Source organism: Hermetia illucens, chromosome 2 (assembly GCF_905115235.1).
Source record: "Hermetia illucens chromosome 2, iHerIll2.2.curated.20191125, whole genome shotgun sequence".
Classification (NCBI taxonomy): Eukaryota; Metazoa; Arthropoda; class Insecta; order Diptera; family Stratiomyidae; genus Hermetia; species Hermetia illucens.
Window position 1 is genome coordinate 59314633 of NC_051850.1, and position 72089 is coordinate 59386721.

General features: G+C 42.7%; 1 protein-coding gene across 1 annotated transcript; it reads left to right on the forward strand.

The window, feature by feature from the left end:
* Positions 1–25711: 25711 nt before the first annotated feature.
* LOC119649735 (mpv17-like protein) lies at positions 25712–51815 on the forward strand. Its single transcript, XM_038052018.1, has 4 exons — positions 25712–26063; positions 26282–26370; positions 51233–51345; positions 51480–51815. Exons 1-4 carry the CDS (start codon positions 25941–25943, stop codon positions 51734–51736), a joined length of 582 nt encoding a protein of 193 aa, XP_037907946.1. The 5' UTR covers positions 25712–25940; the 3' UTR covers positions 51737–51815.
* The last annotated feature ends 20274 nt before the right edge of the window (positions 51816–72089 follow it).

Here is a 72089-nt window from a genome sequence, read left to right on the forward strand (position 1 = left end):
AGGATTTTGTGGATTGATTGCCTAATGATATGTTTTGTATATTGTAAAGCATTAGCAGTTGTGTGGGCGTCGGAAGAGTGACGTTTCTAACATTGGAAATCCGTTTGGAACATCGTCGGTTCGGCTCATTGAGGTAGAACATTGTTAGTCTGACTTAAAGTAGCGTTCGCAACATTAACAAATGGGTGAAAAATGAAGTGCAGAGGGTTTATCCAAAAAAAAATGGGATCCTCAGAAAATATACGTGGTTGAAATTTTGAATGCATTCAAATAAAAAATTTCTATCGTTTGTAGTCTGCTGCAACCACTACAAACGTATTTAGAATGGAATGAATGCGAAGAACTATGGGAAACATACAGAAGAAACTCGTTGTAAACCTGTTTCGAAATGCACCTCTAAATTATTGAGACGCTGTACTGTAGCCAGTGGACATCTGGCAGCACCTAAGAACGGGATTGGGGGATGTCCCCCAAGAGACAACAGACGAGACCCCTAGGAGAGTTGTGGGATTTCGGACCCCACAAAATAGTTATAGGGGAACCTGGGGCTCCTAAGTCTCAATAGCTGAAGGAGCAAAAGGTGTTTATGGCTCACCAGGTTGAATACCAGCAGACCCTTCAACTTCAGGAGGCGTTACGAATCATTAGAGAAAAGAGAGTTCAACTGCAGCAGCAGTGCCACCAGCATGAAGAGCATTAGAGACCATCACGGCGAGAGCATCATGTAACATCAACATAGAAAAAGCAACAACGGAGAAGAAGTCCTAGGCAGGAATGAGAACCCATCCCGACCCAGCCAATATTCTGTTAGATATCAAAGGAAGTAGAAAGTAATAATTTCACTATTTATTCGGGGATTGAAGATCAGAACGACTTCATATCCATTAAAGAAGGAATAGTTAATATTTACAAAACACAGATTATAAGTAAACATAAGAAACAGAGAGAAAGTAACGATTAAAACCCGACAGATATATCTGGACAAAATTGACATAAATAGTGAGAATAAAATAAAGGATGTGCAAATATTGATATACTTTATGTAGGAAAGAAACAACTTTTCGCAACTACAGACAAAATTTTGAAACATCTTAATATTAATGAGACGAATGATAAAAATGCAGTAACTTTCATCCATTTGAACGGAAAGAAACGTAGTATTGGGCAAACCTTCTAATAATAATTATAATTGCAGAAAATCATTAACATAAAAGATTTCTTAAGAAAAGAAGGAATTGAAGTACATTTCACATCGCCTAAATCACACATCGCAAATGTTCATATGAATAGATTTCATAGTTTACTTTTTGGAACATATTCGCGCACTATCATTAACAGAACCAGACTGAGGAAAAACTACATAAAGCAGTTGACTATTACAATCACCATCAACGGCGCAATAATTGGTATCCGGTCTAGGCCTGCCTTAATAAGGAACTCCAGACACCCGGTTTTGCGCCGAGGTCCACCAATTCGATATCCCTAAAAGCTGTCTGGTGTCCTGATCTACATCATCGCTCCATCTCAGGTAGGATCTTCCTCATGGTCTTTTTCTATTATAGATATTGCCCTTATAGACTTTCCGGACTGGATCATCCTCATCCATACGGATTAGGTGACCCGACTACAGCAACTTGTTGAGCCGGATTTTATCCACAACTTGACGGTCATGGTATCGCTCATAGATTTTGTCGTTATGTAGGTTACGGAATTATCCATTTTCATGTAAGGGGCCAACATTCCTTCAGAGGATTCTTTTCTCGAACGTGGCCAGGATTTCTCAACTTCTTTTTGTTAAGAACCCAAGTCTCCTAGGAATACATGGGGACTGGTAAGATCATAGTCTTCTTTAGTAAGGGCTCTGACCCAGTGGTGAGATGTTTCGGCCGAAAGAGTTTTTATAAGGTGAAATAGGCCTGTGGGCAGCCAACAACCGTGCGCGGCTTTCATCGTCATAGCTGTTATCGGTTGTGATTTTCGACCTTAGATAGGAGAGGTTTTCAACGGTCCAAAGTTGTAGTCTCTTATCTTCATTGTTTTCACCTGACCAGTGTAATTCAATGTTGTTCGTTCTTTGGTTTTGGCCCTGACGTTGCCACCATGTACTTCGTCTTGCTTTCATTAATGTGCAACCCAGGATCTCGCGCCGCTTTCTCAATTTGGATTCGTCATTTCAGGTTGTTCTTCCCATGATGTCAATATCGTCTGCGCAGGCCAGTATTTGGGTGGAGTTGAACAGAATGGTGCTTCTCGCATTTACATCTGCATTGCGATTTACTTTCTCCAGGGCCAGGTGAAAGAGGACATATGATAGGGCATCCCCTTGTCTTAGACCGTTGTTGATGTTGAATGATCTTGAGAGTGATCATGTTGCTTTTATATGGCCTCGCACATTGGTCAGGGTCAGCCTAGTCAGCCTTATTAGTTTCGTCGGGATACCGAATTCTCTCATGTCCGTTTATAGTTTTACCCTGACTATGCTGTTATAGGTGTCTTTAAAATCGATGAAACGATGGTGCATCGGATGTCCATATTCCAGCAGTTTTTCTATCGCTTCTCACAGAGAGAAATTCTAATCTGTTGCTGATTTGCCTGGAGTGAAGTCTCTTTGGGACGGGTAAATGATGTTCTGGGCGTATGGGGTTATCTGGCGTAGCAAGATAGCGGAGAACATCTTATAGATGGTACTCAGCGACGTGATACCTCTATAATTGCTGCACTAAGTGATATCTCTCTTTCTATGTATCACTATTATATGATAATAGCACCATACATTTTGTCATTCCCGCATCATTAAGAAATCAGGTCGTGGCCGAGGCACAGATTTCGGAGGTTTCACCAGATTTATGTTCCCCATGTGGTAGACAGACTCTTCACTTCAGTGGAAAACCAACACCAGCAGTCAGCTAGAAAGGATAGTACAGCGATTAATGTAATGAGAAGAACTGGAAACCTGACTACGGCCGGTCTGTCGGTGGCACTGTTGCCTAACTCTTCCAAAAAAACAGGAGAGGAAGGCTCGACAGAAGGTAACTTCAGCCGCAAAGTTCTGGAGGAGGAGCCTATCTTGCGAATAAAAACGAGAAGTGGGCTTTTCCCTTGGGGCAATATACAACGGTCTTTCATGCTGAAGTATATATGATCTAAGGGCGGCAACCTGGATAATTGACGAGCGGTTGAAGGGCAGGGGTATCGCAATCTGTAGCGATAGTCAAGCTGCATTGTAGGCGTTGGATATTTTTAGCTCACTTCAAAGATCGTTCAGGAATCCAGAAATCGATTAAACTCTATCTCTAGATTCAATACGGTGAAACTACTCTGGGTGCCCGGTCATTGTGGTATAGAAGGAAATGGAATCTTTGATGCTTTAGCGAAAGAGTGCTCAATTTCTCCCATACCCGGACTTGCAATTGGGGTGTAAGTAGCGTTGGCTAACGCTGCCGTCAAAAACAGGAAACAAGCTTCCCATAATGACAGGTTGCAGAGCCTTAATACTCCTAAACACACCAAACATTTCCTACCAGAACCAAATACAGATACTGCATAGTTTATCTTGTTGAAAAACAGGAAGACTTGCATACGTATTGGGGCATTCTCATCGGCCATAGTTCACCAGCTTATGGACTCATTAGATGTCAGACTTTTGATGCTGATGTGCTTCAACTGCAGTGGGTGGAATAACTTCCACTAACGGAAATCCTGTAATACATAAACGTATCGGGGATATTCCGCTAGACGGGGGACTCCAGTACAATGCACCACTAGGTTCTGAGGCTCTGTTTTACACAAAAATTGGCTTAAATATAACGGGAAATAATATCTTTACATTAAAGGAAGGAAAGCAAGGGAAAGGGTTCTAAAATATGAGTAAATGGCCAGATAAATCAACTTCAACCTAAATTTAATCATTGAAGAAAATAAAAAAGTAACATTTAGCCGAAAGTATATGTGATGAATACTTTCCTCGATCAGAATCTGGAATCTGGAAGGGCCTGTTGCGTCTTATTTTTCTCCCATAGATATTGCCCTTATAGACCTCCGTACTGGATCATCTTCATCTATACGAATTAGGTGATCTTCCCACTATAACTTATTGAGCCGCTCATAGATTTCATCGCTATAGAGGCTGCGAAATCCACCATCCTCATGTAGGGGGCTAAACATTCTTGGAAGGATATTTCTGTCGAAAGCAGCCAAGAGTTCGGAATTTTTCTTGCTACGAAACCAGGTCTCCGAGGAATACATGAGGACTGGCAAGATCGTTTTTTGATTCATTAAGAGCTTTGACCCGATGGTCATGGCCGTGTTCAGTTTTGCCCTGGCTATGTTATCGTAGGTGCCCTTCAAGTTGACGAAAAGATGGTGAAACTGTTGGATTCCAACTGCCTCCCCATCGCTTGCCGCAGAGAGAAAATTTGATCTGTTGCTGATTTGCCTTGAGTGAAACCTCTTTGGTGTGGGCCGCTGATGTTCTGGGCATATGGGGCTATACGACCTAGTAAGATAGCGGAGAATATCTCGCAGATGGTACTCAGCAACGTGATACCTCTATAATTACTGCGCTGCGTGATATCCCCCTTTTATGTATGGGACAGATTATGCCTCGTTCCAGTTGCCAGGCATTGAATCGCTGTCCCACACATTGAGCAAAGGTTGATGAACCACTTATTGAAGTTTGCCGCTTCCATATTTAACCAATTTTTAAGCCCATGAATTGTATGGACTGTTTCTTTCATCCTTGTTAGTGGCAGCATTTGCTTGTCGGGACCTTCAACTCACCGATATTTTGATTGTTGAGCAGTTCGTCAAAGTACCCTGACCATCACTCCAATGTGCCCATTCAGTCGGGAATCAGATTAGCATCAGGCAGGATGAGCATCGAGGTGTATAAGGCTTCATCTTGCTGACTTGTTGGTAAAACTTACGCACCTGGGAGTTCACTTCATTTACGTAATATTGGCGGATAAGATCCCGCGCGATCTTTAGAAGTGATTTGAACTCAACTAATATGGGATGATGATAGTCCTCATATCTCCGATAGATTTTGTTGACGCGAGTGAGCGTAAGGCTTTTCACTTTTTTCAACCGATTTTTGGCTGCAGTTTCATATGCTTCCATATTATTGCGAGGTTTAATTTTAGGGGCGAGTTGTTCAATTGTGTTTAGTTCTCCAGCTTGAGAAGACACTGAAGAATTCCCTCGTTGCTCAAGTTCCTGTCACCTGGCGCAATTGTACTATCATTTTCCCCATTCAAGGGGTGGGCATTCCTCTCGATATCCCCGAATAAACGTCTCTTGGAATTTCTTCCAATCTGTTTGTTTAAAGTTCAGCCTGTGGATGCCACTGTCCATCGGCAGAAGGCGAACTCTTTGTCCATCAAACAGAACTTCAATAAGAATAGGGTTATGGTCGCTATCGTAATGTAGAGTCTGTAGTTTCTTTTGAGGATTCCTAAAATTAAATTTCAAGCGCGCGTCAGCAATGCACAAATCCAGATAGGAATTTGCCCTGGGCCAGGTTGGACTCTCTGACCCATATAATTCGCATTTATACTCTATCTGTTATTGCTCTATCCAAGATTTGAGGAATACCCCTCTAGGATTGTTTGTGGCGTTTAGCCACGAGGTATGCTTATCATTCATCATTCATCGCATTATATTAATTATGCAGCCTGTTCAGTTCGAGTATCGTAAACAGAGAATGGAATTCCTCCTTGAACTTGGCTTGGATTGTTTCCTACTGCATAGATAGAGTACAAGAAACTTCCATACATTCAAAGGTTTCAAATTCAGGCCTAGTAATATGTCTGATACGATAATGGCGACCCACTAGTATTCCGGTACCACCTCCTCCATCACAATTTCGTCTATCGTTCCTCACGAATGCAAAATTCAATGTTATTGAATACCTCGGACTGAGGTGGGTTTCTGAAATCAAGACAATGTCAGGCTGTTGCCTGGCAGTGAAATCAAGGAGCTCCGCTCTGCGGTGGACCATCCAGGGGTACCGCTACAGACCTTGCAGCGGGCATGCTGTTTGTGTAAATATCCTGTTATACTGTTTATTTTTGTATTGTGTACGTGTAGCGTATGCGGATTGTTGAGGCTTCTTAGCTCCCTCTTGTCGAACTACTTCTGCAAATGGGATCCCCGAGACGATTGGTGCCGAAGGGACGGTACCGTTCAACGCCGCTGACATCTTCGTCCTTTCGGCCGATCTTGACACCTGCTGCCTTGTGACCTTAACATTGCGGTATGTAGGACATCCACGGTGCGAAGCCGGATGTCCTCCGCTTCCGCACAGAAAGTTTTTTCCTTGCCCTCTACTTCCATCAGCGAACATTCGTCTGCGATATAGCCTTTCCTGCACTTTACACATCGTAAGGTCATTTGACATTTACTGCCGAGTGACCATAGCGCTGGCATCTTCGGCACAGGACAATTTCGCCCCTCAGCAGGCGTTCAAAACGAATGGGCTGGTAGTTAAGCGACCTGATGCGGATCAGATCGCTTTCCCGGCTCTCCGGGCTTATCTGCACGAGGAAGTGCGGCAGGATTCGTTTTTCCAAAACGGATCTCCTCGTACTAAAGCGTGACACTGAGAGGAACTTGACCTCAGTTCCCGTCACCCGGAGCATTTTGAGCACTTCATCGGGCTCCTTCTCCGCATCCAAGCCTTTCAGAAGAAAGGTTTGCACCTTCTATTCCTTCGGAGTGTAGGTGATGTGAGGAGCCTCCACTCGCTCGAGGGCCTTTCGTGCTTTCTTGTAATCTGCTATTTTTGTTACATTTGACTTGGACTCTCTCGGCCAACGTCTTTTTAATAACAAAATTCGAGAGCCCCGCGCTCCCATTCAGTAGAGTGGCTAAATCTCTACCACCTAATTCATAAACATTAATGGGTGTACCCTTTCCCCCTTTTCTATATTTCGGGTGCTACCTGTGGTCCCGGTCGGACTATTTTTTAAATTTCCAACCGTACTTGTATTATTTTTTATATTTGTTAACATTTTTTATTCAATTTTGTTTTTCTTTTTTAATTTTTTAGAAACGTAGGGCAAAAACTCACCTAGTTTTCCCTCTTCACAACAACAACTAGCCTGGTTAGCACCCTCTTCTGGGACATTTCCATTACCATCGTTGGCGCTGTCTCTCATATCGTCACCTTGATTGTTTTCTATGTAATCCATACGGACAGATTCGCTGGAGAAAATTTGTTCGCCCTCAAGGCAGCCCAGCTCCTCCATGGCTGCAGAAGTATTTGAAGAAAGCTTCACTTTTTTCCTGGCTACCTTTGGAGACGGCGGGCCCGCCTCCCCAGCCAGCTGCCAGCTGCTCCGTAAGCGTTTCATATTTCTTGATCAATATTGTCATTTGATTTTTCAGATCTTCGAGTGTCTTCGCCAGCTCGCCATTTTTTCTTTCAAGACTGACTATCCTTACTTTGGCTGTTTTAAGGTCTGGATCCTCCTCGTTATGGACTCCATGACCGGTCCGAGTGCTCCTAGGCCTTATGGAGGGGGGCCGGTCTGGTCCGCCACCCGTCGGCGGCTCGCCGCTCATTCCCGTCAACAACACACAAGCCAAAAAAACGAATTTTTTCTAAAAATTTTTCGGGGAAAAAGTAACTTAGATAACAAATCGAAAGTAAATTAGTTTCAATTAAGTTTTAAATTATATTTTATTAATTAAGTAATTTAAATGTCTTTTTATATTATTGATGAAATTTAATTTAATTTAAGGGGGTATTCCCGTGTGAAGGTTGTTTTTTTGCCTTTCTCTGAAAAATTATTTTGGAGGATTGGATAAAGATAGAAACGTGATTTTTTCACCATATGTTTATTGATAACTCTCTCTCTATATGTGATAAATTTTTCAGCTTGATATCATAGCTAGTTTTTGGAATACGTGTCAATTTATGTACCCATCTCCAAAAAAGGGTGTTTTTCTGTTGCCACGCTGGAGGGCCCTGTGCTCATCTGAGGGAAAAAACTAAATGGCATTTTAATGTGGACAATATTCCACGGTCCGCAAACTAGGGTAATTAGAAAATATTAAAAGGTAAATTTTTGGTGGGCTTTTAAACTTAATTTTTTGGCTTTTCTTATGAATACAAAAAAAAACGACCCGTCCGATTGCAATTATCCTAGTTTGCGGACCGTAGAAATATCTATTAAAGAAGTCGTGAAAATTTCAAAGAATTTGGTTGGATAGATTTTGAGCTATGGTGGCAGCCCGATTTTCAAGATGCAGTTTCGAGAAAAATGGATTTGAAAATTTAAATGTGATTATCAACAGTAAAATTTTAACTCACCATTAATCTGCTATACCTGGTCTATAGAGAGCACCCTCCGTTTCTTCAAAAAAGTCTTGTAAGGCCGATTGTTGCTCTCTGGTTTCAATTCTGGCTCTTTTAGCGGGGTCAGTCGATCGTCTTTCGGGCCGCCAAATTCCCGCTTCAATACGGCGGCCGACATAAACCTGACATATGTGACCAACTTGACATCCCATTGTCACTATGATTTTGGGGGTGCCATTGAATCCTTCATTGAAAATAATTACAGCCAGAAAAGTAGCTATTTTTACGACCTTGGCCCCAGAATGAAGGTGTTTAGGAGCGAAAGTCCAGATCAATGCATTTAACGATTCATTGTTATTCTGGGTTTCTGCTCCTAAACATCTGTTCAAGAGTGATTCGTCACAAATCTTCGTGGATTGGTGTGATGACTGTTTGAACTACTTCAGGCAAAGGTGCTTTCTCGTGGTGGAAACTATCCAGTTCTCCTTTAGCTTCCGCTTTGTGCCATTTGCACCAACTGTCCTCGGCTGCTGGATAATTTTGAGGATGAGGATTTGCCCAAATTTCTTGCTTCATTCTTTCTATCGAATTTGCGTGTCGACGAATAGCTAGCCCAAAAAATGTAGTGAGGTCGTGAATAACCTTATCAGTAAGTTTTCCAGTCCTTTTTCCACCAATCCCTTTGTGATTCTTCTTTGCATTTCTAAGCCGCGTTCCCATTGTTTTCTCGACATGTCCTACGCATTCCTTTTTTATTACTACGTATATTTTATTATTTGCAGAAGTTTGCAGAAATACCGGAGAAAACTCCAGCAAAATCCAATATACAATATACAAAGCTTGTCGCATTGAAACATCCATGTTCATGCTTACTAAAAGTTTCTTTGCTGATGTTGATGCGAAGTCCTTTTTCTTCTCTGATAAGTATCGATTCCCATGAAATACTCGTTTTTTAGTGCGAGCATGACGTTGAACGTTAAAGCGATCTCCCTTCGTACGATCCATTTAAAAAAATCACTGAACACACAAACAGCACAATACTTACAACAAAATCTAACTGAGTATAACTTGAACGCCTTTCAGTGCTCACTCTAGACTGGATTATCCTTTTTATTCCAAACAGCAAATAAGTTTAGACAATTGATTGGTTTTCCATCTTTATATATTTATAGCTGTGTTCGAATTTATAAGACTCAGGTAAAAAACTACCAGGTAAAAAAAGATTCGATGCTCTTTCTCATCGAGTACTCTAGCCGCGGCTGCAAACTCCTTACCTGTTTAACACTGTAATTTCTGAACGACTCAGAATATGGGAAAATCCCTTTGCCCACATATTCTCCACTATATATAGATACAATTCAAAAAATCGATTTCTCCAACCCGTCACACGGGATGACCCCCTTAAATTTTAAATTCTTTTTGTTAATTATATTAATTTGAAGACACGTCCGTTCTCTACAAATGTCAGTCTACTTCTTTCAGTGCATTCCTCAATCCGATTATTTTGATTTAACGACATTGGTCCCGGGATCTGCCATCAAGAGAGATAACTCCAACTATACTTTATTTAGTTCTTTGATTTCAGCATTTTATTTTTATTTTACTGAGGATTGTACAAAGTACGGTGTTATCCTTCTCCTTGTGATATATGAAATATTTCTCTAAAAGTTAGAAAAAATACTTCGACTCAGAGGGCTTTTCGACTTAGCGAAATTCGAAATGCCAGTGAAAGGGCGAAAATTTCGAGTTAGAGAATAATTCGACTTAGAAGGACTTCGATTTAGATAGATTTGACTGTATATCCCACTGAGAGCCAGGGTTTTCAATTCCAGAAGGAACCAACATGACAGCAAAGGGAAAGTGGTTAGGAGCGTCAGTGATTTTGTTTCTTCAGTGTGGAGTAAAGTTCATAAACGAAACGTTCATGCCTACGCTTCGGTCAGAACCTTCGAATAAGTTTGAGTAATTTGACAAACTTTTGTCAGGACCCAATATATAATTCCAGATTAATTTGCTCTTATTACTGCAGTTGTGCTTCTTTGTTTGCTGCTCCTTTGTGAGGTATGAATAATGTATAAATTCAGCTGTAAAGTTCTGAGTCCTGAGTGAAATGTGCATAGAGTGAAAACGTGGATACTCTGAGGAATTGCATTCTGGCAAAATTGTTTTTTCTACATTTCAACCGCATGCACGAAGTCTCATACGAGAGGAAGAATAGTTTATTCACCAAATTTCATTACATGCATAATGAATTCTACCCTCATTTCAAACTTACAACAATATTTTCTTCTTTGTCTGCACTCGCTCTATTCCCAAACATTTCAAATTAACCGTCGAGAAGTTTAAATTGCGAATAAAGAAGTAGTGCAATTAAAATTTGTACAAAGCACAATTGCGAATTTATATTTCTCGCACGTCTTGCACAAACACACACTCACTGGCGGTGGCCCAGCAGTGGCAATGGCAGTGGAAACGGTAGTAACGAATTTGCCATGAAGTTTGTTAAAAATAATTTCTTATAATTTCCCCGAACCAAAAGAAAAGAAAAACTTTCCATAAAGTTGTTGCCGCCGTCAAGGCAAACTTTTCCCTAAGAAAATTTCTTGTGTGATTGGGGTACTCCGTGCCCTTGGTTGGCGGTGAGTCCTCTTATACCTTTAACAGGTAAATGGAATTATCGTTACCGTCTCGTTTGCGCCAAAATGGCATGGAGCCAGCCGACAGGCAGGAAGGAAGCAGGAGTCAGTCCTCCACAGTGCCTGTCTGTTACGCTTCCCGCCTGACCAACTTCAGCAATAAAATCTGCGGATTTAATTAAAATTTCAACAAATAAATTCATCCCCGACAATATAGCCTGAAGACAGCTCCAGGAAGACGAGCTTGAGCGACGTGATGCAATGCGACCAGTCAAAGTAGTTTTCCTTGCAAGCAAAAACACAGCCAAGTTTTTCGTTAATTTGCATAAATTTATTTATTTATTATTATTTTCCCTCTATTTCATTTTTCCACTGTACCAATTTGAACGGGGGTGGTTATTTGCAATTCCGCCATGGACGCAATTGTCCAAGTGTCCAAGTGGCAGCGATGCTGCGATGTGGATGCCCTATAGTCCCAATGGTAGCTTCCTCTTTGTCATGAGCTGTCATCGAGTTTAAATTTCTTCGCGGAGACACCTTCGTCCTAGCGGAGGGTTGCTAAGTGTAGTCACTACTTTTAAATTGTCGGTGCTTTTTGGGATTTCGCACTTCCATGAACGACAAAACTTGGAAACTTTTCGAGAAATTACTAAATGAATAGGGTAGGATATAGTTAAAAAATTGTCTCCGGGATTTGGGGAGTAAGTACGGATGGTACCTAGGCAGCACAAATGATCGTGGGCAGGACTACGCAAGGCATAAAAGAATTCTAGTTTAATGAAGTCACATTCGATCATATTAGGCAACCCTTCGCCAGGGGATTCGTGACTTCCAAGCTTGCGGTGTGCTGTTCTGCGAATTCCCTAGTTCCACTGTTTATCTGCGGCGCATTATAATTTCCTGAGATAAATTAGCAGGCACGAAATAACTTTTTTCATCGTTACCTTTTCCACTTTTTTATGATAATTTCCGTAGTCCTTATCGCACACAGTGTGTCGTCGTTGTCCTAGTCATCATTGTGAGTGGAGTTTTCCTCGAGGTGCGGAAAAATGAAAATGTCCTTGTCGTCGCCACGGCCCGGCCATCGTAAATGTTGGCCATTGCCACAACTGCCGTTACTTTTGTTGTTCTCCTCGTTACCATTCGTCACCGATATGGTGCCGTTGAAATCATTCGGAGGAAAAGTCAAGACAAAGTTCCAGTAATGTTGGAAAAAAAGCCAAGCAGGAGCGAGTAGGGTGAAATGGACTAGCAGATGTACATGGGTATGAAGTCCTCCGGTCTATGAAACTGTATGTCTGCTTGGCTATGCGCCATCCAACCGGAGGTGAGAAACGATACAAATTATGCAAATGAGTGTGTTGAAGTACTGAGTTGAGTTCACGCTCATTAATCTTCTTCATATCGCCATACAGATCCTCGCCCTGTTTAACATGATGCTTAAGGACGATGTCCAGCGAGTGATGGCATGGGTGCGTTAATGGGGTATGATAACTGCTGACGGATCTTTCAACACATCCACTCGGACACTGCACTGACTCTAATTAAACTGGGTACTTTGTTAACTAGTCTTTTCGCGAGTATCTTTTTGCTAATACTTTTCGTCATGACGAACGTTGCCATAGAAGCGTATTCGCAATTCTGTTTCCATTTTCAAATAACTATCTGTTTATCTTCTGAAAGAAATATAAGTCAAAAAAGGACTTTCATTTCAAAAGACAAGAAAAGATACTTTTCTACAGTTATAGTTTCTGCTCTTAGCTAATAAAGGGCCCCATGCTCCAGGTGTGGTAATATAATGATTGCTGCATCGAATAACTAGACCTTTAAATTTAAGTGGAACAAAATGCTTTCTGTTGCTGTTTTTCGATGTTCCCGTGGGAGAAGAGTTGGATTGTCCTCTAGACTGACAACTTTTAATTTGGAGAAATTTGCTGGAATTGGTTTTTAATGTGAATAACTTTTGGTGAACGATTATTTTATTAATTTTTTAGGCGTTGCAGACATCATACAGAGCCTAAATTTTTGCAAGAAGTTATCGACAATAGAAATGAGATAGGTGGGAACACCAGTCGTCGCTAGCAACTTCGGTATAAGTCTTGAATCGGCCGAATTGAATGCATTCCTCACGTCCAGCATTACAACGATGCTGGTACTACCTATTCCGTGAATTGCTCAGTCTATTTGGTGGCATCAATGGTTGATCTGGTTTTACGGAGCCCATACAGCCGATTTAAAAGACCTCTTTGGTTTTCAGGAACAGGAAGCAATATATTGTAGGTTATATTCTCTAACATTTTTCCCATAGTGTTTATGAGATATTTGGGTCTATAGTGGAATGGCTCGCTTGGAGATAAACCTTCTTAGGTAACAGCATCAAATGGGTCCATGTCTTGGTTCTTAAACAGATGTGGTGGGTATCGAAATCGCCTTCGTTGGCCAGTGATCTCCCCAATATTTTTCCACTTTACCATTGATGTTTTTGCTTACCTAAATCTAAATCAATTGTAACAGTAGATGCCACGGTAGCCAAGTTATCAACCATCTAAGCATTGCGTTCGAGAGATATCGACGGCCGATAGCCCGCTTGCTCACCACTAAATCGGCGGGTACTGGGGTTACGAGTCCCTCCATGGTAACGTTTCTACTTCTCTCATCTTCCATTTTGATTTTATTTTCTCTCCTGCAAAGATGAGAAATGTGAACCTCTACGTCTGCAGTAAATGTTATTCTACTCTGAATTTGAGGGTGATAGCACTGAGCTCATTGATGCCAAAAATATTTTCATTTGTTTTAAGTGGAGACTTTGAAAACTGTCCGCTTTTCTCTGCTTCAGCGGATTAATGGCAAAGATAATTTTGTTTTAGTTTGGAGGAGCAGTCTCCCAAAGTTATCCGCGAAGGGCAAGAGTTCACTATCATCTGCCCGGCAGGACTGTAGAATCTCGGTAGCACTTGCACACGCGGTTTTTTGAATCCTATCAAGTTTTGTTCTATTGGATTTCTTGTTCAGCTTCTGCAACCACTCAATACAACCGTACGTTAGGATGAGACGATCAACGGCTGTATACGTCCAGAGAGCCATTTTTGAACAGAAACCCCCTTTGCCTTCCAAAGGCCCTCTTGCAGGCGTAGGAGGTTATACACGCCTCCTTAAACCTCACTAGGCTTAGTGCTTCAGGACCACAATCTGATACTTTACATTGGAGGAAAGAAGAACTAATCTTTCTTGATTTAGCCACGAGAAGTGCAATTGGTACCTTTGCGTTGGTAGTGAATAGCATCAGTTCCGTTTTGGATCATCAAATCGTCGGCATATGCGTCCACCTTTACTCTGCTAGGTCCGCTCGCCCATAAATCATGACTGTCAAGCAGATCGATCCTCGTCAGTTGGCACTAGCTCGCCCTGTAAGGCCCGCCCGAACACGGTTTCTAGCGGCTACCGTGGGGTACTCGTGTGAAAACTTGCTGAATTATGCAACCTTAACCTGAAGCATAATCAGCCCAGGGCGCCAACAAGAACGAACAACGAATAACGAATAAGAACAATAAGAACTACGACAGTAATTAAGATTGGAATGTTCAAAAGCTTGCCAAAGTGCCAAAATTCCAAAACTAAAAAAAATATCTTTGTTGAATTGGCTACCAGACACTTGGAAATCCCGGTCGAGTTGCTCTCTTTGCATTCTAACACTGCTGCCATTTCGTTTTTAAGATTTGGTGTAAAATAAAATTTGATTAAAATCGATTCGTCTGTCTGTCTGTCTGTCACACGCATTTTTTTCCAACACGGCTAAACTGATCGGAACGAAATTTGATGGTCGTATGGGAACTATGAAATCCCACGCATACCATGAGTGACGTAAATTTAGGTGGAGTTTAAAGGGACTGCTCGTACATGCAAAGAAGGGGTGTCAACATTTTTTTCACTGAATATAGTCATGTGGGATATCAATTAAAAAGTAAGTAAAAGTACGAAACTGATATTAGTTTGTGAATTGTAAACTGCGCGAGTAAGAAGTCAAAATGTGCACACTTAAAGTGAGATAGGACTCATTTTCTGAAACTACCTAATCCAAAGATCAGAAAAAAACCAAAATAGAGTCCACTGCGATATCAGCTTGAATAAACTTACTAAAAGTATATTAACGACTTTAAGAAATTTACAGAAAAACCTCCCTCAATTTCATCCAACATAGAGGACAGTGTCACGCATATGCATGCCAAGTTTCACGGAATTCGGCTAGTGTCAAAGTTATAGGAGCTCAAACTTATTAATTTCGCGCGAATTAAATGCATCTTCAGCCATGCAAATAAGATACTGATGTAACTTTTTAAAAAGTACAGGGTAATGGAATTTTTAACTGTGTGCACATGAAACTGTCATCAATGTAGCTCCCCACATAGGGAAACACAAAACCTTTTATACTTGAAGTGTCTAGCTTCCGGTTTCCCGGCTTGTTTTTTTTTGAGTAGGGTAGGTAAACACATTTATGCACAAAGTGTTAGACTCCCGCGACTACCAACGCCTCCCCGTCATCAGAGAACTAGCCTGCAACCAGTTGATACAATGCTTCAGGCTCGACCTACTGCTCTCTAGGCTTAAGGAGTATTCAAGTTAGGGAATTCCTTTTACCAACAAGAGGAGAAAAGAGGGGTCGTTCGCCACTCCGTTGCAGAACACACAATTAGGAGATCGTTTCCTCCCAATCTTGTGGAGGCAAGACTGAAAGCCTCCATGCTTACTTAGAAGTTGTGATGGAAATGGTCAATCTCACCATGCTTTGCGCTGACGATACACATCCTTATTAAAGGCATCAGACCATACGCCGTAGAATAGGACAGACTACGTTGCCGTTGAAAATACGTCACCTGATGGATATCTGCCCCCAACATTCGCCATTATCCAACTGAAGGCCGAGACTCCGGTTGCAGCCCTGTTCGCTCCTGCTTTGATTTGCTTATGAAACGATGGTTTCATCCTCCTACATTTTATGGTGGGAACATTAAACGCAAAGCGACTATATTCTCATAAGATACCGGCATTTTACCATTACCATTTTACGTCACTGAGTGCAAAGCCGTTTCCTATGAGGCCATCGTACCCTTAACGTAGGCCGTTAATTGCCCTCTTGCGAATCAAATCACCGATAAAACAGCGTGAGGAACATACTGGCCTGCCGTGCACTAAGTGGTGGCGATTTCGTCAGAATCAATCGGACAAAGGGTAGTATAGGTCCCTGGGCGAAATGTGAATTGGTATTCACGATGGAGCATAAAACCTGGGAAACAACAGTTGAACTAACACCAACAGTTGTACTACCAAACCCTATCTGCACCTCCACGTAGTGATTGCTGGGAGTTATTTTTTATAAAAAAATGCAGACGAAGAAGGTTTAGGGCTAGTCTCCTCCGCTTAAAAACGGAGCAAATTATACCAACTGGTCCTCCAGGTGGGGGGTTGGGTAGTGCTCACATCCCAAGACGGAAAACGGAGATTATGAAATGACGGAAGGAGCCTCGGACAGAACAATGAAAACGGAATAACGATTTGCGCATTCGCTCTCTGTACAGACTCTACTCAGCAGTTAGCCGATACCCTGTAAACCGTGTGCTCGGAGTAGGCTTCCTATTCAGCCAAAAAATGAAATCTGCTGATATCGATTTTGAAAACATGAGCGAAAGGCACTCTGCGTTTGCGAGGCAAATTTAGAAATATATGCGTCATTAACGTTCACACCCCTACAGATGAGGCTGCAGGGTCGGAGAGGGATACCTTCTACGAGGCAGTTGAGCGGAACCTCGAAGCCTATCCAAAGTATGACATCAAAATCATACTTGGAGAGGTTAACAGCTAAGTAGGGACGGAGCGCGTATTCAGGTGGTACATCGACTTCCATAGCTTACAAAAGATACCAATCCATTATCAATGGACTGCAGATTATTCAGTAATCAGTATCACGCGAAATGGTTGTTGGAAGTACCTGGTTTGCGCGGAAAGCGGTCCACAAAACTTACGTGGGACTCTCCAGATGGGACTAGTTTCAACCAAATTGACCACGTGTTGATTGAACGCCACGACCTCTAGGCCTCGATAAATGTCAGGGCATATAGGGGTGCCAATATAGACTCGGATTACTATCTCGTTAACATAGTTCTCCGGGCTCGAATTACAACACCGCCTACAATCCCCTACAATCAAATCAAATACTGAAACCATTCACAACAAAGCCCTCTATATCACCAACGACCGGGAAATGGATGTTGCAATAACCTCAGCTAACAAATGGTCTTCTCAATCAAGCGTTATCATTGATACGGCCACAAACATACTTGGCACCAGCCGCAAGAAAAGTCGGAACAGCTGGTTCGATGAAAAATGTAAGCTAGCAACGGAACGGAAGAATGCTGCATACCGGGCAATGCTGCACTCTCAAAGAACGCCGGCACGTGTGGAGGTCTACCATGAACTCCGTCGAGTGAAGAAGCGATTTCACAGACGGAAAAAGGAAGCTTGGGAGATCCAACAAATCTGCGAAATCGGAAAGTACAGAGAGCAACCGCACCAGGCGCGGAAGTTCTACCAAGAAGTCAGCAGGATGAAGCCTTATATACGTCGATGCTCATGTGACCGAGACCAAGAGGGTAATCTGTTTTAAGACAGAATGGGTGTATTGAAGCGATGGGTTCAGTATTTCGATGAACTGCTCAACAACTAAAATATCGGCGATTTGGAAGTCCTGTAAACTCAAGACGACGGACAAGCGCCGCCGCCACCAAGCATAAAAGAAACAGTCCATGCAATTCATCGGCTTGAAAACCATAACTGATGGAGTTACAGCTGAATTGGTTAAATATGGAGGTGACCAACTACACCAAGTGGTACATCAACTGATACTGAAGGTGTGGGACAACGAATCTGGCGGCTGGCAACTAGGAATTATCTGCTCCTTACATAAAAAGGGGGATATCACTCAGCACAGCAATTATAGAGGTTTCACGTTGGTGAGTACTATGAGTACTATCTATAAGATATTCTTCGCTATCTTGCTAGCGCCCAGAACATCATCGGTCCATACTAAAGAGACTTCACTCCAGGAAAATCAGCAATATCTCTGCGGCATCTCTCTGCGGCTAGCGTTGGAAACACTCTTGGAATATGGTCATCAGTTGCACAATCTTTTCATCGACGTCAAGGCCCCTATGATAGCATGGCCAGGGTACTGCGCACAGTTATTGGCAGTCAACAAAACCTATTTCAGCCTGCAAAAACAGTTCCGTTCGAAACGTCTCACCATAGGGTCAAAACTCTCATTGTACAAGACAATGATCTTGCCAGTCCTCGTGTATTCCTCGGAGACTTGGGTTCTTAGAACAATCCTCCGAAGAATTTTTGCCCCCTACATGATTACGAACGATTCCGTAGAGAACATAATGAGCGATATCATGACCTTCTGGTTGTGGATAGAATTCGGCTCAATAGGTTGTGGTGGACGGGTCACTTAATCCGTATGGATGAGAATGATCCACCCCGAAAAGTCTATAAGGGTAATATCTACGGAAGAAAAAGAAGACGAGGGAAACGCTGCCTGAGATGGAATGATGGCGTAGGCCGTGAATCGATACAGCTTTTAGGGATATCGAATGGGTTCCTTATTAAGCAGATCAAGATCGGATACCGGTTGTTGCGCAGTTGATGATGTGTTACGAGGCTTAGATTTAATGTTGATACACCACTGTGATTTTTTCCTGATTTTTCGGTTAAATGAGCTTTGAGGACGAGAGCTATTATACATTTTGGGGGTTATATTTTAAGTCCTCACTCCCCTAAGTGCTAATTGAACCCTTTTATTTACCACACATGAAAAAAATGTTGCACCCACGATATGGAGCTGCGGAAGTCGAGCTATAGGAGATGAAAAAAACATTCAGTAAAGCTGTTACGCCGCCTCGAGGCTTACGTTGCAGGAATCCACTTCATTGCTAGAGAAACTATCCTTCGATGTAAGCCACTACAATCCCAAAGTAATAGCCGGCGATTTTAATGCATGGACAGAAGAATGAGGAAGCAGAAAAACAAATGTAAGGGGACAAATACTGCTAGAGACATTCTCGCTCTTAAATATCGTACTTGCTAACTCTGGAGGAGTTAATACATATTGGAGGGAAGAATCACAATGGGTAGTGGACCTCACTTTGGTCAGTAATACTCTTATCAAAGACTTCCAGTGGCATGTCAGCGAGGAGGCTATCATCTTCCAAACCTCGTATAGGAATTATATAAAGCCATCAAACAGAATAACAATGGGCTGGGTAACTAACAAATTTCACCTAGAAATATTCAAGGAGGTACTTCTTGATGACACATTATTATCGGGAAGCGCACAAAAAAGTCTTACACGGTGCGGAAAAATTGCAGCCGCCATGCGATGCCTCTATGCATAGTGCTTTCCGAGGACGAAATCCCAATTCAAGAATGTCGGAAAAACTGCCTCAGAGCTAGGAGATGTTCCCAGCGCAGAAGAAATCAACCTGAATTTGTGGAGCTACACATGCAATACAAAATCGCGAGGAAAAAATTGCAAGTATTTATCACGAAGAGCAAATCTGAACATTTCAAGCGGATGTGTACTGAAGCTGATTCTGATCTATGGGGTGGCGCCTACAGGTCGGTAATGTCATCACCGAAAAGCAAACGCTCCCTACCGATTACCTCTTCTAAATTATTACAAAACATAGTGGACGCTCTCTTCCGACAGGATGTGAATTACACAAATTTGCCTGAAGTACATGTAAACCCCGACAAACTTCCTGTACTGATAGAAGAGGAAATTCTAGACGCAGCAAGAAAATTCGCTGAAAATAAGACCCCAAGGCTGGATGGAATTCTGAATATCGTCCTGAAAGTGGCAGCCAGGACAGCACCAAGTATGTTTGCCCAAGTTCTTACGGCATGTCTTAAGAAGAAGAATTCCCCGAGCAATGGACGCCACAAAAGGGTGATACTTATTCCGAAGCCAGGTAAACCATTGGATGACCCGGAGTACCACAAGGTTCCGCCTTAGGTCCCTTACTTACTATACGATGTGGTGTTGATGCGACGCCTTCTTTTGTGGATAATATCGAGGTAGCAGACGACGAGATCGAGATCGATGCAAACGAAGCGATGTGGGAGATCAATTCCTGGTTGAAAAAGTCCGCTGTATCACTTGCTGAACATAAAACGGAACTAGTGCTAACCAGCAACCGTGAAAATCAAAGTTGACGAACAAACAATTTAGTCCCAATCATCGCATAAATACTTGGGAGTAATGATTGAAAAAAGGCTCAACTTTAAAAAATATATAGACTGCTCTGTAACTAAAGCGTTTTCTAACGCTGTAAGGATTTCGAGGACAAGGTTTCAAGGGTAGATAGTTCCGTGCTACTCTAGGCAGTTTTAGTTGGGGCAACTATTCTGGAAAACAAATCAAACTGCGGAAAACTAGGAATGGCGTATCGAATAAGTGCACTCCGGGTATGCAGTGTTTTTTTAACAACATCAGGAGAAGAAGCATACGTACTAATAGGAACAATTCAAATAGATATCTTGGCGAATGAAGGTCGGCATCTCTATGACTTCCAAAATGTATGCAATTGGGGAGTCTAGCTTACTTCGAGGGCAATTAGCAAGGCGGGAATCCTTCGCAGAGTGGCTAAAGAGATGGAATGAGGTACAATCTGGCCGTTGGACCTACCGTATCATTCCGCACATTCGAAGCTTGATTGAAAGAAGCCATGGGAAACTAAGCTATGGGCTAGCGTAGTTCTTAAGACATGGAGGTTATCGAGCTTCTCTAATCGATTTGGACACGACGAGTCACCATGCCGCCCAAAATGTGGTAATGTGATCTAGAATGCGGAGCATGCTGTATTTGATTGGCCTAGGCTTACCGCGAAATATATTGGAGATGATCGTAGATTGGCGCTTAACTCCGAAAAATATAGTGGAGTTCATATTGGACTTGGAATAAAGTTGTAACTGAGTTGAAAACGATTCATCAAGAGCTGAGGCACGAAGAAGAAAGGGAGAGAACAATAATGAGCCGCAGTTAAGAACTGATCCAGCCCCTTGATGCAATGTTTCACAGCAGTCCTGAGTGAAAGGAGAAGGAGGTGGTTTTAGTGAGTAAGAGCCTCACATAACTACATGGCGGGAACCAGCGGTAGGCCTTCAAGCCTTCCACCTTCTAACGATGAAAACGAGAAAGATAAACGAACAGACAGAAATCGAATCGATTCTAATAAGGTTTTCTTTCACACAAAATCTCAAAAATATCATCACCTTCGGCGCAACAACCGGTATCCAGTCTAGGTCTGCCTATATAAGGAACTCAAGACATCTCGGTTTTGCGCCGAAGTCTACCAATTCGATATCCCTAAAAGCTGTCTGGCGTCTTGACCTACGCCATCGCTCCATCTCAGACAGCGTCTACCTCGTCTTCTTTCTTTTTCTTTTTCTACTATAGATATTGTCCTTATAGACTTTCTGGGCTGGATCATCCTCGTCCATACGGATTAATCTATTGAGCCGGATTTTATCCACAACCGGACAGTCACGGTACCGCTCATAGATTTCGTCGCTATGTAGGCTACGGAATCGTCCATCCACATGTAGGAGAAGGATTCGGAGGATTCCTCTCTCGAACGCGGTCAAGAGTTCGCAATTTTTCTTGCTAAGGACCCAATTCACCGAGGAATACATAAGGACCGGTAAGATCATTGTCTTGCACAGTAAAACTATGGTGAGACGTTTCGAGCGGAACAGTTTTTCTAAGCTGAAATAGGCTCTGTTGGCAGGCAAAAACCATGCGCGAAATTCGTCATAGTAGCTGATATCGGTTGTGATTTTCGACCCTAGATAGTAGAAATTATCAACAGTCTCAAAGTTGTAGTCTTCTATCTTTATTCTACCCGTTTGACCAGTGCGGTTTGATGTTGTTAGTTGGTTTTTGGTGCTAAGGCTGCCAAAATATATTTTGTCTTGCCTTCATTGATGTGCAGCCCAAGATCTCGCGCCGCCTGCTCGATCTGGATGAAAGCAGTTTGTCCGTTTCGGGTCGTTCCTCGATATCGATATCGTCAGGTTAGGCCAGTAGTTGGGTGGACTTAAAGAGGATCGCACCCCCCAGCATTTGCCCCAGCATCACGGATCACTTTCTCGAGGGCCAGGTTAAAGAGGACGCATGATAGCGCATCCCCTTGTCGTAGATCGTTGTTGATGTCGAATGGTTTTGAGAGTGATCCTGCTGCTTTATTCTGTCCTTGCATATTGGTCAGGGTCAGCCTAGTCAGTCTTATCAATTTCGTCGGAATACCAAATACTCTCATGGCCATGTACAGTTTTACCTTGGCTATGCTATCATAGGCGGTTTGAAAGATGATGAAAAGATTGTGCAATTGATCTCCATATTCAAACAGTTTTTCCATCGCTTGCCGCAGAGAGAAAATCTGATCTGTTGCTGATTTGCCTGAAGTGAAGCTTCTTTGGTATGGGCCAATGACGTTGTGGGCGTATGGAGCTATCGGGCCTAGCAAGATAGCGGAGAATATCTCATATACGGTACTCAGCAATATGATACCTCTATAATTGCTTTACTGTGTGATACCTTTTTTATGTAGATAGTGCCTCTTCACCAGTCGTCAGGCATTGATTCGCTGTCCCACACCTTGAGCACAAGTTGATGAACCACTTGGTGTAATTGGTCGCCTTCATATTTAACCAATTCGGCTGTAATTCCATCGGTTCCTGGCGGCTTATGGTTTTTAAGCCGATGAATTGCACGGACTGTTTCTTCTACGCTTGGTGGTGGAAATATTTGTCAGTCGTCTTCATTTGGCGGGACCTCCAACTTGCCGATGTTCTGGTTGTTCAGTAGTTCATCAAAGTACCCAATCCAACACTCCAATATGCCCATTCTGTCGGAAATCAAATTTCTCTCTTGGTCTCGATCACATGAGCATCAAAGTGTATAAGGCTGGCAGGCTGTGATGATCATTTGTTGATGCTTCATCTCCAGGTCCTCTGTTGACTGCGGTTATTGCGGCGTACACTTCCCTCTTATAGGTGTCGCGGAGGACTGTGTTGTGGATGGCTTCAGTGTTCACTCCCACCTGATTGTCAGAGGGGATTCTAGTTGGTATTGTTATTCGAGCTCGGAGCGTCATGCCAACGAGATAGTGATCCGAGTCTATATTGGCCCACCTATATGTTCTGACATTCATCAAGGCTAAGAGGTGGCGGCGTTCGACCAACACGTGGTCAATTTGGTTGAAAGTGGTCCCGTCTGAAGAGGCCCACGTATGTTTGTGGACCGCTTTCCGCGCAAACCAGGTACTTCCAGGAACCTTTTCGTGTGACACTGCTCATGGAATAATCCGCAGTCCGTTATTATTTGTATTTTAATGTATCCTATGAGAGCCTGAATACAGGCTCCGTCACTACTTGGTTGTTAAAATCCCTAAGTATGATTTTGATATCATATCTGAGACAGACTTCGAGGGTTCGTTCTACTGCCTCGTAGAAGGTATCCTTCTCCGACTCTGGAGTCTCCTCTGTAGGGGCGTGAACGTTAATGAGGCTTATATTTCTAAAGTTGCCTTGCAAGCGCAGAGTGCATAGCCGTTCGCTTATGTTTTCGAAGCCGATAACAGCAGGTTTCATTTTTTCGCTGACTAAGGAACCTACTCCGAGCACATGGTTTACTGGATGCCCGCTATAATATATAGTGTAGCGACTCTTTTCCAGGAAGTCGGTCCCTGTCCAATGCATCTCCTGCAATGCTGTTACATCAGCCCTATATTGAGGCAGGGTATCGGGTAGCTGCTTGGCAGTTCCATCTCTGTGCAGGGTACGCACGTTCCATGAGAAAATGCGTGTAACGTTATTCCTTTTTCGTTAGCGGGTTCGTCGTTGGAAAATTCATCCAGTCCGAGGTTTCTGTTGTGGCTTTGTAACAAATTGTTTTCCGTGTAGGGTTGTCAGCCTTATCCAACCTTCAACCTGGAGGACCAGTCGGTACAATTTGTCCCTTTTTTAGGCGCGGGAGATTCCCCTTCATTCTTCTCCGTCGGCAGCTTTTCGTTAAGAAAGAGCTCCCAGCGGTCACCACGTGGAGGTGGAGATAGGGTTTGGTAGTAGAGCTGCTGGTGTAGGTGTTCAGTAGGCGTTTCCCAGGTTTTATGCGCCATCATGATTACCAACCCACATTTCGGGGGACCTATACTACCCTTTGACCACCAAATTATGGTGCTGGTTATTTCGTTTTGAATTTCCTTGTATGGAAGCAGTCAAGTTTGTTAGCTTTCCTTAGGAGAAATGGTATCTACTTTCCGGTTTCGAAATTGAGTTAGCATTTATCAGGAGCTATTCTCCTGAGAATGTCGTATTTACCTGACTATGCTGAAACCGAGCTATACTAATTAATGTAAGTAGCATGCATTATTCCGTTATTAACCAATTTATCTATAATTTAAAATATTGTCACTCGACAATGGTCCTATATCACAAAGTCTATATTACTGCCCTAGTGCAAGCAATATTTGGACACCGTAGCAGGGGATCACAACACGCACTAATTACTCAATATTTGCTGTTACTGCCATTGCTGGCTCTGTCTAATGAATACATCCAGCATGAAGCATTTGCGAAGATAATAGACCACTGGACAATATAATCGAACATATGTAATAGTCGATATGATTAGAGGCAATGTGATAACGACCGAGCTGACCATAAGTTATGCTCTATCTCGAATTGTTGTTTATTGCGTCGTGATAACGATTTTAAATTAGCCCGAACAGGTCTATGGGCTATAAAGTTATAATTGAAATTGATTGTCTGCAATGAATGGTGCTAAATTACTCTGGCACTGTTTCCGAACGGGGACTACAAACAACAGCAAATCGATTTAAATTGCGCACTGAAATCTATTCCAAATTGAATTTCCCAGATTGCATTCATATTTACCTGCGCTCAGAAATATGCACAGAAAATCCTCAAAGATATTTCATTTTCTTGCAGAAATCGATTCCTTTAAGAATTATTTTCAGGCCATTAAGGTTGAATTTCCAAACGAATGACGGAAAGCAAGAATGAACCCGGAAGCGGAACTATGTACTGCCTGAGGTCTTCTCGACATGAACTAGATTCATACGAGTGTGACACATAAGATGACGATATTATGCATGCACCACCCCACTCACAAGGACACTGGGACATGTCCTTGCAATCAGTGCGCCTTGGGAGTAGCTGGCTGACGGAGCATGTCGTTGTTGCTGCTGCAGATGAAGACTGCAAGTCTCCTTATGGGCAAAGTGAATCACTACCGACAGCCCGCATGCAGGAAGTTGTGATAGCAAACTTGGTTTTCACGAGCGCGAGGGAGTAATTTTCAAGAGTTTAACTTACAGTTGAGATGCGTATTGGAATTTTCAGGCAAAGTGAGATGGCCCCAAGCCGGGACAATCAATTAGGTAATAGAACAGATGCTTTGTGTCCGCGGAAGTCTCAGTCTAGCCACCCCTGACAGAAAGCTTCGGGCTAGGTAACTCTAACATGGGAACCACGAGCGAAATTATAGGGCTCTTCTTATCTACGTACTATGCTTACCCATTTTTTAACGAATTCATTAAACGATCAATTTAGATCACTTTAGGCTACGACACCGCTCGAATAGCGATGCCACACATGCTCCTCAACACGCTGAAAACTGGTTGGAACGTATGAAGTCAGTTGGGCTTCTAGTTCGCTTCGGGGCAACAACAAGTTTTTGAGTCTTCTTTTATCGATACTTCGCGCAAAATTTTTCAGTTCTTATCGTCACCGTCCACGAGTAACTTCTTCCATTTATCCTGGAAATTTCACGGCATTTTAATTACACTCGGTTCCGGAGTGCATGTGCAGTGGGGTTGCAAGGACTCCCTGGAAAAATTGAGGGCGCGGAAGCGGAGGAGCTGTGAAGGAGGATGGCAGCTGCAATGGCCCGGAAGTTGTTTGCCAGGCATCCGTTTGTAGTGAACTGTCTCACATACGGGTCGCTGTATGTGGGGGCTGAGTTCTCCCAGCAATTTATAACGCGAAAAATTTTGGTAATGAAGTGTTAAGCATATAGCATTTGATGTAGAAGTAGACGAGCTTGAGCTGTTCATGTAAAATATAGTAAAACATCCCCACACATGCACACATACACCATCCGCATGCCTTGAAAGTGAACATCATATGTGTGATGTCAGTTAGATGCAGGCAGGAAGCAGGCATAAATTGCACCCGCATTCAAAGTGCTAATACGGATACTGGTCTATTGCAGGCGAAGCCACAAGAGGACATTGATACCCCAACACTGGGCCGATATGCAATCATGGGCACTTTTATCTATTCACCGACGTTGTACACATGGTTAGTTGTTTATTTGAAATTTTCTAAAGAGCACCCACTTTTCATTTAACCGAACTGCACCAATTCACGTAACCCCTGTAGATTTTAGTACTCTCGCTCATCCAGATGTGGCTGAACCAGTGGCAATGCATATAATTGTGTGTCGATTCCGACTTTTGTGTATTTAAACTGAAATTAGATTGGATCAGTGCTGGGTTGACTTTAGTGGTTCGGATTTTTCTAGCAGGCATAGAAGTCCTTCTCATTTAAATGGCGCCCACATCATGTACAAATCGATATAGTGAATTGACGCGGAATCTGTGGAGCTGTTTTCAAGACTAGGCAGACTCAAGTAGTGCCGAGATAGACTGATGCCCACGTACCATTGCCGGGCTCATTTCGAAACAATTTGTCAGGAAAGAGAATCCACAGAACTAGACTACTACTATCGATTACATAACTGAAATCAAATCAAGATTTAACCGAGTAGCCGAAAAGCCAAACAGGTTTAGATGAATACTGTTGGAGGCCGTCCAAACTGGGTGAAATCTAAAGCGCAGTTATCATCATATTTTATGATCATACAGTTTCAGTCACAGCTAGCATTTCTGTTGGTTTTAATTTGAAATTGTCTCCCCAAAATATAATTACATGACTTTATCAGATGTATCAGCATAAACAGTTGATACGGACGTAGCGCGAATAGATAGATAATCGTTCAAGGAAAAGTACTCGTGGGTTGAGCAGGGGCCCATAAAATTGTTTCTTGTGCGTACGGTGTACCGAGATTTTAGTTTTAATTACTTGAACAATTGGCAAAAGGAGCTGGCCGCGAAAATGATAACTTTTGTCGATCTGTTGAATAAGAGTATGAACTTTTCGGTACGCAAGTTCATAGAAATGCTAAGCACTAGTCAGAATGAAGTTGATACCCTGATTCTGTGAAAGGTTAGGGTGCTAGGTTTCTCCCCAACTATTGAATAGATATTTGATTGAAAGCTTGTAAATTTCGGTTAAATTCATTAAGCCCTATCGTGAATTATCTTATTATTCTCCATTTGGTTAACTTAAAGTTAGGGGTCTTTCCGGAATTGTTAAATTAAACGGAATGGTGAAGCCAATTTCTAATAATTTTTACTAAGTGGCGAAGTAAGTGTCTGGGACCTATTCAGTTCGTCATGTCTTCTGGAGCATAAAATCAGGAATTGGCTGATAATCACTACCTTCATCGTTCAGGAAACATATCCGTTAATTGGCTTGTTCCAGGCTAATATGGTAAACAAATCTAATTGTTTCTTTCCTCTCTCATTTCTGCATAGCATGATACTAGTTCCATGATTCTCATAGTTTCAAATTTCTAATTTCTATAGTTCGCATCAACTTGATGCCGGAGACTTAGGACCCCGCAATTCTCCCCGCAATTTTCAGCTCTGGCCAAGCTCTGGTCAATAGGGTGGATTTACGGCCAATATAATTTGTAGTCATTATATAAAGGAACATTTAACATCTGCGTGTCACTTCGGTCACCCTGCTCCCGCGGCAGAGGTGAGGTAGCATATAACGACTTGCCTCCCCTCCCCACTAAAACCAGGCAGAGGTGAGGGAGCGCCTGACCACTTGCCTCTGCCGTGGTAAGAAATCATAGGGCTGTCATCGCCTAACAATTTGAAAGTTTGGGTGCTAAGCACTAAGCGAGGGGCCCGTGGATCAAAAAAGGGGGAGTAAGTTCCTCTCCATTTGGTCCGGTCCGAAATCAAGTTGATGCAAACTTAGGACCTCGCAATTCTCAAAAAAAAAAATATTAAAATTTAGTCATTTGCTTATTTTATTTCCAGATTTACTATTTAATTCCTTTTTAAGGTTTTGTTTGCAAAACAAGACCTTATTAAAATAGGTTCTATGTCTGCCTGTTTTTTTTTTTGAGGAGGAGGAAATCTTCAAAAGACACTGGCCTGGACACGCCAGCCTGTAGGATTCTTACCCACTAAAACCACCCCGACTCCCTACAGCTTGGTTCCTTTTCGTCGACGTACGTAACCGCGCTTTTCTGGTCTCCATGGACCATGGAGTTAATCGCATCCCAGTCTTCCTGACATGCTAGCATTCTTCGCACCAGATTCTCTGGTACGAGCACCTCTCCTCTTTCTTTCCTCCACAAACCTTGAACAGTGGAAGAATACATGCTCTGGGTCCTCTGGAACTCCATCGCAGTTTGGACAATCGGGTGAGGTATCTAGTTTAAACCTGGACAGGTACTGGCGATATCCCCTATGCCCGGTGAGATTATAATTAATCTCACCGTGCCGTCTCTCCAACTGGCAGGGATGAGCCTGTGTGTCCACCGACCCTTTCCCGAGCGTTCCCAACGCTCTTGCCATCTATTTAGCGATCTCTCCCTTTCGGCATTCTTCATCTGCAATAAAGGAGAGATAGACTTCGCATTATATATATTCGTCATCTCATCTGCCAAGATGTCAATGGGCATCATTCCAGAAATAACGAATGCTGCATCATCTGAGACAGTCCTGAATGCCGAGCACACCCTTAGGGCTATTCTTCTGTAGACTGAACTTAGTTTGTTAGCGTTAAATGTAACCTGCAATGCCTTTCCCAACACTGGAGCTGCATAGAGCAGGATCGAACTCACTACCCTAGCTTTAAGCAACCTGGAAGCATTCCGTGGCGCCCCCACGTTCGGCATCATTCTTGCCAGAGCCACACTTGCAGTGGATGCTTTGTCATAGACATACTGCACGTGTGGCTTATAGCTAAGCTTACCATCTATCATCACTCCCAAGCATTTGATCGCAGGCTTAGAAGTGATGATATGATTCCCAATTTGAATACGGGCAAAATTTCTTTTATGGCGCTTGGTGATGAGGACCGCTTCCGTTTTTTCGTCCGGAATTGTCAGACCAGAACTCTCTAGCCAACCTTTAACAGCACTGATCGCTTTGCATGAGTATAACTCAGCATCTTCGAGATGTTTTGCGACAACAACCAACGCTATATCATCGGCGTAGCCCACCACCGTGGCTTCCTCCCGAAAGGGAAGATTAAAAACATCGTTCTACATGATGTTCCACAGGAGTGGGCCCAGTACGGAGCCTTGTGGGACACCCGCGGAGATAACGTACTCCTGGGGTCCGTAGTCAGTGTCATACCAAAGCCTCCGTTCTTGTAAATAGCTGCAAGATATGCGGGAATACCAATCTTCGCCAGAGATTCCCGTATTAGATTCCAATTGGCTGAATTGAATGCATTTCTCACATCCAGCGTCACTACTATGCAATATTTGCTAGTACTGCCCTTTCCGTGGGTTGCATCTTCAGCCAAGCCAGTAACCATTTTGATGGCATCAATGGTTGATCTGGTTTTACGGAACCCATACTGCCGATCTGAGAGACCTCCCTGGCTGTCAACAACCGGGCGTAATCTATTATAGATTATTCGCTCTAGCATTTTGCCCACAGTATCCAAAAGACGAATAGGTCTGTAGGAGGTTGGCTCACCTGGAGGTTTGCCAGCCTTAGGCAGTAGCACCAACTTCTGTCGTTTCTATGATGCAGGAAATATCCCCTCGGACATGCACGCTTCGAACAACTCAGCGAACATGTCCGGTCTGGATTTCACGGCAACCTTAAGGGCCTTATTCGGCACACCATTCAGACCCGGAGCTTTGTTATCTCCTATCCTAGCGCAAATTTCCAGCAGCTCGTCACTGGTGACTGGCGGTATTACCGTGCCGTTCAGAGGTCGCTGGAAGCTGTCTATGCCCTCCTCTTGCTAAGGGAATAACCCCTGGATAATTTTTAACAATAGTGAAGGGCACGTGGTCTGCGGAGATGATCGGACTCTGAATCGCCCCATCACGATTCTATAGGCGCTCCCCCACGGGTTTACGTCCGCTTCTAAACAGAGCTCCTTAAAGCATTCCCTCTTACTCTGTTGGATGGCGAGCTTGAGGATTTTGCGAGCTTCCTTATAGGCGTGCTCTTTTTGCCCTTGGTCGATTCTGCCTATCGCTCTTTGAGCCGCTCTTCTGGCCCGGTGACAGGCTGATCGAAGGCTGACCAGCTCAGCATTCCACCAGTACACTGGGGAATGAGCACATCCTCGGCATAGATGCGTCACACGCTTTGGCGATGCATTGGGCCACATGGGCAGCTCTTTCCGTAGAGGCGCCTGCTTTATTAGGTTGGTCTAACCACACCTTCACGAAGGTCTGCTCATCTAGAGCTTTTGTGGACCAGACTGACATCTTTCTTGGTTTCGAGCATGGTGGTCTTATGCCCGGTGACTCCACCCATAGCCCATGTAGTGCTTACTGACGCACCAAGGCATACCACGTGCCAGTGCAGGGCTGACAAAAGTTAAGTTTACGATTGAGGTAGACCCCCCTTTGAGAAAGGTGTTTATATATCCTTCGTTGGCCAGAACGACATCCAACTGTACGAAAGCGGCTAATAGACTGCGGCCCCTTGCATTTGTCTCTCTGCTACCCCACTCACGGGCCCAAGCATTGAAGTCACCAGCAGTCACCCTGGGACTACGATCTCTTGCGTCGAGAACAAGACTGTCAAGCATTTCCTCGAATTCGGGCAGTGGCAGGCTTGGTGGGGCGTAACAGCTGTACACATATACCCCATTTATTTTCGACCACACAAAGCCGCTGTATGTCTGATTCCCAGTATATTGTATGGCTTGTCCACATGCCCATATCGCCGCTCCACCAGACGAACCACACGCCACCGTGACGGTTTCTATAGGATTCGGTAATGATGGTAATTACCACCTCGGATTCGTAGATGGTCTGCTCGAGTAAATCTTGAGCGACCCTACAATGATTGAGGTTTATTTGAATAAACCTAATTTTTTCATTGAAGTCAGCGCCTTTCTAAATTCCGGGCATTTACCACTTCCGGCAATATGCCGGTAATCCCGTCCCTCACTTCCTTCGTACAATAAGTTTTTGGGGAATGTCTGTCGGTCTGTCTGTCTGTCACAGGCACTTTTCTCAGAAATGGCTATACTGATTGACACGAAATTTGGTGAGAAGGTGGGACCTGTGGACCCCCAGGCATGCAGTGATTGATATCCTTCTACGTTGAGATTTAGGAGGGGGAGGGGGGTTCCCATACATGTAAAAGGGGGGGGGGTGTACAATTTTTTTCACCAAATATAGTCATGTGGGGTATCCAATGAAAGGTCTTAATTATTACTTTTCGAAGCCGGCCTTTTAAGTTTTAAGTTTTAAGATTTGTTAAAAAGGCGGGGAGTGGGAGGGGTGGAAAGTGATGATTTCTTTAACGGACCCATTCTCAGAAACTACCCAAATGGGACCTATTCTCAGAAACTACTGCATATCGATATCTGTTCAAATTAAGTTAATAATAGTACATTACCATATTTTTGGGGAAATTGAGTAAAACACCCTTATATGAAGCATATTATCTTTATCAAAATCATACTGTTAGTAACAAAGTTATAGTAGCTCAAAAGTTGTCTTTACCGTGTAAATTTACAACTCGAAGTACTAAATCTGACATGCTAAATGCATATTCTTAGAAGCAAACAAAACCTTTCATACCTGAAGCGCCCAGCTTCCGGTTTTCCGACTTATTTAATATTTTAACTTTTTAAGCTAATATTAACAGTTTTTCCTAAACCATAAAACAATTGACCCTCTGAATAAAAATATTTACGACATTTTAATAAGGTTTTGCGAAACCTTCTTAAAATCGGTTCAAGATCAATCACATCCAATTTACACTGAAACGACTGTACCGACTGTACTGACTGATAAGAACCTCTTTGTGTACTTACTTACTTTTTTGACTGATACTGATTTAACTTTTGTAATGAGATTCATGGTCGGATAGAATTGATCGAAGTCGACCAATAGACCAGAGCTATCCCAAAAATCCTAAAAAGATGGTGAAATTGGCGTTGAACGTCCGTCCGCAAATAGTGAAGTTCTACTGAAGTGTCCCGTCAACACGCACTTGCACAGCTCTGTGCAAGCCAGGCTTTAGAATGTGCGGGGGGGGGGGGGGGGGAATTCTTTTGAACATTTCCGTCTCTCACATATCATTTACCAAACCCATGCGTTTTTTAGTCGATGCGTGGAATCGCTCCACCAGAAATGGGGAATATCGTGGGTACCTACCGGAAAATACCTGCAAAGCTAAACAAGAGGAATAAGAAAAGACCCGGATACCGCGATTGAGAAGCAAGATTCAGGGCGGATATCATCCCCGATCGATAGTTTCTCTGCCTTAAATTTGCAACAGGGTGCAGACAGTAAAGTGTAATTTGGCACACATTGCTAATTGGAACCACAAATTCCAAGGAAACGCGGTAGCTGTTTGATGGTTTTCAGGCGCGTAAAACCCGAGATGATATGTCCCTTGTCGGGATTCATTCGCTAATTCCAGCCACGTATTCCAAGGAAACGTGATAGCTGATTGGCGGTTTTCAGGCGCGTGAAATTCAAGATGATACGTACCTTGTCGGGGTTGATATAAATGGTCCTAATATCGTTCATAACAAATTTGTTCTTCTGGATGCTCAATGCTCCCATTAAGAATAGCTAGCGCTGATCGGAAGTCTCCCTGATGAGCAGCAAGTCATCTAAGTGCACGAATAATCGATGACGCAATTGAGTTACGGGTTTGAGGTGGACTGCAGAACCCAAATGGCATGTTCGCGGACTGATAGATAAGTCGCTCTGGAATTTGTCAGCACGCATCCTTCAGGGATAAACTTGTGATAAATCTTGCCTTTGGGACACGACTCCCTTCGATTAGAGGTGAAGGACAAACATCCTCCATGGTTACACTGCTCAGTTTACGCACAACAATGCAAATACACACTCTCGCACGACAAGGGTGACAATGTGATGACTCGACCCCCAAAGCCAGTAGCCGATTGATTTCAACATAGAGAAATTTCTCGATCGCAGGGGCACCTAAAAAATGTCGTTGCTAAATTTGTTTATTACTTCCGATATTGATGACTTATGTCGTGAGATTTGTACGTTCTCAGCCCTTCGATTCGAGTGAGCCTTGTTTGCCAGTGTTTCGTCAACTGATGTTGATTGACGTTCCCGAAATTTGAACATATGGAAGGCGCAAATAACATTTGTGGGAGTTCGCATTTGCACTCAAAACCGGTACCAGGTTACAAATTCTGTTAGTGACGTAATGAGGGGAACGACAACAAGTTCGATCTCGAAACGTGATGTCAGCTGGCACTTCGCCTACTGTCAAGTGGCTAGCCCCTTCAATTGCCTGTCTTCAAACCATTCCAGTTACGACTGTGAGACTCGTGCATAGACGGATACCATGGCTGAGCCGGCTGGTTAAAACGACAGAGTAGTGGAAACGACGGCTGCTCATTATTAATTGTTAATACTGAAGTAAGCGAAGTATACACAGCTTGGGTTTTTGTGTCGCAAATTCTGGTACTCCAGAAATTCATTCTCTGTAGCTTGGGATTGTTACAACGTCACATGTAATGACCTCAGAATTGAAAGCGTCGATTTTCTGGAAACTATTGGTGGTGACGTCAAATTTATATTGTTCAAAGTCAAAGAATCGGACGTTTCTACACAGTAACATTTTGAGTTACCGTGGAAGACGTCGTGGTAATGTTCACGCAGTCACGTGCGTCTGAAACAGAAACTCCTTGATTACTGGGGCTTGCTTCTTGTATTTGACAATCGGACATAGGAGCTAGGGCGTATTTGGATGGACCCTGGGATCCTCCAGACGATCGGTACCAGAATCCCCAATCATCCGATGATTCGCGAACCATATTTGCGGAAAGTAGAGATGTTGCAACTCTGCCAATCTATTGCCCTTCAAGGATCTTCTAGCTGATTGGCTACCAAAAACCCAGGTTTAAACTAACTATCGCAGTTCTCAGTTCGAACTTGAGTGCAGTCTTCCACAATTCAAGGATTTTCCAATCATCCAGTGGTTTCTATATCTGGCGAAGGTTCCCATGAAAAGGGATCGGCCTGATTCGTCCAACTGATTGGCGCTAATCACAATACCTATGTTTTAGTCTCTAAAAGGGATGTGTGCATGAGTACACCGTTACTAGAAATCCTCCTGTATACTTGAGTTGAGCTTTGCCGCCACGCGAGAAAAGTCCTAATTGGTGGGAACACCATCAAAAATCAGCTTATAGGACGCGATAACAGGGCAGAAACGCACATAGGGCTATTTCCTAGGTTTCTATAGCTGTGCGTAATACAGGATAGTTTCGATGGACTGTCCTGTCTGGCAAATATATTGAAATGGATGTAAGAGATTATGCGGTTGAATATTAGTTATAATGTAGTTGTCTAAAACCTTTTAACTTTTTTCAATGAAAATACTGGCAGGAAAGTTGGTCTGGAAGATTTCGGGTGATGAGGACCACTTTTGCTGCTTTCGAAAGTAAAGACCTCTTTTCCCGGCTTACATGCCCTGGCTATATATTTCAAGGTTGTTCAGCCCCTTATCACCTTTAGGAGGGATCTCGAAATGATTTCTAAGCTCCTCTGGGGTAGGTTGAGAAGATGCCATTCATTCGGAGTGATTTCTGTGGATAACTTCAAGTTCCGTGCTCACGTCTTTTTCTATTTTTCAATGTCTCTTCTTCATCCTTTCATGCGTTTCATGCCTCTAACCCATTGCTAGGGATAGATTTCAGAAGTTACTCACTTTTTCGATTGATGTCACAGTTCCGCAGATCTTATTATGGTCGTTGGCGTTGCAGCAGAGGAGAAATGGCAGCGCCTTCACCAATTCACCAGTCTATCGAATGATTCCGATGGGATTTCAGTTTCGTCTCCTAGCCAGCAGCCCAATGCCATGACTATCTCCCGATTTCTCTGCCGACTTCTAATAAAACAGCCACGAAGTCAATGTTATCATTGGAAATTGCTCTTGAAATTATTGTAGATGCGCTTTTGCATGGTGGAGGTTTACTGGAGGTAACTTAAGTTGCATGGGGTAATATCCTCTCCCTCCGACATGGCACTTCCTCATGTCTTGTTGTTCGCCTTGCACCCTAAGAATTCTAGGTTTAGGTCGTCTGAATTCTCTTCCTCAGTGCGCAACAATTGCTCTTCGTTCCTCGATCCTGCTCTTTGGATATGATCTGCGTTTCCTTCGGGAATCTCAGTAGGTTCTGTACCTTTTCCTGGTATCCCCTTGTAAGTTAATGAGGCAACGATGTTTAATTGTCCCCAAGGATTGGTCATCGGCGAGGCCTCCTAGCCCTTTTATAAGCCTCAGGCTTACCCGGAATTTCCTTCCTTTAGTTCGGGTTTTTTTTAAGCATTTCGCTCTTCTGGGCTCATTTCGGTTCTTCTTGGTCTTATCCCGAGTTTTCTAAACGCCCCTTTGAGTACTAGGTTTTTATTCATATAGCAGATCTCATTTAGCGCCTGAGTCAATACGCCTGTTTATTTCCTGATGTCTGGTGTACCGACATCAGACACACCTTTGCTGCTTGGTTGTGGTCTCCGCATTAGGCTTAAGTTAGACTTGGTTCCTCTGCCTGACTTCCTGTTTTCTCCTTGGGTGTATACACCTGATTATCAGTATTGCGCCGATATGTCTTTGTTGTTTTGTTCATTTTAATCATTTGATTCATACGAATATGGGGGTTAAGATTTTAGCGGTGCCATAGGACCCCTGTAGCACGGTAAAGTCGAGCTTGCTCATTGAGGTGGGCAGGTATCAGTGACGTTCTTTTTGAATGCACTCACTGCTTTGATAGACGAGGGCTTGGCTCTTGAAAGCCATGTATCGATCCCTCGGAAAGAGGTGGTTTCGCAGAAACGAATATTCCGCACCAATCTACCCTGGAGTTTACTGTACAAGCTCGCCTGGCAACTTGTGTTTGGAGGAGCAGTCCATATTCGCATGTTATACGATTGAGGATCGTGGCGGAGTGCTTCTTCCATCTCTTCACCTCTTTGTCATCGTATATAAAAGGTTCATAGGGCTGACAATATTGAGCTTGGCTAGTGAGACTCTAGCTATAAGGCTCCTGGTAATTTCACTATCTGAGATTTGACAATTGGTTTTCTTAGCTATCGATTTGATATTCAGGAATTTTGAATTAGGGCAAACCATGAAAAGGAGGTTTTCGATTCGTTAAGGTCGTGCTAGAGCTAACTACAACCTTGAAAGTTTTGCATTTCTACTGGTATAGGCTTCTGGTATTAGTTTTAGGTTTGTGGATTTCTAAATCAGCTTAACATCATCGACTTATTTTGCCCTTGGCTTTTATGATAATAATAGTCGGCGCAAATATCCAATTTGATCAGGGCCTTGAAATGTGTTATAGTACTTAACTCAAGACTATAATGCTTTAATCACTGAGCCTTCCGGACATCTGGTTGTATTTGGATGTTATAGTATGCGCCTGGTAGATTAATTAAAAAGGATTACTTAATTTTTTCTTACCCGTCCAGCTCGTCAATGATCCCAGTTCCTTAATTCTTTATAGTCTTGCTTTGAATATGGATGTTGGTACTGAATTTTCGTGAGGATATCGCGATTTTCGGGCGCTATTTCCTCTACCTATCTTAACAAGTCCCTAGGACATTTCGGATGCTTCTATTGCAGCTATAATTCACTCACAGCTAAAAACGCTGATTTCATCTTGTAATCTTTTCAGCATATTGTGCTTTTCTGTCTGTTCTGTTTTCACTTATTTCAATAGCTGACCTACCAGTAGTGATAAAATTGTTCCTGTTATTTTATTTTCCGGGATGTCTGGAGTTCCTTATTCAGGCAGGCCTAGACTGGATACCGGTTGTTGCCCCGTTGATGGTGAATTATTTTATTTTAATGCAAATAAACATAAAACGAACGCATGTGTAGTATAATGAGTCACCCGCTATAAGTATTGAATTCTACCATTGCGTTCCATTACTTTGTGGTTAGAGTGCTAGACTGTCATAGAGGAAGGTCGAGGTTCAAATCTCATTGGTGGCGGAGACATTTATATCGACTCAACTGTTAATAAGGAGCTCAAGACATCGGTTTTGCGCCGGGGTCCACCAATTCGATATCCCTAAACGTTGTCTGGCGTCCTGACCTACGCCATCGCTCCATCTTAGGCAGGGTCTGCCTCGTCTTCTTTTTCTACCATAGATATTGCCCTTATAGACTTTCCGGGTGGGATCATCCTCATCCATACGTATTAAGTGACCCGCCCACCGTAACCTATTGAGCCGGATTTTATACACAAGCGAGCGGTCATGGTATCGCTCATAGATTTCGTTGTTATGTAGGCTACGGAATCGTCCATCCACAGGTAAGGGGCCAAAAATTCTTCCGAGGAATACATGAGGACTGGCAAGATCATTGTCTTGTACAGGAAGAGCTTTGACTCTTTGGTGAGACGTTTCGAGCGAAACAGTTTTTGTAAGCAGAAATAGGCTCTGTTGGCTGACAACAACTATGCGCGGATTTCATTATGGTAGCTGTTATCGGTTGTGATTTTCGACCCTAGATGCGAGAAATTATCAACGGTCTCAAAGTTGTATTCTCCTATTTTTATTCTTTTGACCAGTGCGGTTTGATGTTGTTGGTTGGTTGGTTTCCGGTGCTGATGTTGCCACCATATATTTTGTCTTGCCCTCATTGATGTGCAGCCCAAGATCTCGCGCCGCCTGCTCGATCTGGATGAAGGCAGTTTTCACATCTCGGGTGGTTCTCCCCATGATGTCGATATCGTCAGCATAGCCCAGTAGTTGGGTGGACTTAAAGACGATCGTACCTCTTGCATTTACCTCAGCATCACGGATCACTTTCTCGAGGGCCAGGTTAAAGAGGACGCATGATAGGGTCTATGACAAGGGGATGTCGTAGACCATTGCTGATGTCGAATAGTCTTAAGAGTGATCCTGCTGTTTTTATCGGGCCTCGCGCATTGGTCAAAGTCAACCTAGTCAGTCTTATCAATTTCGTCGGGGTACCGAATTCTCTCAGGGCTATGTACAGTTTTACCCTGGCTATGCTATCATAGGCGGCTTTAAAGTCGAAGAATGATGGTGCAACTGGTGTCCATATTCCAACAGTATTTCCATCGCTTGCCGCAGTGAGAAAATTTGATCTATTGCTGATTTGCCTGGAGTGAAGCCTCTTTGGTATGGGCCGATGATGTTCTGAGCATGTGAGGTTATCCGGCATAGCAAGCTAGAGGAGAATATCTTATAGATGGTACTCAGCAACGTGATGCCTCTATAATTGCTGCACTGTGTGATATTTCCCTTTTTATGTATGAGGCAGATAATGCCTTGTTGCCAATCGTCAGGCATTGATTCGCTGTCCCATACCTTGAGCACAAATTTATGAACCACTTGTTGTAACTGGTCGCCTCCATATTTAACCAATTCGGCTGTATCGGCTCCTGGCGACTTATGATTTTTTAGCCGATGAATTGCGCGGACTGTTTCTCCTATACTTGATAGTGGCAGTATTTGTCCGTCGTCTTGAGTTGACGGGACCTCCAACTCGCCGATGTTCTGGTTGTTCAGTAGCTCATCAAAGTACTCGCTGTTAATGAATACCTGAGTCAAATCAGTGTAATAATCACGGGCCAGCGCAATGCTGACGACATTCCCTCCCGTTGGGTACAGTAATCCGGTAGTGTACTTTTATGGTCTTACATGTAGTGCTCTAACACGCTTCAAGGCGCTAATCCAGTTGTTTTGTCGCACGCACGGTTATTATTGTAGAAATTTTATCCATGCGCCAGATGAGGATTATTATTATTCTTATTATTCTATTAAGGGAAAGTCGCACCGCGTCCTTGAAGAACTGGTTATAGTGTACCTATTGATCACAGTATCTCAAGCAGGCCTGTAACCGTTAGGAACTTTAGTATGTTCCCCACTTCTAGATGTTTCAGTTTTGCATCTGGTATTAAGTGTTCTCCCAGATGTCTCGATCTACTTTGCACAAGTGCCGGATACTGTCTCAGGACGTGTATAGAGGTTTCGTCCTCCTCCTCACAAAACCTGCAGGCAGCGCCGGTAGATATCCCTAGCTTCCCTAGGTGATAGTTTAGCTGACAATGACCAGTGAGAATTCCCACTATGATTCGGAGGTTATTTTTGATGAGGTTAAAGCAATCTTTTGTACGCATGGGTTCGTATCCCCCAATAAGCACCCTGGACTGCTCCATCCCTGGTAGGCCCGCCCAATATAGTTCCCTCAACTATGAGATGAGGATGGACTTACCGATAACGACTTTTGGCTATCGTATCAGAATACCGACTGGCTTCTGAGATGTGTGTATGCACTCCATAACGGTACCCGGGGGGTCCCACTTTGTTCACTTTCTCTAGCTTGAGCTTGAGCTCCAACGTTACACGCTGAAAACCCTGGTTTTAAGTGAGGTAAGATGGCAGCGAACTTGATGTCGCTCTAAGCATTGATAGCACTAAATCCGCCTTCGAAGCTTCGTTGTTTATCTAAAATCTGGAAATGGTGTTATCTCAACACCAATATCAAGTTGAGATTGTTCTAACCTAACGTTCTTTCTGTGAAGTTATATGGGAGTAGCGGATAGCAAGTGAGTTCCACTGTCATTTGAAAGTTTGAAGCCTTCGCTAACATTTGCCTGCGTTGTGTCATTGGAGTACTATGCCCTGTTCCAAACGAATAAACTTCGTGGGTGCACATACCATTTACCTGTCGAAATGTTGATGAGAAGGGGAAATTGGCAGTGATAGGTCACACGGTATGACAAAGACATAACTGCTACGCCAGGCACTGGAACCCACTATCTCAAGATTATTGCCGAGCGGGTTGCCACAGAAATACGTAGCGCAAAACAGTGAAGGAAGAGTGCAAGTCCCTCGGGAGCAGTGGGGGGGGGGCTTCCAACACATTTCAGCAATCCACTAAAGTAGGCGCGTAGGCGTGGTTTATGTACTTTATGGCAACCATATAATTGTTATCTAATGGACATGCTGAAAGTAGTTGAAAAAGGGAAGCTCGATGCTTGTGGTATATAATAAGGTATTTCTTACGCTGGACGCCAGGACAGAGGTAGTTCGTCAGGCGTTGCCCTGCCTCTACCCTGGATGCGGCGTAACCGGAAGTGGTTACAGGATGGCGCTTCCTTAAATATCATATGGGGATTTTTTGAGGATGTAAACCTGCTTAAGTCTAAGCTGGGAAAGCCTTTTTTCGTAAGATTGAAGGGGATTAAGGCGAAGGTGAGGTAGCGTCTGATGAGTTGTCCTGGGTGAATCATCCGACCGCTTTTTGGTCAAGTATTTGTTCTGTCCAACGCGAGAAGTCCGTGGGCCATAAGATAGCGGAAAACAGTCCCGCTTCAGGTGGATGTATATGTATGTCAGACTATCGACTTTGGTGTGATATTGGCATACTTAAACGACAACCTCACAAGGCATAAAGCCTGCAGGATCTGCAGGTGAGGTATGTTTGCTTTTGATTAATTTTGTTGAATATGTATTTAAGATGCTCTGTGAATATAATAGAAATTGCTTCTGCCGATATGACAGTGGCGATTTAATATTTTCCATTGAGCCAATTTTTATTCGTTTCCGAGTTGCCATAGAACAATTTGCATTACTTCGCTCTGATTCCTGCAAATAATAAATATCATAAAATCGTCCTCGGTTACTCTTCCACATGGTGTTACTCTCATATCAACGCTGGTTGAACAGCACCTGGGGAATATCTTCGGATCCAGTGCTAATCTCTTGCCCTACATAATAGTCTAGGCTCTCCTTGATAGTTCAGCAACCTTGTTAAGCTGGTAGAAGTAATAAATCTCAGTTTTCCCTAACGACAGTCCCGAAGTTCCCCAGAAGATACATGATCATCTAAATTTATTTCAATTTAGTCATCATAATCTCAGCAATTGGAGTACTTACGATAAAATCATATATTCCCCCGCAAGGGAAAAACTCAATTAACATTTGCCAAATCAGAAAACCATATAACCGGTTCTCGGAAATGCACTAAGTTTCGTTGAGTACTTTTAGCTTTGCTTTACTTACCGCAATTTCGAAAATGAACTCAGCCATTGATGGGAGAGATATGATTTCCCTTGTCGTCTTGAAGTGGAAAAAAGCATTCCGCCCTGGTTGGAAAAGGCATGTTTCAGTCGATTTTGATTACGAAGGATTCACAATCTCAATACTGAGTCATCCGTTCTTGTTACACTGAACCTTTCATCATACTCACATCGGCTGGATGGATGAAGCTTCAGATATGGTAACGGTAGCGGTGGTAGCGTTAACATGAGATGAATTTCAATAGGAATTAGATGAACTGCGAATCTTTCCTTGTACCGGAGGAACACAAAGTCGTGTCGAATTACTCAAACAATCGGATAATGGATTATCGATTGACGACGACAAGGACGATGGATATAACACATTGGCATGTAGGTACATATGTAGAAATGTATGGTGAAAAACACTGAGGCATATGAAGGTAGACGTGGGCAAACACGTTAACGTGCGAGGAACATACCAATTTTCATGTAGGGACGCTTGCAGATGCTAACTTCGACCTGAATAGGCATCAACTTTTGTGATGCTATGTGAAATGAATTGGATGCATGTAAGGTGACATGACATCGATTTCGATTTGCAAACGATGAGTGATGCACCAAATGAATAATAAAACCATTGGAGTGTTTTTAGTAGAGTAAATTTTCGCCTGGGGAGCTGAAAATCACGAGCGGCGGGTGAAGCACGTGCACACGTGGACCGTGTAGGATCAATTTTGTAACTTTGTAACTTTTCCAGAAGGACTTATATTATCTAATTGTAAAAAATCGTGTATCATATTGCTAGCACAAATATGCTTTTTCAAATTATGTTTCGAAAGTTAATTTAATTTCGAACCCCATTATATAAGGTTTTCATTAGCAATGCTCATTTCAACGGAAGTAACATGAGCAGTAGGTAGGACAATCTCGTTTCAACTACGATTAGTTCTAATTACGGTGAAAATTTGAAAATGTGGAAATTTTTGCAAGTGGCTAAGTCTATTATTACACGATTACGTGGCTGCCCGAGTATTCGCCAGACAAAATTGTCGAGGGAGTAGGTTTCGCCTTTCGCTCGGAGGCTTCTTCTTTCTTCGTCTTATAAACATACCCCAGACCATAGCTCATTTACTGTCAGGAAGCATGACATTGGGGTAATGTTCTGAATGTTCTGCATCAACCAGTTTTAATCTAAATACATCGAACTTCGGGCCCCTGGTTTTGTTTGTATTTTCTAGGTGCCAATTGGATGATTTGAGTTTCTTTTTTCAGGTCATCATCGTTTAGTCAATCCAATCTGAGGCCTGTTATGAGATTTCTGCACAATGTAACTAATTATTGCCCCAGCCACCAACCTGAAACTGGAGGACCAGGTCTATATTATTGGTTGGATAGTGGGAGAATATACCAGTTTATGCAATCATCTACTTACATTTTCTTTATCAATTTCTCTGATTTTTTTATGACTTTTGCTGATACCTTGTCTTAAACCCTGCTCTTTTATTTGAGTTTAGGAGTTTGCTGTGATGGCAATATGTTGCGCAGTATTCCTATTCCTATTGAAATGTTTTCCATCTATAAGGAAATGGTACGTTCTGCATGCTTCTTTTCAGACTTTCAAGCGAAGGTGCCACATAGACTGTATTATGAAATTATTTTTTTCTACAGAACTGAGGGGCGACCGTTCTAAGCCATTGACGGCATGGTCTTCTTTTCAGAAAGTACTGCGGAAGTTTCTTAACTGGGTGTATTCCCTGGAGGATGTTTTCGAGGAACTGAGACAACAATTCGCTGGTTGTGCAAAGAAGCAGACCAAAAAACCACGCTTTGATAGTGTAAATTAGCAGGATCCAAACCCGCAGGTAGAAAAAATTATAGACTGGAATTCTTTCCCCAACCTTGTACTTTTGTCCGGATAATTGATGTTTTAAAAGTACATATGTGCACAAATTTATATATGTATGGTATATTTACATGTCAATTTATGGCCCATCATATTTAATCTCTAATCATAATTATTTCTAGAGTTTCAAAAGTCAAGATTGCATTATTTTAGATTCTAAATGCATAACTTTTATCAACTGCGCGTAAAATTGTCTATGGTATCATAAATTATCTGATTCAAAACTGCTGATATTTAAGACTAGCATCCATCCAAAAAAATCATGTTAATATATCTATTGGAAATCTAGCCATGGGAACCCTATTTACCTTTTACACCGATACTTCAACCTCGAAAAGAACTAGTTACATAAGTCCTACAAGGTAAATTCCAAACTGTTATGGGAGTGTATAAATAGACTGAACAAGCTCGGCTCGTTCAATAAGGTCTGGATATTCTGGCTTGCAGGCCGCATTGGGTTAGAACTCAATGAGGCAGCGGATGCGCTGGCCAGAAAAGGGGCACGCACTCCGCTACAAGGATTAGAGCGCTTCTGTGAAGTTGGAAATCGATCGAAATATAAATCTGAGGAAATTGTTCTAGGCGGAATGAAACAGTCAAGAGTGTTCACTAGGGGATATGAATCCATGCCTTCCAAAGATTGTTTGGACATCACCTGGTGCTCGTACGAAATAGGTTGAGACACTTGGGAGAATACTTAATTCCAGATACCTAGTTGAAATACTTACGTCGGTTATAGGCTTGAATTGGTCAATAGGTATATTGTAACCAGTAAGGGGGCACAATAGTTCCTTTGGGACGCAATACGACTTCGTTTGACAATATTATTATTACATAGAATGAATAGAGGCTTATCGCCGAAAGAAACTCTGGAAAAATTATATGATCGGCAGGTATCAAAGATATATGCATCCAATGAAGCTGTTGTGTTCCCCAAGACCTACAACAACAGAACAACCTGTAGTATTTCTGATATTATTTATATATATGATGCTTCCGGGTTAGCTTGAAGTCGATATATGCTTCTAATGTCCTTCAGCAGCCATAGCAAGGTATCTATTACCAGCGCTACTAGAGGCCACAGAACCCGCGGGCGACGTTGATAATAATCGGTGGCGCAACGATCTAATTGGATCAGGGTCTTAAAGTGTGTTAGAGCACTTCATTCGAGACCATTATGCTACACTATAGTACACTTTTGGAGATAATGTGGTCAGCGTTGGGCTCGCCCGGGATTATTATCCTGATTTGACTCAGGTATTCATTCAAAGCTGAGTCGACTGGTATTCGACCTTCCGTTACGACAGTCCAGTGCTCTAACCACTTGAGCCATCCGCATACACCAAGAGATCTACGTCCGACCAATATCTCGATCTTTCTCGAGTCGGCATGTGAAGGATGATGAGTCGATCTACTAGTCTTTCCAGTCCAGTTAAAAATAGATAGCAAGTTAGACTGATCGTTGGGAAGCTTTTTATGTCTGTGTAGATGGGTTCCCTGGTTTTAAAATAAAAGTCACCTTCACATTATGCCAGTGAATTGGAATATAAGTGTGGGATAGGCATGCACGGTATATATGCTGAACACCGTATATTCCTTGTATCTATGGAATGAGGTAAATGTTTATTTTATCTAGTCGAGTGATACTACTTTGCATGTCAAAGTCCAGTCTCGCGGTTCAGGAATGTATACACATGTCGCCCTGAGCTGAGATTTTGGATGTGGGCTGAGAAGTGCACTTCAAGCAGGTGGATTCATGCCTATTACGAATCAATAAGCCTGCGGTCTGAGGGCCTCATTTCGACTGGTACTCCCAATTCTCAGACAAGAGCTTTTGCTGAGTTTTTGCTTTATATTGTGAGATATATCATAATTAAGTGCCATGGCCTATGTTTTACCGGGGAAGGTATGCTAACCCCGGTTTCGCTTTTGGTTTCTTAGACGATCTTGCTTACAGAAATTTCGTACCACGGATTTAATGCATACCAAACGAATTTTCCTTTAGTTTTATTTTTTATGGTTTTCCAATTTTTAAAATTCATTCTCACTTCTCATTTAAACGTTGGTTTAGAGAGGATATTAGGTTTTCATCCCTGTGTTTTTCAATTAGTTTTTTTGATTGCCAGGAAGGAGGTGATATTTATTAGTTTGTAGGCCAAGTCTATTGGGGTGGCACTACAGATTTTACCTAAATACTGCGCCCTTAAGTGAAATCTCCAGCTGAAAAGGTATGGGATAAACTCCATATGGATCAAGTGAATTAGCAAATTCCGCTTATACAAAACCACGATCAAGTTCCAGAGTCTCCGATCATCTTAACTTGTTCAAAATTATTTCACCTAATTGGATCTCGGCGCTCACTTCTATTGTAGAATGTTGAATGTGGCTTTCTGGAAGGATTTTTAGGATATTCTTTCCACTTTTTTTATGCTTTTTGGGTTTATTTAGTGGCTCAACGTGATTAGCTTTTCACATATAATATTAATTTAGTTAGTCTTCTAGTTGCACATTCCTTCTGGAAGTGTTTTCGTGTTCTCAGGCCATCCTCTCCGCTTTATTATATTGGGTAAGGATTTGGTTATATTTCCTCCTTGTCCTCCATACCCTCTTGAATGGTATGCATATCTTCCCATCTGCCATAAGTTTGCACGGTTATGATTCCTTCAGCTACAATTTGTTCGTTTCTTTGTCAACCTAAAGTCAACTTAGTCTATCAACAACCAACTCAATGTTATATGTGATGTGTGTATGAGGGGGCGTTTGTAAGTCTACCAAAGATCCTGTGGATCATACGGAATGTCGTTTGCCAGTCTTATTCTGATGAGTGGTGTCACTAAGGCACTAGTAGCAAACCGCTGAACTTTGGATTTCGTGAATATGCATATCCTGGCTTTTCTGGACGACATGTCATGCTGGAATTTACCCATAAATTACCAAATTTATTAGCCATCCTAGCTTTTTTATGCTGAACGGTTACTCTGATTATTTTCAGCATTTGTCAGCTTTCGCTTACATTTTTGACAGTTAGCTGGGGCAGCTTCTGTCCAAATTGCCGTCTTTTAATATTTGGTGGTTGACTGCTCTTGCGTGCACTTTCTTACCATCAGGGTTACCTTCAAAGCGGTTGACCCTTCTCTGTATGTTGTTTTAGTCATTGTTGATCCATCAGAAGTAACCTCCCGGATATTTTTGCTTCCTGACCATATGATGGGTATTTTGTATTCCTAAGGCTATGTTTTTAGCGGAATGGTGACGAAAATGTCGAAAACCAAAAAGGGTATTCACCGCTATGCGTGGTGCTATTTGTCGTCCTTTGCCTGTTTTCGATGCTATACTATTTGTCTACTTTGTTCAGACTTTATGGGCGAATCTTGCGAGATTTGGAATCTGCACCTTTTGGCTTGTATAACCGGGCCCTAGAAAAAGTGATCCGCGATGTTGATGCAAATGTAAAAGGCACCGTCCTCTTCAAGTCCAACAACTGATGATATTCACATTATTGGAAGAACGTAGATTGGAACTTGGGACGTAGATTCTTCCTTCTTTTAGATGGAGTATCCGTCGTGAAATTTTGGGCTACACAAAAATGAAGGCAGGGCAAAGTACATGGTGGCAACCTCAGCAACAAAAACGAAAGAACCAACAGCATCAAATGATACAGGCCAATTAATAATAATAATAATAATCGTTGGCGCAATAATCCAATTGGATCAGGGCCTTGAAGTGTACTAGAGCACTTCATTCACCACAACGATACACTTCAGGATTACAGTACCCTATAGGAGACAATGTGGTCAGTACTGCGCTCGCCCGAGACTATTACCTTGATTTGACTCAGGTACTCATTCACAGCTGAGTCGGTTGGTATCCGACCTCAAATCGAGATTCAAACTCCACTGCTACCAGCGAGATTTGAACCGAGACCTTCCGAACGAGAACAGCCTTGTGCTCTAGCCACCCAGCTATCCGGATACTAGTCAATTGAAAACAATAAAGATTGGCAACGATAAGAGGTACGACGATGAAACCCGCGCACGGTTACTAGCAGTCAACAAAGCCTATTTCTGTCTACTCGAAACTTCTTAGTAAAGGGTCAAAGTCCTTACTGTACAAAACATTGATCTTGCCAGTACTCATGTATTCCTCGGAAACACTCCTTTATAAAATTCGCAAAATATGATGTGAACCCGATTTATATTGAACGTAAATCCGCCCATGTCTCAGACCAAAGCATAGTTCATGCCAGAAATTTTTTATTTAGGGTCCGGTCCGACTTAAAGTGTATTCGGACTTAGTACCCCTTAATCCCTAAAGAAAAATAAGGGAAAGGTTATGTACTCTGCACTCGTGAGGAAAATTAAATGTTCATGAGGAAACTGCAGGCTCAGAAAAGGACACCAGGAGTCCTTCTATTAGTCAGTCTAACTACCCCTCGAAGCTTGACCCCAGGTATTGAAAATTTCAGCCTCGAAGTACCGAGAGAACCGGGCGGTACATCGGATACCGGGCGATATCGGATACCGCAGTGGACTGCGGATTATCCTACATACTAGTTTGCACGGGAAGAGGAATATAATCGAATGTCTCCTCAAACGAGACCAACTTCAGTTAAAATGAGTATATGTTATTTGAACGCCGCTACTTCTTAGGCTTGATAAATGTCAGAATATAAATTTGAATCACTATCTCGTTGGAATAGTCCGCACTATCTACAAGGAGGAAATGGAGGCCGCAGCAGCCGCACCCATCAGATACCTTGGGGGAAAATCTGATTTTCGATCGAATGCAAGAAATAAACGGTTCGAGCAATTCATTTGCTGAAGAATCATTAATCGCCAGGAGTTGATGGAATTAAAAGCACCACGCAATTCGCCAACTTGCGCTCAAGGTTTGGAAAAGCGAATTAATGCTCGGAAGTCTCATCATAGGCTTTTACTCTACGAGACAATTATTCTGCCTCACGTATTCATCGGAAAGTTATTAGCAAGAAAAATTGCGAACTCTTAGTCACGTTCGAAGGGAGAACACTCCGAAGGATTTTTGGCCCCTACGAAAGAATGGACCAAAGGAGCGATGTCTATATTCTAGAAAGAAGGCGTACGAAACCAGGAAGTTTGGAGTTCCTTAATTAATCAGGCGTGGGCTGCACACTAGTTGGTACGCTATTGATGATGATCATGAAGAGGCTTGATACCTATGTTTATTCCTGAACCAATCTTTTTTCTTTCAGTTTAGTTGACAGTTGTAATTGGGAAGCTTGTCTCTATTGGAGGAATGGACAGCATTCCTAAAAGCTAACATTTTGACGTACATTGCCAGTCTGGCAATTTTGCTTGTTCGACCTTGACATTAAATTACAACACCACAAGGAGAAGGATACTTTCCTTGAATGATGAATCCATAGTTCAAGGTCAAAGACATGTTATCCGTGATTAACTAATCCTAGACTTTTATTCCATTCTTTCCGAGTTGTCACAATCTCGGCAGATGCCGGATTTTACCTAATAGTAGCACTAAGTGTCAAGAACTCAGGCTCGGATGATCTTACCTACTTAAATTATAGGCGCTGGGGGTGGTAGGTTAATAGGAGAATCTGTTAAGAACTTCCTGCAACAACGAACACGCATGTAGAATGGTATATTTCTGCATGGTTTGAACCAAGCTGTGTGAGAGTCCCAGGACATCAAGGGAGGCCATGAGGGATTGAGATACAATACCTATAATTGACAACCTTGAGACCTCAGATTTCTTTGATTTCCCGAGCCAGAGGCTCATAGTTCATCTTCTTCTCCACGTATTTTCGTTTAATGTTGCTAAAAGGGGGATATCAGCATCAATAATATCAGCGGAGGGCCTTTCATATTAACTAAAATCACGTCAGGATTGTTGTGTGGAATATGGCGATCAGTTAGAACACCCCGCTGCCAATACATGCTGTACATGCTGCGACGATGGATAACAGTCGACTCAGCTGTGAATGAGTACCCGAGTCAAATCAGTTTAATAAACTCGGACGAGCGCAATGCTAACAACATTGCCACCTATAGGGGACTGTAATTCTATAGTGTACGGTTGCGGTCTTAAATGAAGTGCCCTAACACACTTCAAGGCCCTGATCCAATGAGATTATTACGCTAACAATTACTATTATTATAAGCCAGTAAAGGGATAGCGAATACGTTCAATGCGCTTATTTTATTCTTCCCCGAGAGATGCGATTTCAGTACCAGCTTTTCACGTTGCAGGAATTCGGACAGCAGAGAGTTGGTAAGCAAGTAATCGGTCTTGTGTTTGTGTCGTCCTGCACCGTGTCCTTTTTAGGGACAAGGATGAGGAAGGATGGAAATTCCTCCAGCCGACTAATGACCTTATTTATGCTATGTGCTAACTGACTGTGTATACTGGTAAATTTCTTAAACCAGAAATTCTGCACCCGATTCAAACCTGGGCCCTTCCGGTTCTTCGAGCTGTTTATGGTTTGTCGAACTTCCTCTTTGGTAACATCTGCAAAATTTATGTCCGGCGTATGGCCTTCACCGGTGATCCACTCGGCATGCTGGGCGGGTAATCCCCAAAGTCCACCACAATATTCTGTCTGGGCGCTTTGTTGGGATTCGTTGAGAGATTTGAAAAAACTCCGCTGGTTTCTCGCGTAAGTTGCATTCTGGACACATCTGGACTGACTTTTGCCATACCGACTGCCTATGACAGAAAGTTTCTGTTTTTTTTTGTGTCCAGAATTTAAACTGCGGATATTTCACTGGGGATGGCATAGATCCTGTAAACCCTCTTCACTTTATTTCTCACCCGTCTGCTGGCATTACCAGGGTTGATCTGAATCAGTCTAGCAATGTGCCTTAGTGAGTGCCGCCGACATTCCAGACGAAATTTCTGTAGTGGATTTGTTCGGTCACTCAAACCAATAACGCGAAAGCAAATCTTCCAACCGTACAATTTGACAGCTGCAACTGCACCACAATACACAAATGATTGTAGTTGCAGCAGCGGCATATCAGCAAAAAGCCGGGATGCAATCTTATCATTGATTTGTGATAGAATTCTCGGAGTTGCCGGAGATGTATAGAGCTTGGGAATACCTCGTCTAAGCAAAGGATCCATTTCCGAGAATTTCATACACGCTCTTTGGAATCCGTCCCGAACCTTAGTGGAGACCTCAGCTGGACGGTGGAAAAGAGTGCTTCGGCGAGTACTGAAATTGTTGCCTGCAGTGTGGCGTGGTGTTGTTGATGTCATCGCTTCTGCTCCATCGGCTGTTCTTCTTCCATTCTTTTTATTGATATATTTAAATTCGTAATTTCTAGCCCATTCAATTCGTCTTAGGGGCGAGATTAGAGGCTAGAATGCAATGTCACCTACTGAATGTGACTCGAGGATCTCTTTTCGGTTTGTAAGAGCACACATTTACCTTAAGAAAAGTTAATTTGAAACGGTGGAAAGGTACATGCAGTCTTTCATTTAGCGTGTATTGTAAGCCACGGCACAGAAAAGAGGTATCTAAAAATAGCTGAATAGCGTTTCATATCATAGAAGTACATGGAAAAACACGAGGAAATTATTAGACCATTTCACACGCGTAAGGATTCCTTTAATTGCATCCGTTTTCTTTCAAGGATTTCTACGGCTTGGCGCTTTCTTTACTTTTGTCCCCGTCATTATATTTCAATCTCATTATAGCCTTGAATGCGATAGCTGCTAAGAACTCTCCCCTATGGGTATGCCTTTCAGGATTCCACCTTTGTGTACGGCGTACTTATTACACAGAACATCTGATTATATATCTTCGCCACTTTTTCACATACGTACGCATACAGACAAAGAAACGTAGTGATGAGAGCAAGGCCAACGGCATACAACCCTCTTTGCGCTGTGAATGATATGATGATTCTGGAATATTATTTCTAATTTCTATAGGTACAAATGGCTGGATGGAACCTTCCCCGGCACCACTCGAAGGATAATTGTGAAAAAGCTCGTGCTGGATCAATTCCTCCTTACGCCCGTGCTGCTTGTCATGTTTTACACAGGTAAGAACATCCACCGAGCAGGTGGCGAAGCTGTAAGTTCACAAAGTAGACACATTAGCTCCTTTAGCTCGTTATGTACAGCTCTCAGCAGTTTGCTTTTCCTCATTTTCTCCCATCTCATAATTAATTCGCAGGAATGTCACTAATGGAACGCGCCCCAGATCCATTCGAGGAACTTAAGCAGAAATTCTCGCCGACATTTCTTAGGTCGTGTATTTTTTGGATTCCAGCACAGTTTGTCAACTTCACCTTTGTTTCACCTCGATTCCGTGTAATCTACGTGGGAACTTGTGCATTTGCCTGGGTCAACATTTTGTGTTGGATTAAGAGGCAACGAGTAGCGGTTGAACCAGTTGAGGATAATGAAAGGAAAAAGAGTGAAATTAAGTAAGCAGGTGACCTGTAGTGATTGGGATTTTAGGTGAATAGCTTGGACGCCTTGAACGGAAATAAAGAACATTCTTTTGATATCTTGTTGCTTTCACTGGAGATATTTTTTCGCATCAGCTGCCGTTTGTTGCCAATAAGATGGAAATTGCGTGGGTTTGGGATTTGTCTTTTGGGATGACTAGCCTGTAAATGGAAGCCATTAGGCACAAATATGCCTTGGAACAGCAGAAATTTAGAGGTTAAGAGCTGGTGAGTATTATGACACGTTTAAAAGGAATGCTTTTGCAGGTTTCTGATGAAATATACTTTTGTAAAGAAATTACCATCGTTATTTAACACATATGTACGTTATAGCTTGGGACTCAGTCTCGGTTTCCAGTATTTATTTATTCTTCCATTATACACAGACACAAGAATAACTTAAAAGATACTCCAATCCGGGTAATGCAAATTTAAGATGCCAGACTGCTTCAACACGGTAACTCTTGGAGTTATTGTGGAAGGTGTCGTAATATCTACACAGTCATGAGCGTCTGATACAGGAACGCCCTGATGACTGGGGGTGGGCTCTGAAACTCGATATTTTGGACTCAGAGGCCTACGTGTGTTCGGGACTCAACCGTATTAGAAGACTTTTGGATCCTCCGAACAGTCGTCGAACAAATGTCCAAACTGCCGACAATTCCAGCAGACCAAACCTAAATCCAAAATCTGATTCCCAGACTGAGACTTTATGTCCTCCTCCTCTCCAGATTCAACACAATAGCTGTGCAATTGGTTAGAGAGCCTGTTTGAGGGACGCTTCTCTAAAACTTCGCTTTGCTGCACTAACTTGCGTAGCTCGCAAGCCGAGCTAGCCGGAAAATAGAGAAGTTGCCTCTAAACGTTGGGTCTCAGCCCGCGATGCAGCTACTTTACCAATTTGTCTTCCGTTAAGGAGTTTTCTAGCCTATTGCCTGGCGAACGCACCGCTTTATAGTAACTGCCGAAATCGCTCGGTGGGATCTCACATTAGTTTAATGGTACCCCAGCCCTCTTAAACTGCTGTCGAAGAGCCTCAGGAAAAGAGGTCCACTTGATTTGTCCGAGAGATTGGCGGTAGTACCAATCTGCTGCTCGGTTTCTGAAAAGCGTGTGTACATAAGTACACAGGAGATCGAAATCCCGAAAGGTTGACTGTGCCAATAATGCCTCCACGTTAAAGAGGAACTGGTTGATGGGCAAAGTTGTTGATGTGCCATCAAAAACCTGATCCCAGGATGCCGGAACTGTGTAAACACAATCCGCTGAGAATATATTAAACAGTCGTGGCATCCAAGAAGCGAATCGTCATCGCCCGAGTCGTCAAAATCATACCTATAGACAGGTCCCGGTCTTAGAGCTTGTACGAACATAATGACATATCCAGACTTGACTATGTGTACGATTAATACGACTTGGACGATGACGATTCGCGTCTTGGATGCCAGACACGACCGCTTAATATGTTCCCAAACATGCTGTTTAATACTTTTTCAGCGGATCGTGTTTATACAATTCTGGAATTCTGGGATCTGGTTTTTGATGACTCACCGACATCTTTGCCGATCAACTAGTTCCTTCTCCGCGTTTAGGATTATGTTCCTTGTAAAACGCGTGTGAATATTCCTTGGACGTAAGATGTAATTTTTGTTGTGCGGTTTGCCCCTTGTGCAACTCAACTGCAGTCCCTTGCTCCTCTTTGTGGCTCAGGAGGACGGGTAAAACTGAAGCATTGTCCACCTCAATATGGTACTTTGAAGATGTCAAGACAGAGCGAGAAATCCAGAGGCCGCGATTCACAGAACATCAGAGGCGGGGGAACATGGGTCGAAAATGTGCCACAGAATCTGAGGTAGTGGAAACATTGGTCGAAGATGTGATCCGTTGTGAATCATCCCTGTCGATCGTGGCGCTCCGCTCCGGCTCTGTGCGTGGTCGACCCGTCTTTGTTTTTTATTTTTTCATTTACGGGTTTAGCTCCGTGTTGTTTATTTCGATAGGTGCACATAAATCCCCGTGCTTGGTTTGTTTTTCAGGATCCGGTGTGGACCCTTGCACCGGAAGAGGCACGCGGAATTTTGGCAGTAACGCATGAGGGATCCAAGTGGCCCCACAGTACAAGCGCGTGTCAGTTGAGCGCTTCTATGCAGGTTCAATTTCTGCGGGCGAATCTTTACGTCAATTTTGCCATCTTTTTAGGTTTTTGGGTTAACTTTCTCTACTTGGTCATCTCCGGCCACTGAAGGTGATCGTTTGACCATCGCCGCCGTTACAGGGTAGATCAAGAAAAATCGGACTGTCGGATAACAAAAGTATCCGACAGCATATTGTTTCCGATTCACGGGATAAAACACTGGCTATCCAGGAAGCAAAAAATTGATCTCTGCTGCCTTTACGATGAAGTAGACTTTTGGGACAATGGGGGACTGGGGAACTGAAATCAAGGAAGCTATTAAACGAATGAAATCGGAAAAAGCAATAGAACTTGAAGATAACCCAGCTGAGCTCCCGGTTGCTGTCCCATACCATGAAAGTGTTTGAACATATTCTTGACAACTGTATTTGCGGCATCGTTCAAATAACCGTGAATCAAGCCGGGTTTGCCAAGAACTGTCACACAAACTCATCTGATATGATCTGTGGCAACATCAAGTGCCAGAGAAACTGATGCGCGTAGTTAAATTGCTCTACCGCGATCCGAACAGTAAAGTTCATCAAGGAAGCGACCTATCGGTGCTTCTCTTTGTTTTTGTTGCAGACACTGTCTAGCGCCCACACGCTGCTCTATACAGATGATGTTTTCCTAGTGTCTCATAACAAAGTTGATCTCGAGTAATTTGTCTAAAAGTGGAATGATCCCCTTATGTATTACGATCTCAGACTGAATCTGATTAAAAATAATTGGCCCCAAAGAAACAGGTAACACCACTATAAGTGGCATCGACCTGCCGAGAACTGCATAATTTAAATATTTCAGATCAATGCTATCAGCCAGTAGTGGATTTGCCCCATGCATCAGCGTAACTTGGATGAAGTGGTGTTCAACAACAAACATGCTTCGCCATCCACGTATAGAACAAGGATGTTGTGTTAGGTCGGTGACATAACAAACCATGATCATATCTGAAATGAAGATATACGTGATCGATATGGGGTTTTAGCGATCGCTGAAATACATTTCCGCTCTCGCCGGCGTACTCCATGAGACGTTTTTACTCCTTTTTCACTATTTTGTATCATATGTTCGTGGGGCTACTCAATCGCCAGTCATCTTCAAATATTCCACTGCAGGGCGTAGTAAACGATGAAGCTGAAATTGCATTAAAAGAGCGCACTCCAATGACAAGTTTCAGACAAGTGTCCACGAAGGTTTGGATTTTTGGCGTGGCATATAGTAACATAGAAAGGGCTGTAGAAGCACAGAACACTCTCAACTTGATCTTAATATTGAGATAGCGGATCTAGCGCTGTGCCGCGCGCCATCAAGCTCGGCACCTCAGTCAGTAGAAACGACAGATCCTAAAATTACAAGTTAATCAGCGCGTTCAATGCTCTGCCCATTAATGCAGACAGTAAGAATTCAATGACCTATTAGACTGAAAACATTGGTTTTATTGGTATTTATCTTCAGTCCGGTTCTATTTGCCTCTAGTTCCAAATTGAGGGCCATTTTGACAAGGTCCATGGCTCGGGGAGAGAGCAAACAGATGTCATGAGCATATTTGATTTGTTCTGAGAAAAATGTCATGGTCCATTGAAGCTCACTTCGCGAACTCCGGACAAAGCAGCATGAAGGACGTCACCGATAACAAAAAGAAACAATGTCGGAGACAGTAAGCAACCCGGCGGACTCCACTTTGGACGACAAAATCCTCCGAGATTTTACGCAAGTGCGCACGTGACGCACTATTCTAAAATGACTCGTAAGGTGTTGATGTGGTCAATGCAATAGGATCTGGAGCGGTAACCAGTCTGCTCTTTGCCGATCGAGCTCTCGAGATATTCTTTGATGGATTTCAGGATTATTTTAGCTGCTACCTTTGTAATACTCAAAACGGGTCCCCTTCTCTGGAATGTTGATCGTTCTCTTCTTTCACTCTTTGGGAAAGGTCCCGGATTCGCAAGTGTTCCTTACGAGCATGAGCAGAAAACTAGCAGATCTTGTAAGTGAACCTATGAATAACTCTGCAGGGATACTCTCAAGCCCAACAGCTTTGCTCCGTTTGAGAGCACCGATGGCCAAAACGATTTCTCTTCTGCTTAGGGGAATAATATGTTACGGTGACTAGCTATTTCAGCCACAAGCCGCGGAACCTGACTGGATGTGATGCGGTTAAGAATCTTGGAGAAGCGTCCTTCCCACCTCTTCGATTGTTCGTCATCGTGGATGGGAAGTCAACCTTATTATTTCGTGATGCGGTATACATTTCTGAAATCATTGCGCTCTGCGGCACCTTCCACTTCCTGATCAGCACAATAGCAAATTCTCTTTTGTCACGCCGTATACTACGCTGAACTTCTCGGAATTTCGCTTGGTATCAGAATTCGAAACTGTCACACCCGGCATCACTTGCAATGGCGAATAGAACCTTCAACCTCTTTCGTTTATCGATCCGCTTCCACCATTCCACAGTCAGATCTTATGACACCCCTTTGGGACGGGACGGACCACCCAGGGAAAAGCGTTTATTATGGCAGCCCAATGCTCATCGATATTCTTAGACTTGTAATTCAGTACATCTGCCGTCCAATCAGGAAGATAGCTTTCCCAGCGACAGTTGAATTATACAAAAGATTGATGTTAAATTGGGGGCTGCAGCTCTCCAACTCTTCGGGCATGGTGTGGTTATCTGTCAGTTGACGCCCATCTAAACTGATGGCAGGAAGTCTTCGTTGGTGCTAAGCATTGTACAATTGTGATGCTCCTTAACCTGGACCGTAATGTTGCACTCGGAAGTCTGTTAGAAATCGGCCCCTGGGACAAGAGAGCGTTCCTTGATGTAGCGGTCAGATCCAACCGATACCGCATTTCTAAATTACAAAAGCAAGAACCGCAAGATGGAGAGGAGCACTCTCCACAGTTTCACCATTTTGCTTCGCTTATATCCGGAATGTCCAGCTTATATCGTTGGAATTCCCGCTCAAGTTTTAGTCTCTTTTTATGACAAGTAGGAATGACTTTGAGTATATTTTTAAACCGCAACTAACAGGGTATATAGGGGTTTGCGTAAATAAAGAAATATGAAAACTGTAGTAGGACAATTATGGAACATTGTTTCCTAAGGGTTGCTCTGCCTCTTCCAACCCAGATGTTCTTTACAAAGGAGGCGAGGAACTTATATGCTGTCTGCGTCTGTGAAACTTTCTGAGCTTCGTAAAAGCCAGAAGTAACAACGTTTTTAATGTATTAGTTTGATTGCTTGAAACTGTGTCTTCCCTCAGTCACATAACCTAGCCTAACCTAGACCGAACATCAGTTTGATGGAAATGCTGATGAAACCTCACCATTCTCACACGCCCACAAATTCTCTTAGGAAGAAACTAGAAGATAACTCTGGTTGTGGGGCGAATGAACTTACCTCAGTAACGACGTCCATCCCACTTTTTTCATTAAAGTATTATACATTTATGTATTTTATATCGCAGGAACAACTACGTTGTAGAAGTCACATCAATGCTACGAAAATAATCCACGGATGAAAGAATCTTATGCTATTCCATGCAGAAAATTATGGAGAATTTACCAGTTTAATATATCAGCCCCGCATCCTTGTCTTTCTCGCTATCGAAGAGGACTTTTCGGGTACACATATGTATGTATTTTGCGTAATTTGCTATGTAAAAAGAAAATGAATGACGAGAAGGTTGACAACGTCCTCGCATGTTGCGGAGAACAAGCGGAGAGTGAAACGAGAGTGCGGTACACCTAACCTAATTCCTACAGTGATTTCATGGTTATTTCCTGCGACTCAGAGGACACACATGGAAGGAACAGCAAGGAGCGGTATTCATATTTATGATTCAACGTCCTTACTGCAGAACAACAAGGCTAATGTAGAAAATCTCATTTATATATAACAGTAAATGCGTATATATAACAATAAATATATTGCAGCCACTTAGCCATGCATGTATGTACTTCATGTTGCATATTTTATTAGAAGGGAATTCACGTATTAAGTATTCAAAGGAGAGATTTCCAGGTTACGAAGCATTATTTTGTTAGTCAAACGAATTGTAAACTAGGAGTGGAAGTAGCTTTTAGGACAGCTTTGTCCACATAGCAGATTTTAAAAATTTGAATTTAGTAAAAAGGCACTTCAATTCGAAGGCTGAAGGACCACTTACTACTAACATATTAATGGAACCATTGCGCAAGTGGTTTGGTATTAACTTCGAATTAAGTACCATTTTTTTTAGGACGATTCTGTCACAAACAATTCAAGTTTGTGGCTTTAGAATTCATCCTGCAAAGCAATCCTTGGTATAGTCTTTTTTTATAATGTTGGTCAAATAGGGGAAGTGTATTAAAACATAAGCAATAACGCACAATTCGGGAAGGTTTGAAGTTCACTATTATTAACAAAGTTATAAAAGGTCAAAATTGTGTATTTCGTATAAATTTATCGCAATTTAAGAAGTGTAAAATAAAGCGAACTCATATGAATGGCGGAGTTGGATATTTCAATGATGTGCATAAATTTCTCACGGAGGATGAACACAAAACCTTCATTCCCTGAAGCTTCAAGCTTCCAGCAGTTCGACTTGTTTGGCTCTCCCCACTATCCTCGTTTACTTTACGCGGACGGCCTCAAATTATTCACTTTTGTTTCTCTCTCTCTCTCTTGCAATCCAACCTTGATACTTTGACCCGTTGGTGTTGGGTTAACAAACTGACACTAAATATCAGCAAATGCTACTGGATTTATTATTTGTTTAAACACTCCCTGTTATGTTACCTTTTCCTACTCTCTTGGTGGGTAATCAATTTCACTACTGACCTCCTTTGAAGACCTGGGTGTAATATTCTAGGACAAACTTCGTCCCAATTCCCACCTCCTTTACCTCTTCAATCGAACATCCAAAATGTCTGGTTTTATCCTATGTTGCTATTCCGAATTTACTTCAATCCAGTCCACCTTGAGGCTTTTCAACTCTTTTGTTAGAAACATCTGAATATTAATGGGTAGTCAGGTCCCCCTTCCGCAAATACGATTGTTGTGCTCTGGAAGCTGTACAACGGAAATTCCCTCGGGACCCCATTTTTCACAAAGAACCTTCACTGTGTATACCATCCGTCATAGCTTTCCAACCTCAATCTCTCTTCCCTTCAATAGCGCCGTATTTTTCTGCGAACCCTGTTAAAATTCTATAATTGACTGATGGATTCCTTTGCCAATTTCGATATAATTTTCCGCATTGCCTATCGTAGCGGACGTAGTACGGACATTTTTCAAATCCAATTTGCGGGGCTCGACATGTAATTTTACCCCTGGATCACCGCCCTTCAGTTTGGATCCATTTGCCCTTCCGCTTAGTTTTAAGCGTAAGTTAAGCCACTTACCTTCTCTTCCATTTGAGGACAGTATGTAACTAAAACGCAGGTCAAGGTCTCCTCTTCGTTTGGTGATTAGTCGAAAGTTGGCATCGTCTCATTCGGCGTCAGGAAAACGCTAAATAGCGTTATCCCTAAACTCTGAATCCAGACAGAAACCATTACCTCAGTCTTGGGCAAGAATACGTAATCAGATTACAGAGGAACCCGATAATTCGAGATGCCATGAAGCCGGGATCAATTTTTCCCTCCACAGCAAATTATGCTTGCAATTAATGAGTTAAGGAGTTTCCTCGCATGCTGCTTGGGGATTTTCATGACCTCCTAGACTTCGACTTTCTTTGTGAGGCAGCCTAGATCTCAGATTTTTAGAGAGCACCCAGTAGCCCTTTGGCTGCTTCGCAGAACGTACTCTTGCTAGTACTCTTGTAGTTGAGAACTCCGCTACTCGTTTTCCATATGGAAGACACTTCCATCCATTGTCTCCGGGTTTCATTTTGTAGCGGATTTCTCAGAGGACTTTCGCAAATGTCTTGCCTTCCGTCGGCTTAGTCTTCCTCTTTCCACTTTTTCTTCAGTTTACTTTGCAGCGGGGTATTTGCGATCCGTTTGCAATGTTCTCAGCGGGAAGTGCGACCGTTTCTGCTTTTCGCGTGGTTTCCGCTGCTATCCACTTTCCCCTGGAGAAGGAGGTGTGCTGCAGTAGCTCCTCCAGTTCCACCAGTTTCCTCTTTATTTGGTCGTCCCATTTTCATCCTGCGCCCAAACTGCTCTTCCGCCTTTCCTGATATTACGTCGATTTCATCTGTTTTATTATGTTTATTCTCCATGGAAATTTCACCAGCGCATCGTGTGGACGGGAGCGGGCCGCAGTGGGCCGGAATGGATGTACCTTCGGGGACAAAGGTCTTACCTCAGTTTCCTGTGGCCTGACCTATGCTGAGTTGATTCCGAAACTCACGGACGGATCACCGCTCACTCCGGGCAACGCGGTCTACTAACACCAGTTTAATGCATGCTACCAGACCAGAATCCCGAGAGGGTAGCTCCTAATAATGTGACAACTACCAACTTGACAGAGCTTGGCTTACATCATCCCATCGGGGAGTGGAACTTCCAGTGTGTTTTATCCCGGTCATTTGCGGTTCGCTCTTCACCGAGAGGTTTTCTCAAGGCTACTAACTAGGGCGCAGGTATACTGCCAACTAGGTGGTCAGAACTAACTACTCGGGCAGTTCGAGGACGTCACTTCCTGTATTGTGAGCGCCTCGTTAAAGACTGCGAACGACTCCTGAGGCGAATCAGATGCACTTTTACTGCATGTCAAGGTGTACATATTATATTTTCAACGTTGACTTGCATTTGTAATTATTAATTCCATCTAATGTTCATTCATCTAACTGATATCAGACACAATTAAATTTTATGAATATTTCAGTAAAAATGCCCAACGGTCTATGATGAGAAACATATTGCCATATTGCTCAGACATTTTAGGTTGAACCCCCTTTGGAGCTTGTCGTCTGCAGTATCTCTATTTGTCGCTATAAATGTACATCGAAGATTACCCTCTCCCGCAAAAACAAACAATTGTCAGAAAATACACTCAGCTTACTTGAAATAGTCAGGAAATGTATTAATTAGTTTACCGAAAGCTAACACATAAGAAGAAAAGCAAAATGCCACAACTCTAATGGGTATCCTTAGCCGGGACAATTGTTTTGCTAATGACTAGAACCGAGAGTAAAATACAATCTATTACGCTTCCACGATTACGAATGTTATTTCCTTTGGCCTTATCTCGTGGCGAATTGCTTTTCGTCTTCAACTCCGCATAGTATACGGTGGCAAGCTACAGCTATTTCCTTTGCTTCTGCATCATGTCGCTCGCCTTCCGCACATCCTTTTATGGCTCCCTATGTGATTTATTAAGATCTCCTCGCCGCCACATCTTTTCTTCCCCCAACAAATGCGAAACATAAAGTCAAACTTGCCATACTTATGTACATGATATGCAAGCTGAAGCGAGGGTATGTTTCACGTCCAATTTTTCTTATCCTTCTTACCACATTCTGCACACATTTTCACATGTCTCATTTTCGCTCTCCATCGTCTGTGTTGATTCCATGGTTACGGAGCATTTTGGGGTATCATTTTGGCTCACGAGTAATTACGTTTTTCTTCCAATTATCATTAATCAAATGAGCTGCGTAAATAGCTCGCTTGGGTAACAGCTTATTCTGTTTTCTTGAATTTTTTTACGACGGGATGAAAAGCTAAAGGGTTGGAGGTGGAAAGCTGCTTTGTTTCACGCTAACGAAATGAGTGGAATCCAACGCCGCTCCAAAGTTGGAAGTGTTCCCCATACCTGATGTCTGTAGAAGTGATAATTCCAATATCAGTCGTCATGGTATCAACTTAGTCAGGAGGATTTGCCGTTAAAAGAAAAACTGAACTGTTTGCTGTTCATCTTGAAGAGCTGCTTGGTTTTAATGGCTCTGAAGACATCCGTATTGAAAGTAGAGATGTAAAGCTTTGACATTGAAATAAAGTAGCTTGGTTTCATCACCTCGACGAAGGCTTATACATTTGAATCAAGGATGCGTGGCTCGAAAGGAAGACACATTTCTAACATTACATTCTATACTGCTTTCAAGATGGACTGCTTTGTTCCCGGTGGGGATGAATTGACCACCATCGCATCGCATGCTGCAAATAGTCCGTGTTTAAAAAGAGTGCATTTCCCTTTGAAAGAACCATAGCGTAGAAGGAGAATCCATCGACTCATATTAGGCGCCAACGTTCGTGGTTGATTTGGAGATAACGCGGGGGTTAGAGTTAGAGAAGGTTAAGAGAAGGTTGATGATTCTGTGATGAAAAATTGAAATCAATAGGCTTCCCAGAAAGTCTCTGAATATAGAGGAGCAGAAAAGGAAGTTGTATCCGCAGAAAACAAAGCAGAGGAGCAGTATTGGAAATCACTCTCACGGAAGGCAAATAATTGACAATTTGTCTGGATCCAAAAGGTGGAATAAAGTGGCCAACCAAGAGAGAATACTCAATTTAAGGGTACCAATCAAGTCATCATCAAGGAAGGAATGTATGAGTTCTTGAAGAAAAATCTTTCACTGATTAGACTACAAGTGTTTGGAAAATATATAAAGAGAAGCAAATCGCAATTCCGGAACGGCAGGCAAAGTGAAACCATATTGGATCAACACCTATAAGGGTGAAATGCATGTCGCAATAACCGCAGTCAACAGAGATCCTGGAGATGAAGCATTAACAAATGATCTTCACAACCACCTGAAGAACGTTATCACTGATATGGCCACAAATGTACTTGGCTCCAACCGCAAGAAAAGTCGGAACGGTTAGTTTGACGATGAATGTAAGCTAGCTACGGAACGGAAGAATGCTGCATACTGAGTAATGTTGCATTCTCAAATGGTCATATTATAGCAATAGATTGATCATCGGCGAGTTGGTGGTTCCGGTAATTGAAGACGACGGACAAATACTGCCAAATATAGAAGAAACAGTCCGTGCAATTCATCGGCTTAAAAATCATAAGTCGCCAGGAGCCGAAGGAATTACAGTCGAATTAATTAAATATGTAGGCGAACAGTTACATCAAGTGGTTCATCAATTTGTGCTCAAGGTATGGGACTGCGAATCAATGCCAGACGACTGGCAGAGAGGCATTATCTGTCCCATACATAAAAAGGGAGATATCACACAGTGCAGCAATTAAAGAGGTATCACGTTGCTGAATACCATCTATAAGATATTCTCCGCTATCTTGCTAGGTCGGATAGCCCCGTACGCCCAAAACATCATTGGCCCATACTAAAGAGGCTTCACTCCAGGCAATCAGCAACAGATAAGATTTTCTGTCTGTGCAACCGATGGGAAAATTGTTGGAATATGGATATCAGTTGCAACATCTATTCGCGGCCATGAGAGAATTGAGTATCCCAAAGAAATTGATAAGACTGACTAGGCTGATCCTGATCAATGTGCGAGGCCAGATAAAAGCAGCAGGATCACTCTCAAGACCATTCGACATCAATAATGGCCTAGGACAAGGGGATGCCCTATCATGTGTCCTCTTTAACCTGGCCCTGGAGAAAGTGATCCGTGATGCTGAGGTAAATGCAAGAGATACGATCCTCTTTAAGTCCATCCAACTACTCGCCTATGCTGCCGATATCAAGATCATTGGAAGAACGATCCGAGACGTACAAACTGTTTTCATCCAGATCGAGCAGGCGTCGCGAAATCTTGGGCCGCACATCAATGAAGGTAAGACAAAATATATGGTGGTCACGTCAGCACTAAAAACCAACCAACCAACAACATGAAACCGCATTAGTCAAACGGGAAGAATATAGATAGGAGACTACAACTTTGAGACCGTTGATAACTTCTGCTATCTAGGGTCGAAAATCACAACCGATAACAGTTACGGTGGGCGGGTCACTTAATCCGTAAGTCTATGAGGGCAATATCTGTGGTAGAACAAGAAGACGAGGCAGACCCTGTCTCAGATGGAGCGATGGCGTAAGTCAGGACGTCAGACAACTTTTAGGGATATGGAATTGGTGGACCTTGGCGCAAAACCGGGATGTCTGGAGTTCCTTATTAAGACAGACCGGATACCGGTTGTGGCGCCGTTGATGATGATGACAATGATACTGGGTCATTTGCGGATACAGTAAACAGATATCGCTACTGTGGCATTTCAGATGGTTTGAATTTGGCCACATAACGACGGTAATTGCGTCAGGTCAAAAAGAGTGAATGTCAACCGTCGACTTCTCACACAAGATGTTCAGCATTTACATGACCTTGGATTTTGTAGTGTTCGAGCTTTGCGACATGTGCAGGATTTCATATGCCTTTTTCATGGACAATCTGACAAAAGACTGTGTGTAATAATATGCAATATTTCCTCTTTTCCTACCGTTTTAACTTTCCCTAGCTTTCAATTTCCTAATTCTAATCACAGCGCATACGAATATCAAACATTTAATATCTAAGGTGGGTCATTTCATTTATTAAAAAGAAACCTAATAACTGGTACCTTTCCCTTAAACCCTCAAATCTATTTCCATTTTATAGAATTTCAATTTGTACATAATAATAATTCTCTAATATTGCAAGCTGAACATGGACTGGCAAAGTGTACGTTGGCCCTTCTATTTGCACGTAAGCTTGTCCCAGTTACATACTATAGACTGTAAACGTAGTGGTTAACTCTGGCTGGGGCGAATTATATGCATCTAGCAATGCAAAAATTATTTGTAATTTTGGTTCTACTGCATTGACTTGGAATGTGAAATTCAAGGCTATAATCAACAGAATCAAGAATTAGCCAGATCTGGACCGGCTGATGAGGTGTTGAAAATGTTCAGCTGTACTCGGCAGGGGGTTCAGCTTTGGAACCGAGTGGATTTAGAAGTGGAGCAGCGATTACGAAAAAATAAGAAGGAGTTCACCAATGTCAACTAGCGGTGTCAGTTCCAACTTTTATCCCAGGATCGCGGATTCGGATCATTTGCCATGAAGTTCCTTCACAACCACCTGAAGAACTTTATCATTTATACGACTACAAACATACTTGGGCCCAGCTGCAAGAAAAATCGGAACGACTAGTTCGACTATGAATGTAAACTAGCAACGTAACAGAATAATGCTCAATACCAAGTAATGTTGCATTCTCAAGAAACGCGGGCACGCGCGGAGACGTATCACGAACTCCGTCGAGCAGAGAAGCGACTTTATAGACGGAAAAAGAAAGCCTGGGAGAATCGAAAAGTCTGTGAACTTGAAAAATACAGGTAGCAACGGCACCAGGGGCAGAGGGGCAAGTTAGCAGAATGAAGCCTTATACACCTCGATTATCATCCTACCGAGACAAAGAGGGAATCTGCTTTCCGCCAGAATAGGCATATTGGAGCGATGGGCTGAGCATTTTGATGAATTGCTCAACAAACAAAATATCGGCGAGTTGGAGGTTCCACCAAGTGAAGACGACGGACAAATGTACCTATCATTGAAAAAACAGGCCGTGCAATCCAGTGGTTTAAAAACCATATGTCGCCAGGTACCGATGGAATTACAGTCGAATTAGTTAAATATGGAGGCCACCAACTACATCAAGCGGTTCATTCATTAAAAGGGGGATATCATGCAGTGCAGCAATTATAGAGGTATCACGTTGCTGAGTACTATCTATAAAATATTTTCCGCTACCGCCACGCTCGGAACATCATTGGCCCATACCAATGAGGCTTCACTCCAGGCAAATCAGCAAGACATAAGATTTGCTCTCTGCGGCAGGCAATTGTTTTATTGTCTTTAATGCCGCCCATGATAGCATAGTCAGGGTAAAACTGTACACAGCCATGAGAGAATTCGGTATCCCGACGAAATTGATAAGTCTGATTAGGCTGACCTCGAGACCATTCGACATCAACAACGGTCTAAGACAAGGGGATGCCCTATCATGTGTTCTCTTTAGCCTGGCCCTGGAGAAAGTGATCCGTGATGCTGAGGTAAATGCAAGGGGTACACTCCTCTTGAAGTCCACCCAACTGCTGGCTTACGCTGACGAAATCAACATCATGGAAAGAACAATCCGATCTGTGTAGTCCACCTTCATCCAGATCGAGTAGGCGGCGCGGGATCTTGGGCTGTACATTAATGAGAGCAAGACGAAGTTTATGGGGATAAAAACGAAAAAACGAACAATATCGAATCGCACTGGTCAAACGAAAATAATAAAGATAGGAGGCTACAACTTTGAGACCGTCGAAAATTTATCCTTTCTAGGGTCGAAAATCACAACTGATAAAAGCTATGACAATGAAATTCGCACACAGTTATTGGCAGCCAACAGAGCCTAGTTCAGCTTACAAAAACTGCTTCGCTTGAAACGTAGGGTCAAAGCTCTTACTGAACCAGACAATGATCTTGCCCGTCCTTTGTATTCCTCGGAGACTTGGGTTCTTAACAAGAAAAATTCCGAACTCTTGGCGGCGTTTAAAAGAAGAATCCGCCGAAGAATTTTTGGCCCCCTTAGATGAGGATGGACGATTCCGTAGCCTACACAATGACGAAATCTATGAGCGATACCATGACCGTCCGGTTGTGTATAAAATCCGGCTCAATAGGTTACGGTGGGCGGGTCACTTAATCCGTGTGGATGAGGATGATCCCACCCGGAAAGTCTATAACGGCAATATCTATGGTATGCCTGAGATGGAACGATGGAGTAGGTCAGGACGTCAGACAGCTTTTAAGAATATCGAATTGCTGGACCTCAGCGCAAAACCGGGATGTCTGGAGTTCCTTGCTAAGGCCGGCTTAGACCGGGTACCGCTTGCTGCGCCGTTGATGATGATGATGAAGTTCCCTTTAATATAATTTCGCAGTCCTCCTGGTAAGGAGCTACGATGCCCCGCCACCATTCAGAAGGTAGTAATTGCAGTTTATGGGGGGTGTACAAAATACGAAATTATTTGGCGGTCGTTTCCCGTGAGTGATACATATTTCGTTTTATTCTTTTTATATCCTCATCCAACTAGTTGTTATGGAATTGAAGCGTTTGTTATAAGTGCACTAAGGATGTGACAAACAATTCCACATTTAGTGAATATACAATCCAAGCAAGAATTACCTTTAATTAAAAGTAATTGTATTTATCTTTTTCTAAGCCGCATATTTGTTTGAGTTCATTTGTTCTGAACCGGTGTAAAGATGGCAGCGGGCAGAATCCATGATTTCCCTTAGAGCTCTGAGGGAGGGAAGTTCAGCTTTTATTGGGAAAGTTTTTATTAATTTCTTGCTATTTATCTTTTTATGAATGGGATATATTTGATTCCCTTTATTATTTTGCTTAATTGTTTTTATTTTACCTTATTTTCTTTTCGAGTTGTCACAATCTCATTAGCGAGATTTCTCAGATCCGGAATTTTATCTAATGCTAGTAGCTAGTGCCAAGCATTTAGGCCCGGATGATCTTACCTATTTAAAATATCACGGGACGCTGGTAGTGTTGGCCGGTGGTAGGTTATTGGGAGAATCCGTCGAGAACTCCCCGTGATGTCGAGCACGTGTGCAGAATGGTATATTTCTTCATGGTTTGATCCAAACTGTGTGAGAGTCCCAGGACATCCAGGCAAGCTGTGAGGGATTTATGTACTATAACCAGGCAATGCAAAACCAAAGGAGACTCGACGAATCCTCCTGGAAGATGCCATTCCGTATACGGATGGACTCAGAGGTGTTGGTATCCTCAGGTGGGCGAACTGATAAGTTGCTATGCTACCATATCATGACTGCCGTGGAAAGCTTTATTAGTCTGAGGTCAATGCGATACAGACCTAGGACATCGATTAGCCCGGTGAGCGGGACGCTGTCAAAAGCCTAGGTGTAATCGATAGTTGCAACATGCCAGAGTTTTCTTTGGACTCTAGTTGCTTGTTCTACAATTACCGAGTGGATAATGAGTTGCTCATTACAACCCTTTGACCCGCCGGACGTTATGAATTTGTAGAGATTGGTAACCAAGAGCCAACCTCTCTGTCGGTTAAGCTTTCTAGGTGCGTTTTGATGTTTTCTCAGATTATTTGGGATATTATCTTTGCAACAGAAGGAAGCACGCAGACACCTCTCCAGATGTCACACTTAAAACGGGTGCCCTCCTTTGGAATCATAAGGGTCATGCCCTTCTTGGAATTCGCAGAATTTCTGTACGAGTGGTATTAGCAGATCAGCAGTTACTGCAGGTGTAGCGATAAATAACTTCATTTGAGTGCATTCATGGCTGAAATGATTTCTCTTCTGCTTGGAACAACTATTCGTATCAGCATGCTACGGTGACTCATCTACTTTCATCTACATGAGTAGAAATCACACCGGATGTGTGTTGTTGTTCATCATCGTGGATTAGAAACTGACCGTCAGGACTATCGAAAGGTTTGCGGCCACATGCAAGCTCCCATTGCGATCTGCGCCATCTTCCGCTTCCCTGGTATTAATTTCTTAGCCAAACAAGCCTCTCCACGATTTACCTTTTAGATACCGGAAAACTGTTCCAATACAGAGGTGAAAAAGAGATACCTCAGTTCTGCGATGCAATGCCAAGATGGTAGTCCACGATGAGAGTGAAGGAGAATGGAGATAAAAAGGTCAGTAAGGCAGGAACTAGCAGCAGATGAACTATTGGTCCTCAAGGAGCAGAACCAACATATTCGGCACTGCTGCTATCTGGGTTCAAGATATCGTACTGTTGCGGACGTGTTACTTACGGCTGTAGGGGTTTCGCCTGGGTTCGTTGCAGGGGAATATAATTTCTCAGTACTTGTTTAAACCGAACAAGCCTACGGCTACTTTCGGGGAAATCTTGGAGGAAACGGAAAGAGAGGGCCTAACTGAAGAGAACTTTAACGCCTGATCGTTTGATCACGGGTGATCCCCGAGCCATGATCTGAATATTGTAAGCGTCTATTTTTGTATTTAGTAAAGAGAAATAATTCAGAAAAAGACAGTAATTACTCGGTTCCTTGGTGTTGCAGGTTGGGGAGGTTGATGGTGCGATGGAGAGAATGGGAGTTCTTACGGAGACAGTTCTTTTTAGAGAAAGGGATCGAGCAAATTTGTCTTGATTCGAGAATTGTGGAAATGAGATTAAATTATTTAGTAATGTTTCAGAATGCTTTGTACCGAGGAAGTTGAAAAGTTTTATGGAAGGTTGGATTTCGTTGAAGTGAGAATAGAAGCGCTCAGTAAAATTAGACATTTTGGGAGCACGGTTGACGATGTACAGAAATGGAGTTTGTTGTTGAAGGTTTAGTTTCGAAATGAGTTTGGATATTATGACGAAAATCACTTTGGGAAAAATATATGTGACGTCATTTTAAATGGTTGTAATGACAATTAGCCATGACACCAAAATTGTGTAACAGTGGGGCGAATATTTAGTTAGGATAATTGTTACCAGACCACTCGAACGCCAGTAAGCAGATCTCGAAAGTGTAAAGTAGTTTTCTACCAAAGTCTTTGCATGCCTTTCTGGAATGTTCCGCGGGGTATAAAATGGCTGGAGGTCGCACTCGGACCGAGTTAGAATATATCGCGTCGGTTGTAAATAGGCCAGTTGAATGAATTGTTTTATAATTAATTCTGCAAACGGTTGTCTAATTTAGTGCAAAATATATGCTTATATTAAAGTTATAGAACGGTTTCTTTGTCTAGGGTTGCGCAATTCAGTGATACGAGCTACTTAAAGCAAGAAAGTCACAACCGCGACAACCGGTATCCGCTCTAGTAGGCCTAGTACCCTAAAGCGTCCAGTTTAATGTCATTTCTATTGCGGTAATGGAGACGAAGGTGCTTCGTTGGACTAGTGGCGTCACACGTTTAGATCACATCCGAAATGAGGATATCCGCGATCTTTATGGGGTTGCACCGATCGTGGAAAAGTTGCGAGAGAGGCGTCTTCGATGGTATGGTCACGCAATTCGTGCCAACGAGAATTCACTTGCCCGGATTGGCCTGAACATCGAAGTCGATGGTAAACGACCAAAAGGCATACCTAAACAACGGTGGCTTGATACGCTAGATGGGGATTGGAAAGCCTCGAGATTGCACCCAGATCAGGCATTCGATAGAGCCAAATGGCGAAGCCGATCACGACGAGCCGATCCCACTTGTGAACGGGACAAAGGCTGAAGAAAAAGAAGAAACACGGGATGCTTGAAACCGACGCAATAACCGGTATTCGGTCTGCATTAGTAAGCGAGACGACTGGAGGTTTCGGTTTTGTGACGAGATTCTCCAATTTGATATCGCTAAATGCTGTTTTACGTCCCGGTCTACGACATCGCTCCATCGGAGGCAGAGTCTGCCACGTCTTGTTTTTCTACTATACCCTTATAGACCTTCCGGGCTTGATCATCTTCGCCCATACGGATTAAGTAACCCGCCCACCCCAACCTATTGAGTCGGATTTTATCCACAACTAGAGGGTCGTGGTATTACTCATAAATTTTGTCGCTAAATATGTTAAGCTATATGTTAGAAATCGTCCATCTTCATATAGGGGGCCAAAAATTCTTCAAAAGGGTTGTTCTCTTGAACGTGGCGTATGTTGAGTATGTTATGGTTGACGGAATTAAAGGCTTTAAACTAATTGGAATAAATGTCTTGAATTTTCTGCTGTGCTTTCAGATAAGCATGTCTTGTAGTGCGTGTTTCAGGCGAATGCTTGCTTAGATTTTTGTGACCGACCAAGTTGACTACGAGCACTGACATATGGAAGAAGAAGGGACATTACCAGGGAGGGGATCAGGAAGGATTGTGAAAAATTGGGAATTGGGAAGTCGATTGCACGTGAAGATAGCTAGTATGCATTCTTAGTTGACTGTTGAAGGCGTCAAATTCTTCTTTGAGTGGCAGTTCGATCGCGAAAGTTCCCTCTCGAAGTCAATAGCTAGGTAGTGAGCGTTGATTTTCGTATAACGAGATGTACAAAGTCAGAATAGAGAGGGTAGTAGTGGACAGTCTAATGAGTTAATACGAATGGTTACCTATTGATTGTGTCCGTAGAGCCTGATAATGAGAAGTTTAGAAAAATCAGCAAGCCAGTCTTCTCATTGGCAGTAGGGACAAAATCTTTCTTTGTCCTATCACCTGACGAATATCTATCCGTAGAAACATAAGGAAATTGACGTAGGTGAATTTTCAGAAACTGTCTCAAAGGTAGTAGATTTGTTACAAGGTCTAGATGGGCATGCCAGATGAAACTCTTCAGCTCTCAAAACCAGATCTATTATAAAAAAAGCTACCTATCAACCTATTATAAAAAGGACATTTCCAGTTTACGAGGGAACTGTGTAATCAAATTAAGCATCAGATTACACAGTGAGTGAGAGGATAAGACGAGATCATATTTAAATCGCCAGAATACCGAATTCCTAAGAAGAAACTTTTCTCCGTAATCAATAGGTAAGAAGCACACTGCAGGCAGGAGCTGGTCAGTGACATTAAGAGATACCATGAGATCTCGGAGATCATCAAATCATCCAACTACTCAGAGCGCATCAAACTTTCTATTCGATGGGAGCAGGTAAAACGGTAGAAATCATGGAACTTTTCTTCCAGCCCAACTATCACTACTTTTCCTGTCTACTAATCCAAGCGGACGTTATCGACGAGGAGGGATGTTCTACAGGCTATCTACTTGTCATCGTGAAAAAAGGGCAGAAGGGGATGTCGTTGGAACATTGTGGGTTTACAATGGAGTAGTTCACCGTTGATGAGATTGAGGTGATAGGCCAAGTGGCCAAATGAACTGAAGCATACAGTTGATATATACTTTTGACGCTGCATATAAGGAACAACTTCAAATATTGCAAACTGAAACTGCACGCTTCAAGTGCTGGAAAAAATCTTTTTCTGCATTCAACTATATTGGTACAGTGACAGTGTTCTCTAATTTCTTACATCTGATATCATTTAATGTTTCAAAGGCATTTTTGTCGCATTTTCATTCGCATCAATATTATTATTCTATCTTTTTGGCTTTTTTTCCGGGTAGTATCATCACTTTCGTTTTGTTTTAATTGATACTAAGTCCGTTTTACCGAGGAAAGATCGGGGTAGAATTGTTATAAAGTCGGTGTCTGTCTCACCTAGTTGGATCTAAATAGTAATATCCTTTTGGTGTCTACGCGGAGTTTTTAGGCTACATGTTCGAGCGCTAAATTGA

What these genes read in the sequence shown, in the direction of transcription:
- LOC119649735 (XM_038052018.1), top strand. Translation starts at nt 25,941, where the DNA reads ATGGCAGCTGCAATGGCCCGGAAGTTGTTTGCCAGGCATCCGTTTGTA. An exon ending in TTATAACGCGAAAAATTTTG is followed by an intron (nt 26,064 to 26,281) that starts GTAATGAAGTGT and finishes GGTCTATTGCAG; the next exon opens with GCGAAGCCACAAGAGGACAT. An exon ending in TCACCGACGTTGTACACATG is followed by an intron (nt 26,371 to 51,232) that starts GTTAGTTGTTTA and finishes TAATTTCTATAG; the next exon opens with GTACAAATGGCTGGATGGAA.